The sequence below is a fragment of the Tinamus guttatus genome, unplaced genomic scaffold (assembly GCF_059628265.1).
Source record: "Tinamus guttatus ecotype Peru unplaced genomic scaffold, ASM5962826v1 Tinamus_guttatus_pri_ptg000295l, whole genome shotgun sequence".
Lineage (NCBI taxonomy): Eukaryota > Metazoa > Chordata > Aves > Tinamiformes > Tinamidae > Tinamus > Tinamus guttatus.
Window position 1 is genome coordinate 52548 of NW_028288829.1, and position 70085 is coordinate 122632.

The window sequence follows — 70085 nt, forward strand, 5'->3', positions numbered from 1 at the left end:
ATATTTAGGATTCTGTGGGAAATATTTCAAGGTTCTAAAACAGACAAGCAAAAGAGACAATCCGTTTTGTTTCTAACTACTCTTTAAATAAAGGTATTTATTGTTCAGTAACTGCTGTTCACCACAATACGCTGCCCCAGGACCCTGCTGAGTCCAGTGTGGCAGCCACCAGGTCCTGCCATGAGAAACTACCATCCAGATAGAAAAGTGGAGATGGGCAACAGCACCAGGTCTGCTATCCTGCATGGCATGAGGTGGTGCAAAGGAGTTCATTTTATAGTTAAGGAGAGAGGCAGGAAATTCATGCATTTCAGCCCTTCCTAGGACAGAGAAGCAGCACGAGCCTCAATTGAATACCAATTTCATACCAAATATGGTTTATATGATCAGCTTAGATTAGAAACCTAAAATTTTGCATAGCTGCAAGAGCTGAGCAAAGCTGTTGCTGCGAAAGAGACCTGTGTGGATTTGCACAGGAGGTATGGCACAAGTGTAAAGAGCTCAGGCTCTTCAGGTTATCTCTTTCTTCACCTCTTGCCCCCTTCTACCTGGAATACGCTCTTCTTACAGGAAAAAAGCTGAAATCTTTGCAACACAGACGAGCACTGAAATGTCTCCTCTGTCATTAATATCAAGCCTTATGAGGCAGAACACACATTTGACAGCTTTGCAGAACTTAAACACGTTGTCCGCTTGTGTTTTTACTGAACAGAAACGAAAGCATGAAAACTATTCAAAACATACCCTGCTTTTTCATCTCACTTATTTCTCCAGTTTCTGGCACATCTCAGCTGTTTATTAAGCAAACTCACTATTTTTTAGCGGCTGCACGCTCCGAGATGGGCCACATTAACCACTCGGGGCAGACAAACTCTGGAGTACGTTTGCCTTGCCCATCTTGCGACCAAGGAGTTTAAATTGCTTGCTCCTTTTATGCATCTAGAAGACTCAGAAATGACAGAAACTGATCTACTACAGTGCTTCAATGTTGGTCAAATGTTACCTTGTGAAAGTTTTTATTTTTATTATACATTCTGGCTGAAGCGAAATTGCCTCAAGCATAAATGGGAAATAGGATTTTTCAACCCAAATCAGACTCTCAGCTGGGGTGCTGACAGAATGATCAGTAACATTTTTGAATATGGCTCCCCTATTTCTGCTAGATAAAGTCCCAGATAAACACACATACAGGTTGTGCAGAAGCTGTGCTGTTGGCACTGTGTGTTCACACATACCAGATTTATTGAACCCATACAAATTATTTTATGGTTGCACCCAGAAGGGTAGGACTGGCTGAGCATGTGTGGTTTGGCAGTAGAAAACATATGTCAAGGTTTTGAAGCATTTAGTTCCTCTTGAACTCTCTGCCTGTACACAGAAAAATAGGTCTACATGTGTATCTTGGTCCTCGTTTAGGATTCCAGGATTCTCCACTCCGAGATATCCATTGCTGGGTTTCACATCATTAATCTTTGAATAGACTATTATCTCACAACTGGAAAAACAGCATGGATTCTGTTTTCTTGCCTGGACAAAATTTCTGCTTGGGAAAAAGAGGACTTGCTGAGTAATCCTTAAGTTCTGGAGTGACTCCACAGATCTGAAGTTTTCCAAAACTTAGAAAATGCTACATTTACTCAGGGTTGCAGGGCAAGCTAATGTGGAGCAGTTCTCCTCTTTTCCATAAAAAAAAAAAAAACAGACCAAGGCTGGACTACATACAGCTAATCAACAGAACTAGACATATTCTGTTTAATTAATTTGTTCCTTGCTTTTCATGTGTGTCCCTGTATTTTTTACTAGAACTTTTCTCCGAGTCCTTTATCTGTTCTTATGCCATCTTGCTAAGCAGTCGCCTTCGCTCATGGTGGTAGATATGCACAACATAGCTCACTCACAAGCATAACAGTTAAGGATGGAAGGACACTGTAATACGTACACTTAGCATTGACTGAAAGCCAAATCAAATACAGGAAGAAAAACAAAAGGACACAACAGCTTTTCCTACAGAAAGCAAAAGATGCACTTTTCTTATGTCCTTCCTTTAATACTTGCATTGTTAAGCAAACCAAATGGGGAAAAACGTGTAAAAGAGTTTTGCCAAGCTACAACTGAAGCTGGCAGGGAGAAACAGTGAATTTCAGTGAATAGGCACTGCACAGAGCAGTGTCACATCAGCTGGGGTACCTCCAGCCTTGCATGGCGACTCACCACTGACAAACCTGGATGAACACCCTCCTGGCAAAGGCATCCTCTGCTGTTCCAGCCCCCGTGCAAGGATGTGTCTGCCTGCACTGCTCTCTCACGCTGCACTGCAATTTCACTCCTCAGTCTAGAGCGCTACAGCTATAATTTGAGTAAATTCAGAAGCACAGCGGATTTCACCTCGCTCTTGGGTCTCTCAGGGCTGCTTCCTTTAAACCATAAAAAAAAAAGAGAGAGAAAAGAAGAATCAGCTAGAAGCTTTCCTGCTCCATTCAAAACTGCACGGTGTGAATTACAGCAGCAGTAATCTTATCAACCTCAGCTTCTGCAGAAGCAAAATTCCCCCTTCTGATCTCAATGCTCTTTTGCCAGTAGCATGAGCATGCAGAAAACTAAACTTTGCCATGATTATTTGCATCTATTGTTCTATAAATGACAGATTCACAGAAACATGATTTAAAAAAAAAAAAAAAAAAAAAAAAAGGAAACAACCCAGAGGTCTGCCTATTGTGTAAAAAGCATTCCTGCACTGCAGGGTGGGTGGCCCACTTGGAAGTTATTACGGTTTCAGCATAAAACAGCACAAAAGAAGATTAGTGATGTGTGTGCAAATACAGCCACCTAATTGTATCGCATTTGAAACCAGGTTAGCCAAGTGGCATCTATCCTGAATCACATCTCATACACATATTTTACCAACTGGCAGTCAACTGGGGAATGGGGCCCTAATATAGCGTCCACTATCTGTTAAGAATGTGGATGATATTTTAAAACCCCAGAGGACACCTTTCTGCTTCAGAAAGACTAGATTTCAGATCTAACATGGAACATTTTAATTTGTACTGAAGCAAATGAAAGTTCTTGCTGATCTACCACATCATTAATTTTAAAAAATGACAATGCATTAAAGTGAAAAATGCATAACTGGAAATATTGTCAGGATTAGACTCCCCTCAAGTCAGGGAAAACATACTTGAGTGGGGATTATGCAACCAAGTCTTATGCCTGATCTCAAAAAACTTAGCAAGATTGATTTTTTATGAATTCAAATTATTATACTGTTAAAACTAGTTGTCTCATTACATAAGTGCTCATGGAAGAGTAATAAGAGCATCCTCTAGTGGTCATTATCATATATATTAACCAAACCTTTTTAAGTAAGTCTTGAAAGTATCTGCTTTCTCATGCAAAAACTATACTGAAAGTTTCTTAAAATATACATGTGAAGTCTCGGAATGTTATTCATAATGTATCAGTGAAGAAGATATAACAGCAAGGTTACATTTGAAAGATCTCATAAACTAACAAGATATTTTAACTTTTTTTTTCAGTTCAAGGCAAATAAAGCCAACATTTGCAATTTTCAAATTTTTCAAAAATAGCAGAGTAGTAAATCTACTCTCCATATCACAGACCTTGGTATGAACTATAAGAGAAAATGAAATTAATGGACAGCTAGATAAGGACAACAGGCACCACTGTGGCTTTTGTCATGGGGAGTCTTGCTTTGCAGATCTTTTGCAATTCTCTGAAGGAATCACAGAACATGTAAACTTCTGGCATAACTAAAAATTTCAAAACCTAAGCACAGAATTCAGTATATATATGATATATATACACTAAAGTATATACTTAAATATACTTATATATATTCTTTAGTTCTTATATACTTTTATATAAAAGTATACTTACATATACTTTAGCATACATACTTTAGTATATGTAAGTATATACTTACATATATACTAGTATGATATATAGTAAGTAGTACTAAATATACTCAGTACAATATATACTAAAGTATACATAAGTATATATAAAAGTAAAGAATAAAGTATATATAGTATATATAGTGTATATATATAGAATATATAGTGCATATATAGTATATATATTATATATAGTGCATAAAGTACATATAAAAGCAAAGTATGAAGTATATATATACTTACATATACTTCAGTATATACTAAGATAATATCGAAATTATCTGATAGCCATTAAAAATAAAACAGAATTTAAAAGCAGCTAGTAGATTGGGATAGGTGCAGGATGTAATACAGGCAGGTTAGTTTTAATTAGACATTTTGGGAGATAAAGCATCAGAAACTACCAAATGTGTGAGACAAATGAATTGAGTTTTGTCACTGACAAACAAACAAACCAAAACAAACCAAAACAACAAACAAGGAAGAGCAGACTGAAAGACAAGAAGTCAGTAAGTTTACAATGTCTGCATTTGATGTCTAAACATGTCCTATCCATGCACGAATCCATGAATTTGGCACGTTTTATCAGAATCTCATGGGTCTTTACTTATAAACACCATCTTTAACGGTGATTAATTTGTTAAGTAAAATGGTGATTAACTTGGTAAGTAAAATTATTTTCATCTGATCCACTGAAAACCCACTATGCATCAGGGGGATCTCTGGGATTTTCCAGGTGAACATGTGGGCCAACAGAATTATGTCATATGTGAATAACTTTGCACGCTGATTGTACCTAAGTTAAAGTGATTTTATGTTGTATGTATGGCTTTGAGCAACCAATTGGGGAAAAGTAAGAAGGAGTAACAGAGCAAGTTTTATAGTACTAAGTTAATTCCTGAAATGAATGAAAGAGGAAAAGTGATTTAAGTGATTAGGAAATCAGGGTATGAGCTGAGGTTGTGTTTTACTGTGGTAAGATGTTTAAGACCCTTCCTGTGGGTAACAGGAGGGTCAGATCCAGAGAATATGAAATATGTATAAAACACTTCAATGCTTTAAAATGTATTATGAGAAATGACGTTGCTTGGAGAGGAGGTTGAGCAACTAGTGCAAATAAACTTCCAAGCTTCCACGATTTACAGAGACTTCACTAGACTAAACAGAAAACCTTAATGAATCTAAGGGATTCCTAATGAATGAAAAACTAATGAATGTAAGACCTCTTCTCTGTTCTTCTCACTTTATGAGAAAAGTTAAGAGTGAGCAGAAATGCACACTACCTCAAACATAACCTAGGACAATATGCAAGCTTCGGAGCTTCCTGCAAATCTCTAGTGAAACAAAGAAAGAAGGAAAAAAAAGGAAGGGAAAAAAAAAAAAGACACGCAAAAACTGTGATTGGAGTTGGATCTAAGCTTTGACAGCTCAAAACCCAACACTGATTGAGTTTTACATAAAGGTTTGACACACCCTGGGCAGACAGAATATATTCAGATTCACACACACACAAAATAACGCATTCCTTTCAGCATGGGAATGAGCCGGTGAATCCAGCAAAAAGGCTGGCATCTGTGCGTGTCAGGTCTACAGGAGGTCAGAGCCAGATGCGGACAGAGGTCAGAATGCTTTCAATAAATGGTGAACCGTTTCATCGCCTTCAAATTCAAATTGGGGGGCTGGAGACAAGGAACCATTGACCTCCAATGTGATTAAAATCCTGGTTAAGGGAAAATAAAGGAAGTGCAGTCTTCTGAAAAGTACAGCACGGTTCTGTTGGATCCCAAGTATAGCCGGGAAGAGAAGCCTTTTCTTACCAAAATTATTTCCCAAATTGTAGGCAACAATTAGACATACCACCAGCCTTCAGAAAGCTGTTACAGCAAATGGCAAAGTTCAGTGTATCTTAAATCACAAAGGAAAACAATCCTGGAAGACAAAAAGTGTAAACCAATCTCAGAAATAAAACTAGAGGTGATCACAGTTGAGGAAAAAATACAGAGACAGCAGTCAGAAGAGAGGGGTGCTACATTTTTTTAAGGATCTGGCTTTACCTTGGTCAAGAATTTGAACAGATTAGGCTGGGACACCTAGATGAAGGGGAAGCAATACAGGAATGTAGTGTATGTCTCAGATCTGAAAGAAAAAAGAGGAGGCATCAGGAAAGCCTCCAATTTCCCTTCACTCATGAACAGTTTCAATTAAATCAGGGCAATTAAAGCCCTTGGAACCTCCTTCTCCCCGTTGCAAGGAGGAGTCAATTAATGTTCCATGTTAGATCGTTATGGTCACCATTACTTTTCCTGGCCAAGCAGAACCAACTTTCCTCCTAGGGGGAGAAAAAACAAAACAACAACAAAACCTTTAAAAATAAATAAATAAATAAACTGAAGGAATCCAGGTAGAAAGTGAAGATGTAATCCAGGAATGTGATCAGTATTTTCTGATCACATTCAGGGGTTAAATCCAGACTGTGTTCTAATGTTGTAGATGCCATAACGCTCTAGAAACACTTCTCATTTGTCCTGCACTCCTATGCAGCCTAAGTCGTATGCTAGCTCCCTATTCCACTCAGAATCAGTCTTTTTCGTGAATGTAAAATGCATCGCCCAGTCACTATGATCAATTCCGTATCTTCCATCCCTGCCCTTTTTTCGACACCCTGGTTATGTCCAACCTGAACAGCAGGACAGTGGAGGTGCAGGTGGCCAACGACGGGAGAAGAACTACTCGTGCCTCCTGTTTGTGTTTTGCTAATATTAGGAAACCCAGCTTTAGGCAGAGATGATCAAATCTTTGGACGAGAGCACCAGAACTCTTTGCAAATATTTGCAGGTATCGGAAGAGACGTCTCACATAAATCTTGGTAACTGACAGAGTTTTCCTGCTATGAAAGATTCTGCCAGCTCCTCTGTGGTTCTCTTTTCTGGTCACTTTGCCTATGGGAACTGCTAGGGCTGACTGGGAAACAATCATGTAAAAAAGTAATCTCTTTATAACTTCAAAAAAGGGCTTAATGATTGAATAATAAAAAAGTAGAAATATGAAGAGTCTCTTTTCAAATACTTCTGTTCTTATCTCCTTGAAAACTTCAGGAAGATTACAACTTTGCACTCATAATTCTGACCGCACTTTTTTCCCCAGAATGCTCAGACTTGGGCCATCAAAACAGCTACATCTTGTGTTTCTGAAATCAGTGTAAGAGGTGGTACACTGGCTTTCACTCTCAAAAATACACATTTTTTTTTAATGGAAAGAAAAGTGCTTAAAGCTTTAGGCAATTTTTTAAGGATGCTCAATTACTAAGGGATGTTATGAGAGGGTTTTTGTCTGAGTTAAGTAATTGGGAGTGGGGGGAATACTTCTGATAATTCACACATCCCTTTTAAGTGGATATCCCTACACATTAAAGTGTCTGTATATTTGAAACAAACAAGAAACCACAACAAAAACTGAACCTTGTGACTCTGCCACAGCTGAAGTAAGTCTCCAAATCCATATCTATAACATGACTTCTACCATTTACTGACAGGGAAAAAAAGGAAAAACACTCAGAAGCTTCATTTCAAGGGAAAGGAAAAAAAATAGATGCATTTTAATGATATTTGCACTGGAGATATCATCAAATAATAGAGAGTTTTTATGACACAGTTCTTGAGCACCTAGGTTGTTTTGCCACAGCTTCACAACTTCCAATTCTTTAAGTGCATGGAAGAGAAGGAGAATTTTCCTGGTAAAAGAATGAAAGCAGAAACCCCCTCTGGATTACCTAACAACAAAAGTGTGTAGTCAGCTTTGTGGTGATCTCTGTAACAGCAAAAAGAAACTCTAATTTCACCATGCCATGACAGCTTCCCGTTTACAGATGTGAAACCAGTCTTTTCTATTGATATTAAAAGCAAACATACTAAAGCCGCCTTCAATAAAAATAATAAAACAGAAAAATCATGTTACAATGCTAGCTAATAGGGGAGATTTACCTTGTAATTTCACATCCTGTCATCTCCTGTAACGAGAAAATAATAAAACAAAACAAAACAAAAAAAACCCACTTGCACTAGGTTCTCCTGTCAGAGAAGAATGCCAAATTTTGTCTTTAAACATTTACACTTCAATTCTTGCCCACCCGTTCTTTTCAAGTGTGCTGTTCAGGCATTCAGCGCCCTGCCTGCTCCCCCCATTATCCATCCGTTCAGCCAAGATTATGTACATCAATCGGGAGATGATAAATGAAGCGCAAAGACAGGTCACGTTACTGTGAAAATCCCCTCCTACAGGTGGTGAGCAAAGGAGAGATTCTCACAGAGAGATGACAAACTTAATTCGCTCTGCATGTCCCGTTCTGCCCAGGGGGATGATTCACCACATATCCCTGCCATCCGCGGCGTAGATGGGCGCATCAAGAGAGCACAAACCCAAGCAGGTGCTTTTGCCTTTTATGGGTGGAATGATTCTTTTGCACCGGGAAGCCATCAATACTTTGCCATTAAAACAAAGAACGAGCCTATCAAACCAAAAGCCACAGTCCCAAGAGGCCCCTACTTCTCTAAGGATGCAATTCAGCTATCTGACCTCTTCTGTAAAAACATTTGAAACCTTCGGGCAAAAACAATGCCCTACAATGGGCAAAAACAATGCCCTACAATGGGCAAAAGCAATGCCCGGGGGCAGCAGCTCGTCAGCCTGCGCTGGCCAGTTGTTAACCATGAAACCCAGAGGTGGCTGCAGCCCATGCTCCGACCTGGGCTGTCAGAGAGGGGGACCGTGGAGAGGGCTGAAAACAGAGTTTTCTCCATAGCTACTCCTTTCAGAAGACAAACCCACCAAAAAACAACCTATGCCTTGTGGATTTTTTTCTTTTTTAACACTTAAAGAGGACAAAAATAAAATGGTTCCGTTGTAGGCCTAAGACTGTAAAGCAACCAAACGCAGATCGCTACTCACTCCCTGTTTGTGGACAGTGAGAAGTAAATATATCGCAAAGCGAGGTGCGAATATACAGCACAGCAGCTGCTCCGCGCGCAATTCCTGGTGTGGATGAGCATAGGATCCTGTCTGGAAGGCTGCCCATGCTCACCCTGGCTCCATGCTCCAAGTATTTAAGTGTGGATAGAGAGGAAGAGGAGCGTTGCTTCGGCTGCAGAGCCCCAGAGTCACTCCTATGCCCGGGTTCCTCCTACTTCCAGGCCGGAGGATTTCCTGAGCCCGACATGCAGTTTGTTCACCAGGTGATTCACCGGGCATTCGCCACGTCCCTGCAGGAAGGACGGCTCCGAGCGGGAAAGGCCGCCGCTCTCCACCCTGCCGGGCTGGGCTGGACAGCCCTCGGGAGCGGCCTCCCCAACTCATCCCCTTCCCAAAGGGCAGGAATTCACCCGGATGCTCCCATCAGTGGGAGCCGGGCCAGACGGCTGCACATCCTCGCCGCTTTTCCCTGGACCTTTTCCAGTTTTCCCGTATCCTCTCGGAGAGGCAGGAAGCAGAGCCGCTCGCAGCGTGAGCTCACCGCAGCCCTGCAACGCAGCATCGCTTTCCTCCTGCTCCACAACCTTTTTTTTTTTTTTCTTGTATTTTAACACAAAAAAATAAAAGCATTTTCAGCGGATGCCCATATCTAATCTTTGTTTTAAGTAAGTTTCACTCGGTCAAACGCTATCTTTATTGCCTGGCACACTTGCGGTCCATGTTTTGAGTGCCTTGTCCATGAACATGCCTTTGCTTATATGTTTGGACTTTTTTTAATCTTAGTTTTCATTTTGTGGCATAATAATAATAATAATAATAATGATAAAATTCTTCAGGCCTTACGTCCCAATGCATGCTCCCAATTTTATCTTACTTAACGCAATTGTGGTTTGTGATTAACACAGAATTGTTTGTTAATCCCTGGAGCACAGTTCAAACATTCGCTCTTCCCTAAACTCCTACTCCAACAGAACAACAGGGGAGGAAAAAAAAGGAAAAAAAAAAAAAAAAAAAGAGAAGAAAATCAGGGAACCAGTACAACAATGCTTGCTTTTCAAGCAATTAATTCCAAGTGACCTAGTAAACACTTTGCTTCAAACTACTTGTAATGAATTTACTTGGGATGTATTTAACCAACAGCCATTTTACTTCCTAACTCCAAAGGAGAAAGAAATGAGGCTGGAGAGAGATGTGTCTTCCTGCAGTCTCACTCCGCAAGCCATTTCCTAGAATTCGGTGACGCTGATCTGCTGTTAATCACGTTAAATAGGCCAGGGTTATCATTTACATTTTCACCTACTGAATATCTTGTTTTATAGACCTTTCTGGTCGTCCGCAGAGGGCATTTGGACGAGCTAAAAAGTGGCACTTCTCCAGATTCCTACGGAAGCGATCTGGGCAGTTTCTTGTGACACAGGAATCGCTAAACTAGTTTCGAGGAAGGAGTTTCTGGATTGCACAAGGCCCTGCGATAAGAGGCGCGTTTTAACCGGTAGGGGTGGGACCAGCTCGCCGCTCGGGCAAAGGCCCGAGCCGTTGAAATAAATAAATAAGTAGGGGTGTGTGTATATATAAATAAATAAAGCCCGGCGGCGGAGCATGTATGAGCTCCCCGGGCGCGGGAGGGCTGCCCTCATACATGTTCGCAGCACACTCTGCTGGCTGCCGCCGAGACGCCCGCAGGACGGCGTGACACGCGGGGAAGGAAAGGGGCGAACAGGAGGACCGGGCGGCGGCTCCGCAGGCCCGCGCGCCCCGCTTCCCCGGCGGTAATGGCCGCGCGCGGCCCGCGGGGCGGCGGGACGGGGCCCCGGCGGGACGGGAGCCCCGGGAGGCCCGGGGCGGCGGGTGCGGGCGCGGGGAGGCCGCGCGGGCGGCCCGCGCGCCTCAAGGACGGCGCGGGCGGCGGGCCGGGATCAGCGGCCGCCCCGCGCGGCTAAGCTGGCTTTGCCGGGAAAGTGGCTTACAGCCATATTTGCATGATAAAGCAATTTTCCTCTATCGCAGCGGTAACCAGAGGTTACGAGGCTGGGCTTCTGCTCCCCCTCTCGCTTTTATTTCATTTTTTAAATTTCCGTTTTTTTTTTTTTTTTTGTTCCTTCCTCACGGCTCAAACGCGAGGGCCAAAGGGCCGTTTTTTTTGGGGGGTGGTGGTGGAAAAAAGCTCCCCCTCGAGCAGGGTGGGGGAGGGCAGCTCGCACGCCGGGAGGCCTTAAGGGCCGGCAATGCTGAGGAAACGCGTGGTTTAGTTTTATATATATATGTGTATATATATATATATATATGCGGGTGTGCGTTTAAATTTTTTTCTTCCGTTGTTCCTTTCTTTCGGGGAAGGAAGCGCCGGGCAGGCCGCGCCGGGGAAGGGAGCACGCGGGGCGATGCCGCATGGCTCAGCACACTCAGCATGGCCACGCGTTTTTTTTTTTTTTCCCCTTCCTTCTTTCTTTTTTTTTTGGGGGGGAAGGGTGAAAACCTCGCCGTCCTTCACAAAAACGGGGTTCCTCCCCCTCTCAAGCCTCCCTTCCCCCTCCCCCCCCCCGGGGGCCCTCGTTGGGGCGGCGAGGCGCGGGGGCGGCGCGGGTGCCCCCCGGGGCGGGCAGGGCCCCCGCGGCGGCGGGAACGGGCGCGGGTTTAACGTTTAACGGACACAAAAAGCACAAAACCACGAGGCTGTTTGCCCAGCGCGGCGGGGCCGCCGCATTCCGGCCCGCGCCGCCTCATGGCCGCGGCCGGCGGGTGGGGGGGGGGGGGACCCGCCACCCTCCCCCCTCGCGGCTCCCGTCGCCCCTCGCGCGGCGGCGGCGGCGGGGCGGGGCGGGGCGCGGCACGCGGCGGAGGGGGCGGGCGGTCGCTGCGCGCCTGCGCGGCGGCCTCGCCCCTCTCGCCCCCTCCCCCGCGCCGCCGTGGTGCGCAGGCGCACTGCGGCGGCCGCTCGGCGAAGGGAAGGGAAGGGCGAGACGCCGCCGCCGCCGCTGCCCGAGCGAGGCGGCGCTTCGCGGGCTCCCCGCCGCCATGGCGAGCGCCGCCGGCCGGCATCCGCCGCCCGCCGCCGGCTGCGAGCCCACGGCCACGGCGGCGGCGGGAGAGCGGCGGCCGGCGCTCTCGGCGGCGACGCTGGCGAAGATGGAGCGGAACCGGCAGCGGGCGCTGGCACTGCGGCAGGCGCGCCTGGCGGCGCGGCCCTACCCTGCCGCAGGTCTGAGGGGGCCGCGCCGGGCGGCGCGGGCCGCGCTCCCCCGCACCGGGAGCGGCGGCGGTGGCGGCGGGGAGGCGGGTGGGGGGGAGGGGGGGGGCGCCGCGCGGCCGTTGGGCGCGGGGGGGGGGGGGTGGGGGGAGGGGGCGCCGCGGCGGCGCGCGAGGGGCCCCTCCCCCCCTCCCTCTCTGCGGGGGGGGGGCGGCTCTGGCGCGCGGCGGCCCCCGCCTGGCGCGGCGCGCGCGCGCCCCCTGGCGGCGGCCGCGGCGGCGCGCACGCGCGGAGGGAGGGGGGCGGGCGGGGGCGCGCCTGCGCGCGCGCGCGCAAAGGGGCGGCGGGCGGGCGGGGACGCGCGCGCGCGCGCGCTCTGAGGCGGGCGCTGCCGTTTGTCTCCGCAGGCGGCGCCGGCGCCAAGGCGGTCCCCCCAGCTCCGCCGCCCGCCAAGGTCGTGGACACGGGAGGGGGCTTCTTCCTGGAGGAGGAGGGCGACGAGGAGGACGATGGCGCCCGCGGAGAGCGCCCGCTCGCCAGGATCGTGCACCCCCCCGGTAAAAAGCGGCGCGGGGGCGGCGCGCCCGCGCGCGCCGGGAGGCGGGATCGGCGGGGAGCAGGCAGGAAGGCGCGGGGGCGACACAGAGACCGCCATGGGTCGCGGCGGCGCCGTGCCCTTCCCTTTTTTTCTCCTTTCTCCTCTTTTTTTCCCCCTTTTACTTTTTTTTAAAAAATATTATTTTATATATATATTTTTTAAATCTGACGCGCTTAATGCACGTTGCTGGGAATGCCGCATTCCCGCCCCCCCCCCCCCCCCCCCCGCGCCATTTCCCTTAACAAAGCAGCGCGGGCGATGGAAAAAACGAGGAGCTGCGAGCAAAGGAAGTGGGACACGGTCAGTGCTCTTGAATGTGGCGGCCTCTCCCTTCCCTTCCCCCCCCCCATCTCACCCCTCCCCCTCCCCAAAGCGCAGCCTTCTCCTTTCTTTGGGGAATGGGAGCCCGCGTGTTCATCGCGAGCGCGGGGAGCGGTGGCGGCTCTTCGGGGGCGCAGTAGCCCCCGCGCCGAGGTGGGGAGCGTTGCTGCAGTGTCAGCTTTTATCGTTATAACGCATATCGGCGCCAAGTTGCTGATCCGTTCGGTGGGGGCGGCGGGGGGGGGGGGAGGGAGTTAGGGCGCAATCGTCTCGTGACGCTCCTCTGCCTCCCAAAAGCAAATGGAGAAGTGAAGGATCTCGAAATAGACGCGTTTTCTTCCCCAGGATTGCCTTTGTCTTGCTTTGTTCTGCTCTGAGTGAGCTGCAGGGCTGTTGGTGCAGTGTACCTCTTTGTTAGAAATCACCACCGGATTTCACTAAGAGCATGAGCAGCCAGCAGCCCTGCCGCTTCCAAGGGGCTATCTTTTAATAATAAATTAAGTACGCCCGGGATGCGTTTGCACCGGGAATATTTTTGCTGTGTAATTCGTAATGTCATTGTCTAAATAAAATGTCGGTGTGCCTGCAAGTAGCGCCTTAAAATGCAAAGTGCAATGTAAGAGCATGACTATGTGAAGTACTCGGCTTCCTACTGCGACCAGTAAAACTTGAAATCCAATCTAGCAAAGATGATATTTTATCCGCATCTGCTATAAATGCAAACAAGATTAAAAATGTATGATGTTGCATGTCAATAATTAGTTTTACATTTCAGATATTGTTAATGTTCTACAGTGCTATCTCACTTGCAGCTGATGAAACTATATAAAAAAGTTAATTTTCTACTAGGATTGTATCGTTGCTAAAGGGGCGTTTGTGATAGCCGCAAACGCCGGCAGGGTGTTTCTCAGTGTCTCGCGGAACACGAGCAGACGGAGGAGTCGCGGAAGGTGATCCACCCGGCATGGCAGCAGCGATGGCCGGCACCGGGATGAGCCTGGGCTTGGAGCAGTGCTGAGAGGGCTTGGGGAGAGGATTGTAGTGGAGCTCCATCCCCATTCCACTCCTAGCAGCTCTCTGGCCGTCCACCTCCATTCCTGCGCCTGGCACGGACAAGACCTTGGCTCCGAGCCTCCCTCGAGCACTTTCTCGGAGAGGCAGGAGGAGAGCAGGGCAGAGCTGTGAGGCCCTAGCGCCCGGGCAGCTCCTGACCTGCTTCCTGCCTGGGCCGCTTCCTTCCCGCTGCAGGCCCTGCTCCGCGTTCTCCCCTTCCTGGCTGCGCGTCTCCTGCGCGTCAGGAGGCGCTCTGCCCACAGCCAGCAGGGAGGAGGCCGCCGGAGCGGGGATGGAGCGCTGTGTGGGGAAGTGTGCAGGAATCTCACCTAGCTTTGTTCCTTTCTTTTCCTTTTTTTTTCTTTTTTTTTTTTTCTTTTTTTTTTTCTGTCTGGTTAACAATTGCTAAGTTGAAAAGAAATGTGCTTTGGAGTTTTGAAATGCGGTACTTGATAACAGCAAGTCTTTGAGCAAGAACAGGAATATATAGAATCGCTGGATATAGGTTTTGATTTATGTTTGATCTTTCTGGAAACTTTCTGTGCAGGAATAAAATGTGACTGTAATGAACATTATACAATTAAAGTGTAAATTTTAGTAAAAATTGCCTGTAATAACTGCTTCCAAATACTTGTTTTTTAATATTGTAATTGCTTTAAAAAAGTCTTTTTTTCCATTAGCACCTGTACTAGAGTTTGACTATCTCATCTGTGAAGACTGTGGGAAAGAATTCATGGATTCCTACCTTATGCAGCACTTTGATTGGGCAACATGTGATAACTGCAGGTATTACAAATAATCTGGAGAAAGAAGCTTTATTTTATAAAATAATTGACAGCTAGAATTTAGTTAATTACAAACTTAACATTAAAAGTCTGTCAGCAAAGGGGTATTTTCCAGTAAAGTAATGCTTGTTGGAAAAGGAAATGGAAGTTCTCTTACCTTTGTTCCATTATGGAAGTGAAGGAGCAGCAGTGTTTCACCGATATATCCGAGCATGAACAGCTCCAGTAAATACTTGGTAATTATTTGGAAATGGAGTGCTTTGAGAGCAGTTACAGTTTTATGCAGTGTGTATATGGAAAGTTATTTTCTGATTGCAGACTATAAATATTTGAGAAAGTGTCATTGATTCAACCATATAATGAAGAATGCGTGTTTTAAAAATAAAGCCGGTTTGGTTATCACCAAAACTACCTCCTGTGAGAGTATTTGCCGTCCTGGCGGGCCGACCTCCGTCACGTGCAGGGGAGCGCAGGGCCCGGCGGCGGCCGCGCGCGGGGACCCCAGGAGCGGCGCGGGGGCCGCGGGCGCAGCCGGGGCGCGGGCTCGGCTCGCGCAGCCGCGTTGAGTGTCTGGCACGGGGAGAGGCGCGGAGGCTGCCGAGACAGCGGGGCGGAGGGCGCGGGAGCGGCCGCGCGGGAGCCCCGCGCCGCGCGGACAGCACTGCCCCCTCTTGGTGCGGCGGGGGAAGGGAGAGCGCGGGGCCCGCGCGGCAGCCCCTGCCCGCGGGCTGGTGGCGCCCGTCGGGAGCAGAGCTCGGTGCGGTGGCGTTTGCTGTGGACTTTGGTTTTCGGTAAAGATAAGTAGCTGTACTTCCTGGAGGACAACTGCTAGCTCTTTAGCATTTGGCAGATTGTTTCAGCCTGTTCAGGTGATAAAGGCACGTAGGATGACATGAAATTAATTTCATTTCCTGATAACACAGCTATGGTTATGCAAACTTTATTTTTTTCATTGAGTGTCTGATAAAAGTTACAGTACTTAGTATGTAAGATCATTATTTTATGGCTGTTCCTTTCTGCCTGCACTCCTGGCATTTAGAAACAAGTGCTCTGGGTAGTTGATTTGTTTCTGGGATTGGGAAGCGTATGGAGTGTGCGGATCATCTCGCTCAGTGATCTGACCTGCCTCGCTTCGCACACAATATTTCCCTGACCATGTGGCAGCCTGCGCTTTAATCCTGGGAATTATATCCGAGTTGGATGAATAGGCTAGAGATTATGAGATACTCATAATCTAGGTTTCAGTTATCTTCTCTTGCAAGAAAACAAAAATCGAAAGAATGAAAACCCTTTAGAAAGACAAAAGTGGGTCTCAGCTTGTCTTTTCTCCATGCAAAATGTTCAAAATTTGCTAACTTACTTAATTTCAGTAAACCAACTAGGAATTCAACAGCAGTGCAAGAATTATAAAGTTGCTTCTATACCTAAAAACGAAACAGATGAAGGCTGCCAATATTTCAGGAATTTTAAGGAAAATGCTTGGGGACTTAGGTGCTAATAATGCATGGCTTTCAGCTACAGCTTTCTGACTGTTGTTTTACATGTTCCAGAGATGCTGAAGATAAACATAAGCTTATAACGAGGACAGAAGCAAAAGAAGAGTATCTCCTTAAAGACTGTGACTTAGACAAGAGAGAACCAGTGCTCAGATATATTCTGAAGAAAAACCCTCATAATTCACGGTGGGGTGACATGAAACTTTATTTGAAACTACAGGTATAGAAACTGTTAGCATTTTTAAGACCCTCCTTTTTACCTTCTGTGACTTTGGTCATGTAGCATTTTGGTTCTGAATCACTGGGACAAAGCTAAAAGGACATTGCCCTTTTACCACAGCAAGCTTGTAGTTGCTACTGCTTGTACAAATAGTCATGGTAAAAGTATCTACGGGCAGTTTGTGAAAGTGTCCCTGTTTGTTTGAGAGTGTCTTACAGACTCGTGCAGCCTACAATCTCAGTGGGTCCCCCTTGTTTGCTCGTGAAGTGGGCGCCGCAGCTGCTGCTGCTCGCGGCCCTCCTGTTGTGGCTCCGGGCCTCGTGTCCCCTGCCCTGCTCTCACAGAAAGGGCAGCGAGATTCTCCCGCTCTTGTGGGAACGTGCCTTAAGAATTCGAACGCGCACAAAAATAAGAGTTTGCTTTTATGAGTAAATCATATCTAGCTGATGAAAAATCAGTTTTTAAAAAGTGATCTTTTACTGTGGAAGGAACATTATTGTTTGCAGGCTGAGAGCAAAGAGGCAGAGATGGGAGGCAGAGGCAAGATTCTTGGTAGGGTTGATTTGTTTTGTATATGTGTGGGGAAAAGCTAAACGTGCGAGTTCCAGTATTTTATCACTAAAACGTGTTTTATCATCAGGGAAGAAATACATGTTTATCCATCCTGCAGGTCATCAAGCGTTCTCTGGAAGTCTGGGGTAGCGAAGAGTCTTTGCAAGAAGCAAAGGAGCTGCGCCGCGACAACAGAGAGAAGATGAAGCAGAAGAAGTTTGATAAGAAAGTTAAAGGTAACCTGTTTAACTAACTTCCACGTTGCAGTATGTAAAACAGCAGCCGCCTCTGCTCGGGCTTGTTTCTGCGTCCGATTAACGCGGCTGGAAAACAAGTTTGCAGCGTGGCAAGATGGAGGTTTCCCAGAGCTGCCTGGTAAAGCCGGGAGCAGCCTGGCCTGACCTCACAGCTGACCCAGTTTGAGCAGGGGGGGTTGGACTAGAGAGCAGAGGTCTCTTCCGGACTGAATTTATCCTATTATCCTATGCAAATCATGTAAGCAACAGAAATGAATTATGACGTGCTTTTTTTAATTATTATTGTAACTCCTTGTATGACCCAGAATGTACCATAACTTGCCTCTCGTAGTTAGTCTTCTGGACTTAAGGAGAACGTGCATTTTGTGAGAGTGTTACCAGTCTCACGCATGCAGCTGCTTAGGTGGGAATCACTGTAAAGGAAGGTAGAAAATGGCTTTTCCCAACATGATGTTAAGAATCTTCCCTGCTGCTGTTTTTATTGGCCATTACCTTTGTTTTTTTAGGGAGGTAACTAAATTAAAGCTTAGGGGAGTATTTACTGGGTAGAACTCTAAAGAAAGACTTCCAGCACACACTAGTCACTTAAAAAATGTTGTGATTTTGTTTTGCTCCAAGAACTGTGTGTGTGTTGAGCCCGGGTTTTCAGTCCCAGAGCCAAAGGCCCCAGCTGGATGGAACAATTTTGTGTGGCAGGACCTGGGGCTGAGCCAGTCTGGGCGGTCACCCCGGTGGGTGCTTTGTGCACCAGGGTCCGCCTGGGTCACTGCAGAGCTGGCCAAGTGCAGCACAGGCCTCAACAGGACCAGGCATTCCCAGCGGGAATGATGCGGCTGGAAGTGCTGCACCCTCCTGTTCATTTGCATGCTCGACGCCTGTCTGTGGGTTCTGGAAAAACGTGCCTGTCTGGTGCAACTTCTCTGCAGTGCTGGGGTGGTAACTCACAGGGCTGGGCGTGAGGCTCGCCAGGGTTTGCCTTGAGTCCTGCCAGAGCCACACGCTGACATGAAGGGAAAACCTTTCCTTGCTTGTGTAAAAAAAGGAATCAAGCTTTTTTTTTTTTTTTTTTTTTTTTTTTAAATACAATGCTTTGGTCCCGGTTTTCCTCCTAATTCCAGCTGGTGCTTGTGAGGTACCTCTGAGTGACATTCCTTGAGCAGGCAGTAGGCACCTCCTACTTACTTCAGATGAGGTTTTTTTTTTTTTTTTTCTCTCCTGTGCTGTGTCATGTCAGTGAATTTCCTGTCAATTAAAACAATATGAACAAGGTGAAGTTAAGACTGCAAGGAAAATCAAAATGTATTCTTGGAATAGTGGCTCCTTCTTGTAAACTTACAGAGGATGAGCAGTAACTCTCATCTGATTCCCCACAAAGGTGATGGGCTTGGCTTTCAGCAACAGGCACTGCAAAATCATCAAAAAAACCCTTTTTTTAATGTTCCCCTTCAGAACTCCGACGTGCGGTGAGGAGCAGTTTGTGGAAGAAAGAGACTAGTATCCACGAGCATGATTATGGACCAGAAGAAAACATTGAAGAAGATATGTATAAAAAAATATGTACTATATGTGGCCATGAATTAACTTATGAGAAGATGTAGTATAATCATGTTCTTTCTTAAATTTCACTGTGTCTTTTTAATGATATTCTGTATTAAAGTCAAATAAACTCTGATGCTGAACAAACTGTTTCCAGATTGAATGCAACAGAAGAGTGTTCCTCAGCTGTAAGGAGCTTTGTACCTAAAAAAAAATAAGCTTTGGCTCTTTAAATTGGATTTTAGGAAGATAGCATATGCCTTTTAAAGAAATTGCTGTGGCCTATAGGCGGAGCTGGCATCCTGCTATTTCACAGGATGATGAAATCGGGAGGTGAAGGGCTGAGCCGCTGCGTGGGGTGTGCTGCGGGAGGAGGAAGTCTCCATCTTGCCCCAGCCCCGAGAAGGTGTTGGCTGAGTCACCAGCACCCACCGCAGGCTGCCGGGCACCCCGTCCTGCTTTGAGGGGAGCTCGTCCTGGCACAGGGAACTGCCCCTGGCAAGGAAAGGCCTCTGAGTGCCCAGAACTCAGGTTAGCACCATTTACCACGGCTGGAGGGGCTGAGCACGCTGTGAGCAAGGCTTGGACAAGGGCCCTTCGGGCACCTTCTCCCTGTGCCACAGCACAGGGGCCTTCACGCAGGCAGGGAAGGCAAGGTGACCTCCACGCACACCCATTAGTACAGAGGTGACTCCTCACGTACAGGAGAGACAACTACCTCTTTTTATTCTTGCCTCAGTCACTGGCTTTAGGAGAGTGGAATTAGTTTCCAGTTCAAGTTTTGTGGTGTTGCAAGCGCCGCTGCTCCTAGATAGAAACATGTTGTGACAAGTGGGTGATAAAAGCACCAGAGGAGCGCACCCAATCCCGCCGCCAGTGCCTGCAGGGATCGCAGCTGAGCCCCGCAGGAGCCGGGCGCAGGCCCCGTCCCCGGGGAGCACCGCGGAGCGGCGGCAGATCCTGCACGCGGAGCCGCTGCCGCTCCCTGCACAAAGGGCCTGCCCGCCGCCTTCCCGCACCACGTGCGCGCGCGGCGGCTGGCCGGGAGCCAGGCGGCTGCAGGCCCCGGCGCTGCCCGCGCCCCTGCGCGCGGAGCCGGGAAGCGCGGGGTGAGCTCACGGCGCCAGGACGCGCGGAGGCTGCGCGAGCGCCAGAGCCACCCCCCGGCCTTGCAGCAGTGAGGACAAACACGGGCTGCTTCATCTTCATTTATTTGTCTTTAATTGTGCATTTCTTTTTCCAAGCCACATTTCCACAGCATCTTTACGCAGCGCCTCGTGCTGCGGCAGTTCCACATTCCTCCATTTCACAGCTCGCACCATTCTGCGAACATCTCTGTCCTAGAGATCCAACCAGTTTTCCGCCTCACGCCAGGTGCCAGGCTGCCTCCCGAGGGGCTCTAATCCCAGCTCCTCATCCCACATCATTTTTTTGAAAGACAATATAGCTTGGTTTTAAGTGACAGAAAGAGGATTATACTGTCTGTGCTCAGGTATTTGTTTGTATCCCCAGCCCCACTATTTGTAAAGTACAGTAAAGGCTCAGAAGAAGTCGGAGCTCTGCAAGTTCCAGGGCATTACCGATTTTACAGAGAACACATTCAACTTCGTCTGATTCACACCCACCCGAGCCAGAAGTTCCTATCAATCCCACCTAGGGGGGAAAAAAAGGCTAAAGAATCTACCAAAACTTCTGTACAGCATTAAGTGTTACAAAAAAGAAAAAAAAGGAAAATGTAATTACTCAAGAACATTAACAGATCTGAAAGACTTCTGCACATGACTAACAAAAACCGCACATAAAACAAAGTTACAAAGATGTAAAAGGTAGATCCTAAAAGTGGAGGGATTTGTCAAACCAGAGGATAAGCAGAAAAAGCAGAAATAACAGAATCAAGTCTACAAGGATATACTCGCTTGTCACAGGGCACACAACAGGTTATGTCAGCACAGAAAGTAGAAAAAAAATCTCCCCTCTGCTTTATGAAGGTCAATTGCTTAATGTAGGGATGAAATGTATTCTTAAGTACAGAATTTGGAAAATAACTTGTACAGAACAAAAGTTCATCATTTTCAGCATCTGAATGTTTTCAAACACTCCTCTACAAAACAAAGATCATCAGCAGCTCCTGCACACACAAATGTCACTATATGCAGAGCCGAGTGCCTGAGGCAACGTCTCTGCCTTGCATCCCTACTTGCCATGATACAGATTGCTCTGGTTGTTTCTTACAGAAGTAGTATTAAAAAAAATAATAATTAAAAAAAAATGGACTAAGGTGACTCCATTTTCAGGTTGTATCTCACCCCAGTCAAGGTCTCCTGCAAGGTACCACTTAATTCAATGCTACAGGGCTTGTCGGAGACATGGGAACCACATACTTTCTTCATATGAAGTTCCCCTACTAGTTGCTGTAATAACACATCAGACAATACATTTAAAACACGCATTTCAATTGCATTACATACACGTTCCTTCAAAGTGTTAAAGTCTAGTTGTTTTGGCAATATCAGATCCCCATGATTTATGCAACTTTGAAAGCTTTACTCCATGTTTCACGTGGCCCAAGTCACGGTGCTTCCCACACTGCTCACGAGAAGCTGCATTTCCCTGCACACTCACAAGTCACGTGAGCTTCTTTACACTTCTGCAATTCCTTTGCTTTAAGGGACAAAGGTAACCAATTAGAGGTAACCAATTCTATTTTTATATAAACACTGGGGGAAAAACAAAAACACTAACAGGAATGCAAGATTCAAACCAAATGAAAGGACAGCTTAAAAGAACTCGCACATTACTTCATGTCAATCCTCTACCAGTCATAACTAATAAGGCTTACGATGCTTACAGAGTTGCTGTTGGTTAGAGTACTGCATTGTTTTATATAGGAACACATTTTTAATAAAAAAAAAAAAAATCTTTCTCCCTCAGGTCAAGTTAAAAAAAAAAATAACAATAATCATCGTCGTCACTGAAGTTCTGCAGATGAGAGAATGCTCACACGCAATCCTCAGGCCTGCAGAGCACAGAACTGCTGAAACACAGCCAGTATGTGATGGTCCAGCTCCGCTGTGAACAGGAGGTTCTCCAGGGTCACCATGTACTGCTGGATTATCTGGTGGTGCTGGTAGATCAGGAAGAGAAAGACAACGAGATATCGGTGTTTTCATTCAGCTTTACACACACACACCCCAACATAGAAGACACAAGCACTGAATGCAGGACAGCTAAGTGCCACAAGCCAACATGTTACTGCCACAACAGACAGCAACAGCGTGATCCCGTGTCACCACCAATTGCAAGAGGGAAGTGTGTGTTGAAATCCTGTTTTCAGGAATCCTGGAAAAAATCCTGTTTTTTACATGGAAAGAGGGGTGAAGCCTTGGAACAGGCTGCCCAGGGAGGTGCTGGGGTCACCATCCCTGGCAATGCTCAAGAGCTGTGTGGATGAGGCACCTGGGGACATGGATTAGCAGGAATGGGGGTGATGGGTTTGTGGTTGGACTCGATCTTGAAGGTTTTTTCCAACCATAATGATTCTGTGATTACCAGAGCATTGTGCTCCCTGTGGTTGAGAATTTCTGATCCTGAACTGCATGCAGGATGACATGCACAGAGGCAACTGCATGGACATCACAGGAAACTCATGACATTTGCTTTCAGGTCACCTCCATGACCAGAAAGAGTTCACCCATGGCACCCATGTACCACCTCCCATGCAGTGTCCCACGTTTCAGCACATGTTACTTCCCAGCACTTCTATAACCATCTATTATTCAGCCACTTGATATCAGGCTTAATATAAAGCCAAGAATTCCAAACTGAAGTTTAATTTTTTTATGCATCTTATTTAAGGAATCTTACAACATTTTTAGCCACTTAATAGGTATCTATTTTAGTATTCTTGTTTGCTCAGTACTCTGCCTTGTAACACACAGTTAAGCAAAGCTTAACCAAATGTATAAACACATCTTAGCATCTTCTTGCTGGATATTGGTAGCACGGGAAGTACCTGAGCACCCTATACCCTACAGTCTGAGTCTATAGCAGGGACAGGCCCTGGGGGGTATCCTTAACCACCACATTTAGTCCTCTGAGCAGTGCTGGTGGTGGCTCTCACTGCTATTTGCATGGAGTGCGTGGCTCTGAGTCCTGAAAGCTTTTCTGTGCAACAGGGTCTTCTAAACAGAAGAAGTGGAACTCACCTGGAGGAAGATTTGCTGCAGCCTCTCTATACAGCTCTTGTACCAAGGGGTAAAGACATCAATTCCACCAGTTTCGCAACGCACTAAGTGCTCAGTTAACAACATAATGAAGCGCTGAAGAACAGGAAAAACATCGATTCATTCTTGTCAAACAAAAACACGTTCCTAACCTCAGACAGGATAGAACACAGGGGAAAGAGGCTCTGAACAGCAGTGTTGGGATAATTACTGACCCGCAGGACACTGAATGCAGTAACCACCCACAACCAGGTCTCCTCATGCCTGTTCAACAGCTGCATGATGGCAGAAACCTCCTCTGTGCTTCAACCCAAACAAACCCTGCTCTGCAGAGCCCACAGTCCTTGCAGGGGGGTATTTGAACTGTTTCTTTCCCACAATAAGCCTCTCGGCCCCTCCTCACATAGGATCACAGAGTGGTTAAGGTTGGAAGGGACCTCTAGAGATCATCTAGTCCAACCCCCCTGCACACGCAGGGTCACCTAGAGCTCGCGGCACAGGACTGCGTCCAAGCGGGTTTTGAAGATCTCCAGAGAAGGAGACTCCACAACCTCTCTGGGCAGCCTGTTCCAGGGCTCTGTCACCCTCACTGTTAAGAAATTTTTCCTTAAGTTCCTTGGAACTTTTGATGCTTTAGTTTGTTGCCATTTCCTCTAGTTCTGTCGGTGGCCACCACTGAAAAGAGACCAGCACCATCCTCCTCACTCCCTCCCTTGAGGTACTTATAGACACTGCTCAGGTCCCCTCTCAGCCTTCTCTTCTCCAGGCTGAACAGGCCCAGCTCCCTCAGCCTCTCCTCATAGGGCAGATGTTCCAGACCCCTGATCATCCCTGTAGCCCTGCACTGGACTCTCTGCAGCAGCTCCACATCCCTCTTGAACTGGACACAATACTTTAAATGTGGCATCACCAGGGCTGAGTAGAGGGGCAGGACCTCATCCAGAGGAGATTCCCAATGTACAAGCAACACTGTAGGTTTAAGCTTGCAGCACAGCACACAGGCGAGGCAAGTCAAGTCCTCCCCCATTGTTACCTGGAATATGACGAGGAAGAGATTCTTCTGCTCGCTCTGGGCAGACTCGACCTTCTCCTGCAGCCGCTCGATCTGCTCCTCCAGCGGCCCGTCCTCCCGGTCGCTGCTGCGGTCGTCGTCATCGTCGTCGTCGTCGCTGTCGCGCTGCGGGAGAAGCGGCACGTGGCAACCCGGCAAGACCCGCGGAGGTAACGGGCAGGCAGGAGGCCAGAGCCAAACGCAGCGTTGTGCCACGCGCCGTGCCCTGCTGCGGGGCTGCTAACTCACCCTTGTGGGAGTCCACAGCTCAGCAGGTACGAACGCTGTGCTGGGGCTCGCAGGGATGCGGTGGGTCACCACAGAAGGAAGAGGGAACGCGGTAGCCCGGGGTGCTAAAGCGAGGGCCACCTACACACTGGATCTAAGGGGATGCTCTCAAGCCAGATAGGGACAGGAGGCAGGCAGCTCAATAGCAAGGAAAATACTCTTTTGTCATTGCCTTAAATTTACCAACAAACAGTGCCAGACCTGCAATCTCATGAAGCTGTCCACAATACAAGAGTAATGGGATACAGTAGGAAAGGCACATTCAGCTATAAATATTGCTTGAGCCTCTTCAGGTTATTTCTATGCAAAAATATTACAAAATAACAGCTAAAAAGTTCAGATATTTGTAAAATGAGTGTGTGCAGCTATAAAATATACAGGGCTACGTGTTAATAGATCCACTGCAAGGAAACCAAACTGGCACTTTAGGGAGTCTGTGCAGCTCTGAATTAGTGCAGAGGTGCCAGGGAAGCACTTTGCCTCACAGAAACATCAGTGACTGCATCCAAGTCTCCAATGATCACGGGCATTTTCCATCTGCAGATCAATGCAGACTGAGGATGCGAGCAACGATGACGGCTGCTGCCGGGAATGTAGGAAAACTAAGATGGAGCTGGAATGAACAGACACTGGAAAATGGTGAAGCCTATTGATTTGCGCAGGTTCTCCCAAAAAGAAAACCAACAGCTTGTGCATCCCATTGTGCCAAATTAAGACATTACCTTGGGCAAGAATTTTGTGTTTTTTATGCATAAATATGTATTTATATTTACATATGCACAAGGGCATTCTGTCCTCTCTGTGGCCCATAGTGCATTTATAAACTGGCTTCATTCTATCAGGATTAAGTATTACAATCAGCAATGCCACCGTGGACCCCACAGATGCCCCAAGAGACACAGCCCACACCATATTTTACTGCCCTACTTGGGACAACTCAACACAGTGGCTGCCTTACAGTCACTGTGCTGTATATAATAATCCAGACCATGCAAAGGTATTAAAAATAGAATAAAGGAAGGAAAAAAAAAAAAAAAACCATGCCAAAATGCAACAGCTTAAGGACAGTGACAGCTACCTTCTTGACAAATCACTGTTCCTGTACACTTTTCCACACAGCCTAAGCCACCACTCTTTACAAGGAAGCACCTAGAGTTAATTCCTAAATAAGCTGTAATGCTCTCTATTGGCATCTCATAAGGTAACTAGAACTTATATTGGAACAGAAATTTGTGAGGCAATGCTTGAATCCAGCAAGAACACCTCAATGCCTTTGAAGACTTGACTGAATGGACTTCAGCAGCCTTTACAAAGGTGTGTGGAGAACGCGCATCCCGTTTTTGGTGTTAGTGCTACGGATGACCACATATCTGCAGACGTGCTTCCTGACAAGCATACTGATTTTGTCCCTTCCCAGAACTGTTCCTGACAGCATGCAGATTTATACAGCTTAGCCTAAAATACTAAAAATCACAATCAAATTGCTCACTCTCTTGTGCTGCCGTGCCAATCTTGCCTTGGTCTCCTCCAGTTCTTTGTGAATCTTCAGAACATGCTTGTTCATTTTACGAATTGTGGAATGTAATATTTCCCAAATATAAAACCTAGGAGAAACACAAGACTCACAAGAGTAAATAAGACTCCAAAACACCAAGCATTCTGCCATTTAACATCTTTAAATTCTCATCCAAATGACCATAAACAGCATGATTTTTCACCGCAGTATGTTAAAAAAATGTGCTTTCTTGCAGAAAAGTGTAACTGGAGGAAATTTACAAAACACTCAACATGTAAGAAAGAAATGACTCTTGGTCTTTCTTATATTGCAGGAATGCTTTTGTACTTTGCACTAAATTTCCAAGCTGGCATTTTAGTGCACACACGTACTGCAACACTGCCTGCATCGAACTGGCTTTTCTGGCTACACTTCTCCCCCTTCAGGACATTCTGTTATTGAGGGTGGTGCAAGATACGTGCCCTAACCACAGGGCAAGGCTTCACTAAGCCAGCAGCTACACAACACAGACTACAGTCCTTGTCTAGGAATGGCATCCAGTGTTGCTCCACCTCAGCATGCACAGGGGCTACCTGGAAAATGTCATGCTCACGAATCCTTGCATTCCCCTGTGATTTCACAAACCCATTTGAGCAGCAAAACACTGAAGTACTATTTTGCAGAAGAAACAAAAAGGTTAACTGTACCCTTCTCTTCCACTACTTAGTTTTCATAGAAGAAGCCACATACTGGCCACTTAAAATTTATAGATTAAAAAAAAAAAGACAAGTTCATACCTAGTAAAATCATGTGCAAGCTCTGAAGAAAATATCCAGTTTGCTACTGCAGCGCAATCAACTATTTGTGTTCGAATCATCTTGTCCACAAGCACAGCAATCATCTGTATTTTGGGAAAGAAAAGATATTTCCATCAAAATAAAAGCGTGCCTTGCTGTAACATGCAGCCTGTGTAAATGCTCTAGCCTCAGATACAACCAAGGATCATCCAGTGCAATTCTGCATTAGCATCGGAATGAGCAGAGCAGACTTGCAGTTAGTTTAGCTTCAGCCTACTCAGATTAAGAGAGCTCTATTAATTTTACAAAGCACACCTTCACATTTTGTTGAACAGCTTCTTCGTGAGAGTGATGGATCCTTCTTCAGTAGTGTATGTACCTCCACCACTCTCTAAGATAAAGGCATCAAAGTTTGAAATAAGGCATCACAGAAGCCAGTCCCAGTTACTTGGCATCAGGGGAGCCAACCATGACATATTCACACATTCACAAGTGGAGAGCAACCACTGATCTACTCCTCCTACACTGCAACAGCCTCCAAGAGTGACAACACACTCTTCCTGCAGGACCTCTTCATTTTAGGATCACCATCATTGTACATTCAATGGAAACACTTACAATGGCCTTGGCCAGGACTCTGGAGGGTTCGTGAATATCAAGCAGGCAAATACAGAAATCGAATATTGACTAAAGCAGTTCCAAACTATTCAGAACAAAGGATTTATCTTAGTTACTCATGTACCTGATTGTCACCATATCAAAGAACTACAAACTGTAATATATTTATCCTCACAGCCACCCATTCTTCAATGGGGATGGGTAACAAAGCTCCCTTTAGAGCAGAAAATTGAAATCACTGAATGAATCACACAGGAGACTCAGGACTCATCTTCCAAGCCCCAGGATAGCACCTATATCCTATTTGTCTTTCTGTAGTGCCAAGAAGGATCTACAATTACTCGGTCTGATCTTCCACATAATGCAGGCCTACAATTTTGGGAAACATCCCATCTCAGTGCAAGGATTTCTCTTTATGAAATCTCCACCATAACCTCACTAAACAGGGACCCTTATTGCTAAATTATTCCCTACAACAGACATCATTCAGTAACAGCCTTGCAAAAATACTGCTGATACTCTCAGCCAGCCAGGAAGACATATTTCCACCTACAGGTAATGTGGATTACAGGCACTGAAGAATGGGTAAGCCCAGGGAAACAGACCCTGGGCAGGTGTCTTGCTGTCCATGCACCACCGGGACTGAACAGGAGGAAAACAGGGCTTCATCAGAAGCCTAAGACTGAACTGGAACACATTCGTGAATGCAAGATCTAAGTTTCACAAATTAAGCAACAGACCTTCCTTAATTTACCATTTGACATTTTTAATACAATTTTGGTATGTTCATTACAGTCTAATATGACTGTTCAGTCTGCATTTGAAACTCCATCTCATTTTGGTCATGCTGTGATACAGAGGAACAAAGAAGAAGAGTTTATGGATATTAGGTTCTAATAATAATTTTTTTCCTAATCCAGTTAAGTGACAAAACTAGAAGTAGGTCAGACTGTAACCATCACATTTTGAAGGTCAATATTTGGCAAGTTTTATATATTAAGAAAACAAAACACTTTTTGTTCTTTTCTACGGATGTTTATAAAGTAGAGTGAAGATTTTGCTTCTATTTTAGTCACTCAGAAAACTTGTTTGGCCAAGTCTTTTTAGTAAAAGTAGAGAATGGATCTTAGGCCCAGAAGCAATGACCATACAGTGTTTTCAGTGAGACCACATCTGGAAGAGTGGCTTAATGTAAGTAAATCCAGTGCAAGTTTCTTATCCAATTCCATTAATAGAAAAAAATAGCAGCTGATGGAAGCAACAACCACTGTGAAGAAACAGGACAGCTTAATAACCAAGGCAACTTTCATAGTCTTTCAGGGTATTATTTCCTCTGGCTCAAGAGTGAACTTAATCACTGCATTATCAGACTGATCTGTTCTGAACAATAACTGGCTGCAGGTCTAGCCATGCTGCCCAAACAGCAGAATTCCAGCATATTTTCAATCGATGGTGAAAGCTATGCAATAAAAGAAGTCATCCCCCTCAAAAAAAACCAAAACAAAAAAAAAAAAACAAAAAAAAAAAAAAAAAAAAAAAAAAAAGAAACACACACCCAAGTTTCCTCATTTGCAAGAGCGCAGTCGCCTTTTGTGTTACATTTACATCTTGGAATATACAAAGGGCTGCTCTAGCATTCCAGTTTTGAACAGAAACAGGTTTTCAGCAGAATTTTCTCTTGTAAGCCAAACACAGCACAAAGCTAAGAGTCAAAATGACAGCCGTTGTGCTTCTACACTAAACTTTGAGGAGGGAAAAAAGAGGTTGCACTGATGAAGAATATACATTATGCCCAGTCTTCATTTTATGCACTGCAATGCTAAAGTAAATATAATTTGAAATCTCCTTCATATAAGAGCAGTGTACAAACATCATACTTTTAAAGTAGAAAAAGCAACTTTTTTTTCTTTTAAACTCTGCATGACCTTTGGGGATTTGAAATCCACAAAGGTATGTGTGGTTTGCCCCCCTTACCTGTGGATGATTTTTCCAAACTTCATATACAACCCTCAGGACATGGAGTTTCCCCTCATCACTTTCAGCAAGTGTTTTGAAGACTTCATGAAACCTTTTAACAGATTAAAGTAGTCAATGAAAGGGGCTGTGGTCAGGCCAGAAGAAAATAAAGAAATAACCGGTAGATGCAAGGCAAACGGTTTAGACTGGCTAAAAGAAATCTTGGGACTACTTGCAGCAATTCTTGGACAAATATCTGCAAAGACCATGGCCGATCTGAGTTAAAAAAAATGCTACGGGAGACATGACAGCTCCTAAGAGCAACTTAAATCTCAACAGCTAATTTGCTCCCTGAAGCTAAGCTACCTTTCCTCTTACTTTGAAAAGCTGGAGACACTGTCATGCTTGGAGAGCTTATCTATACGCAGCAGGAGCAAAATTTATTTTCCTTTGAACCTTAGACTTTGCTCTCGCTATGGCTTTCTGTAGCTTTACAGAGTTACCCAATGTACCCTTACTGAAGGAAAAGGCTGCTAGAACCTTTATTTTAGCAAAATATGCTGACTGCCATTAGCCGCTCACAACGCTTAGTGTGAGGTAACTACAAAGTGGAGGGGGCTCTTTTCAGTCTTGAGGCTGCCACTGTCCGTGTGCAGCTGGGACAGTATCACAGTTCCCTGCCTCTTGTACTCTTAGCTATGGGCTATCTACTACTTGTTACAAACACTGCCCCTACAGAACCTCCGGGTATAAAATCAGGTTTTTGTAATGGCTTTATGTATTTCTCTATGTGCACTTAAAAATAATTCATTAACACATATGTGAGCACCTCCTATATACTGAGAAAACTTAGGAGTATTTCCCAGGTGCATACTAGCAAAATGAGATGAAATAACTTACTTCTAATAATGAAGTAACTCTTTAAAAGTTAAAGCATGTTTTTAAGAGATTCACTCTAATATATTTTGAAGTACATTTTATTCTGATAGATTAAAAAGCTAATAGCATGCTGCTTTAAATATTTCATATTTTTTTCCCTTCTTGTGCTTATTTAATGTTTTTGAGTCCTATTGGTAGTATGAGATGTTGCAATACCAGCTTTCCAGCCATTCTAATGTAAGAAGATACATCTGTTCCTTAAAACATTCAGCAAGTGAGTAATTTTGAAGCTGATTCATTTGCCAAGCTGTCCCAACTTGTTTGTTTTAAAAACTGTCATTAAAAGGACGTAATATCTATTTCCAAATGTAATCCAGACACTGATAATAGTTTTCAGCACATAATATTTCTCAAAACTGCAGTATCACCTACAAAGAACTGTAATATACTATATTCCTCTGAAAACTTACTTGGAAAGCTACTTGGGTCAATAGCACGGATGCACAAACTTGAGCAGAGCTGATCTATCTGTTCTTACCTGAGAGGTTCGTAAAACATGCAGAAGCTGTACCTTAATACACACAGCATGGCTTTGACATATTCTGTTAACTTCATTCACCTATGTAGCCTAGCCTTCACTCTACTGTTACTTCAATAAAAAGTGTTCCTAGTTCCCCCAAAACATACCACCATATAGCATTGTGGAGCACCTAAAACATGGCTTGAAGATTGTGGTGCAGTTTTTAATCAAATATTTCACCCCCAGAATTGAACAATTCCATAAGCACCAAAACACACACATACTGCACTTACTTGGCCAGGGCACTGAAGGAGTGGCTGAAAGACTTTGCAGCTAGATGAAGCAGAGTCTGAACAAAAACTTCTATTTTCAGAGGGTTGAAGGTAAATCCTTCATCTGCAAGTTCAGTGAAACATAAAGTACTTAAAATAGAGCTTGTGAGCTAAACTTTCAAAGACAACTTATGGTTTTAACTCATTTCATAAGAGATAAAGTTTCAGCAATCAAGATTTTGCAATGCTGGGCTGGGAGTTGCTAAAGATTCTCAAAGCTGCAGATCCTTGTACTCCCATTTTGCCACGAGGAAAATATGGGGAGAGAATTCCAGGTCACTGAAGGAGGCAGCAAAAACAGTCACGCTATGATCATATAACATAACTGATGGAAAGCAGTAGGGGGTGACAGAAAGCTGGAAGCCTGATAGGTTGTGAAGAAGAGTGTGTGAGGATGGGGAAGGTGAAGATCATTAGGATGCAGAGCTTGGGCAGAGGCAAATATGACCGCAAGAGGTGAATGGTGCTAAGTGCCCTGGACACTGCCGTAGGCCTGCTGGTGATGACAGGCAGGAATGAGAACAATCAAAAAAAGATGTTACTGGTTCCCAAGGCAAAAAAAATGGGTCATTGTTCTTCTGACTGCATAACAATCCTTGCAAATAAAACCCAACTATGCAATTTGTTTTAAAAGATCACTTCTCAAGTTCCTGCTGGCCCATGAGCAGACACAGGCTTTAGGAATTAAGCTTTGTCCATAGCTGCAAAGCTATAAAGAACTTGAGTGGAGTCCTGTTGTGAGTCTCCACCTACAGGACACTGAAGCCAGCACACTGGCATCTCCTTTGCCATGGGACTGCATTGAGGAGAGCTCTGATGTGAGCCCAAGGGCACTCGATCTCAAGGTCAAGGCTGACAGCATGAATTGGGCTCCAGGCAAGGAGAATGTTAAACTTTGTGCTCTCTTGATCAGTGCTACATCTTGAGATTAGGTCTCACCTCCACTAAGGAATACAGGCCTGCTTCTGCATATTATGTGTATGAAACAAACCCCAAAACTGTTCCTTCTACTTACTGCTAAACTGAAACTGTTAGAAGAGAAAACATAAGGCAGTTAAACTAGTACCCCCCCAGCAATAAAGGGTGACTAGTCAGATGCTGAAGGAGTAACAGCCTTGCAACGCTAAACAGCTGAGCTCTTACCATCATCATCATCTTGGTTTGGATTAGGCACATCTTTTAAAATGCTGAAGATTTCATCATTACTGGCCTTATTTTTAATTGCAATTGTTAAACAGAGGGCAACAGTGTATCCAGGAAGAGACCCTAAACAAAAGCAATAAGGACAAAAATGCAGAATGCAAGTAAGAATTTTTATATCATTTTGTTTCTCAGACAGCAAGTATACTTTCCAGCTATGCCTTCTTTTGGAAGAACTGCAGAAAACAAAACCAGACACCACTTGTCTTAAATTCTGCTCCAGTTTCATCCAATTTCCTAAAAACACAGTACTTTCTTATTTTTCTCACCATATTTGATGACGGTTTTATGATTAGGACCATCTTTGTTCTCAGTAAAAAAGTCTTTCTACCTCAACTTTCACATGTTTCACTGGCTCTGTATGCTTCATTAAACCAAGTTTACTGGTAAAACCATTTGCTTTTTTATGAAGTTCAATAAACAAGACCACACTGCATTTCATTATGCTGACTTTGAGTGCAGTATTCTTCCTGAACAAGGAAAATGGATGATGTTTCCAATTTTAGAACTGACAAGCACTGCAATGCTGATGAGCCAATACCCAGCCACCTCAGTAAGACTGACCTCATATACGTGGGTTTTCATTACATTTTAAAGTAATCAAGATTCTAGTAGGAAGATCCAAACTTCAGCTATATTACTTGCTTACATGGAACATTTATCTACATCAAAATCAAGTATATTTATTTCATGTCTACTTTTCATGATGACAAGTGTCATTACACTCATTTTTTTGTGTTCCCTGGCTCCAAAACACATTTTCTTCAAAGTGACCTCTCAGTAACTTTAATACTTACTATTGCTCTCATCTCCATATTTGTAAATGCACACGGGATTTGCAGGACTGAGGACAGAAAAGCTTGCAGGAACAATGTCTATTATTCGCTGATGGTAGGACAGCCTGGAAAAAGGAAGTTTTACAGTAGTAAAAGTTGGAATAACTTTAGAGCTAACTCAAGTCACTGGCTGTATTTGACTTTCACAAAATATATCAAGATGTTTCTTCAGCGAGTAGGAGCTAAACTTACTAGAGATAGCTTATACTTGAATTCATTGATACAGATGTTTCATCCTTGTGTAATTAAGTTAGCTCCCAAAAAGATTAAGAGGCCAGTTGGTAGTTCGACCCTGTGTAGAAGACTAAGATGCAGTGGAGGCAAACAGTGAGATATATTCAAAGCAGAAAAAAAGTTTTCATTTTCCAGCTTGTTTTACTCTTACAAATATTTAATTTCACTATTAGAATTTTTACTGAAATACAGAAATGCAACAGGCAAAATGCATTCATTTTGTAGTAAAACGTTTTCATATTGCCTGTATCAAACTGCTGAAAAACAGGTGGCTTTTCATGCAGGATGCTGAATTATACAGATTTTTTTGATCGTTTTGCTTTTTCTACACCCCTCCATCAACAATCCTAAATTCAGTCCTGACCATGTGCTCTTGTATTTATTTTTTTTCCAAGTCAACAAAAATTAAGGTCACCAAGAATATGACAGTATCTGGAAGCAATGATCAAGCTTTTCTTTGACTGCCAGTGGGAAAGGAGCATATCATAAGTCTTACTTACCGCATGCATTTTTCTAACACCTCTCTCACAAATTTGGGTTTAGGCTTTTCAAGGTCCTGAGTAAGACAGTCTGACCTATTGAAGGACAAAACACAACACCTTTTAGCAAATGGACATGTTCTAATCTCTTTTGGTTTAAGACTGGCAGATACAACATATTCACTGTCTACACACAATTAGACTGCTTTAGACTGTTTTACAGTGTATGTAGTTTTAAGATAATGAGGCAGTTTATCACTATTTCCTTACTGGCCGTTAGCAATCTTGAAATCTCATCTTTATGCAATATATTTCTGAGTAGCTCTCCTTCCCACCATAATTAAAAGGCACTGTGCTTGTGATTAGTCTGTTCTTCCTTTCTTCAGGGGAAACAAAACAAAACAAAACCCTAAAACTTCTGCAATTCCATTGTTTGTTCCTCCCTCACGCTAGTTTTCGAACTTCTGGATGATTTTAAAAGTACTGCAGGTAAAGAAAAGTCTCAAATACAAAGCTCGTAAGTGTAACTGTAAGACATGTCAGCTTAGGAGAGAGACTAGAAAGCATTCCCACCAAAAAGCATCCTGGCAAAGGGGAAAACAGCTGACTACAGACTGCCATCTGGTCGGTCAACGTGAATGCATACCAGGATAATGGGAAAGCACACAGGACCACAGGGGGAAAAACACAAGGAACTTGAGCGAAAGCTGCAGTGATACATCACAAACAGTGCTGAACAACAAGAAATCAGTTTATACTTTCCCTGTTTAGAGAACTCTTGTATAGATTGAGATTCATCATAAAGTTACTCAGTGATACTACAGTGACTTGAAAGATATGAAGATAATTTGCCACAGAATGGTGATAAACATGTTATGACAGAGATCTCCATAGAATTTGCAGAAAGCAATCAACAGGTCCACTCTGCTGGATGTTTGATGAATAAGTTTAAAACTTTTACAGTAACAACTTTGACTGACAAGGAAAGAGACTTACCAGTCTTCCCAGCTCCAACGGAACTGGAAGTTACTCAGGTGGTGAGAAAACCAGTTAATAAACCTTTATCCAAAGGAAAAAAAAAAAAGCTCCATTAAATACCAGAAGTGCAGGAAAGCTTTTCAATGATGTTTTCTTATAAATGTTTTCTACTTGTCTAAGATAAGCCTAATTTCTCCACTTTGAAACCATCACAGCAATAAACAGCCATTTGCATTGACAGATACAGAGGTCTGAAACCAGCCCCTGTAGGCAAACACACACTATCTCCTCCTCTTTTAAAATACACCTTTTATATTCACAGTGAGTTTAAGAATGTGAAAAACTATATAAATATAAAGTAATATAAAAACCTGCTATGAGCTTTTCCATGTTTTTGACTGTTAATTACTAGTTCTCCTACATAATGTACATTTCACTCAAATGGCCCCCCAAAAATGGGGTCACCACCCCTCTCCTCCTCTAGGTGGCACATGTTGCATAAGTCATTTCCAAAGCAGCCCTCAGACAGTTAGGAAGTAGACAGAGGAGGAAAAGTCAGAAGAGGGTTTCAATGTGAGAAATTCTTCATAGATCCTAACTGCGGTGTACAGTGCCCAGGCTATTAACCCTCAGGAGGTGTTTCTGAGGAGGAGAAACAAGCATGAGGAGCAGTCCCTTTAGATGGCTCAAGCTCAAAAGCCCAGAGAGATTTTGTAAAGGACCACAGCAAGGATTTCTGATGAGCCTTTTCACAGATGAAGCAAAAGTTAACATTCTCTTTCTTACTTTCAAAAGATGTATTTACCTGTCTACACATGTGGTATTCATTGTATCCAAACGCATGTAGAGCATTTCTGTGGCTTGTGCAAGCTGAAAGTTTTTTTTAATATTAAGGTTAACATAACATTATATTATAAAACAGATGTCACTCCTTTCAAATTTGAAAGGAAAAATTTCATCACTGACAGCGATTTTCTTTCTACTGACAGCTCAAAAATCAGATAAATGACACCAAATCTGGGGAGGAGGGGGGGAAGAAAAGAAAGAGGACAAGGCAGTAAGTATCATCCATCTCCCAATTGAAATCCCTTTCATTTGTACAGTGAGAGTGCTTTTGTTGCTTGTATGGGATGTAGGAAACCCCATCATGTGATAATGAAAGCTGCACTAACACAAACAAGTATCAGCCTCCTTAACAGAGAACACCTCTGCAGTCAAACCCTTCTAGCTTCCCAAGCTGCTGTTGATACTTCTAACAAATGTCACTAAACACTTGAAACTAAGTCTATACCAGCCTTACCAAAGGGCCAGTCAATCTCTAGTTCCTTGTCACGATTTTGCTGTTAATATTTAGCTCTAACAGCACAGAGGCTAGACCAAGCTTGCTGAGATTAGGTGAATCACAAGCAGTGGGTGATATTCTGAAGCAGACCAACGATTTGGGAATTAAATGAACAGTGAATAGTAGCTGTTAACAACTCTCCATTCTCAGAGTCTGCAGATTGATCTAAAAGGATTATCTGAAGTGGCAGCAAAATAGCAACAATGTAATACTTGGAATCAGCAGGGAGTTATTCTTCCTTCTTCAGCATTTTTGGGTGTGAACTTAGGCAAGTTACTTTAAATTACCTGCTACATTTCACACTGGAAAAAAAAAAAGATCAGATGCATACACAGGGTAATTACCACAGAAAATCTCTGAACTTGGTAACATCCTTCTGAGGTTTTAAGGTCTGCAGCCAAGCACTGCATGGCCCAGATCTAAATAGAGAACACGGATAGATAAGCAGCAGAGCTGGTGTTTTATGTACAGGCTGAAATGGGACTTACAGGAAAGTGAGAATAAATCAGTTCTAATTTCCAGTAGGCTGAGGAAGACTGGACTTGTGGTTAGTGGGCTACGGTCCCTTCACATGAGTGTTACAAGTGAAGTTCAATGCAGCTGCTGTAAAATATGTTATTGACAGAATTTATTGCTACCACATATTTTGGGGAACAGAACAAACAAAAACCCCAGGGCCTCCACTTTTAAACTGCTCTTTGGCAGAACAAAAGGATACAACTTGCGGTAAGGAGCCAGGCTGAAGTTTGCACAGTTCAATGAGGAGTGTTGTGTACATGACTTCAATATGTGGTGGAGATGGAAGCTGAAACAATTCTGCAAATATAACCTGTAAGACAAGAAGGCACCAAATCAGAACACAATCAGACTTGGCCTGCTCAACCCTGAGCTAAAAACAAAACGAATAAAAGAAAACACCAAAAAACAAAAACAAAACAACAACAACAAAAAAAACACACACCAGAAATCAAACTTAAGCTAATACATACCAAAAAAGGCTCATTTCATTCAGTCAAATACATGCTCTGGGAACAACAGAGAAGCTTCCAGAAACAGTGCTAACAGTGCACAGTACAAGCCCACTTAGCTGCCCTTCTCTTTGAATATTAAGATATTAACTCCACACACAACACCAGCATTTGTTACAGCCTAGTGATGCTACTTGGCCATTTTCTGTTCATAATCACCAGTGACACCCACATACCTATGAGAAGCTATTATAAGAGAGGGGACAAATTTTGGAGTGCTTTGCATCAGCTTAGGTACAATGGAGCATTCTGTGCTTGGCCTGATAAACAGAGCTGTAGCCTTGGGGAATCTTAGAAGCAGACATGTTCGGGAAGGTATCAAACACTTTCAAGTTATAAGCAGTCAAGGGCAAAAAGTATACTTAATATTCTAAAAAAATTCCAAATACTTATGAGGAAAAAAAGGAAATTAACAATTTTAGTCAAATAATTTGTACTGCAAACATTTCTTCCAGTAATTTTATCTATAGAAATCTTTCTAATTTTTGCTTTGAGTTTCTGAAGAACTAGAAAATGCAAGGCCTAGAAGTAGCATATTTAATCATTTAATCATGAATCATAATATTTGTTGAGTTAATGTAAAGCAGACAGGCACACAGTCAGTCACAGCATCTGAAGACTTACAGCCACAGAAAAAGCCTTGAGGTGAAAGCATTTTTTTTTTTTTAAGATTTCCCTTCTGAATTCAGAGTACAGGAAGAGGGACAAAGTGACCAAAAATAAGCTTTATGGCTGAAAGCTTTATGGCTTTCAGCCTACTTGGCATTTTGGTAAAACAATTTAACTCTATCAAAGTAAGCATTCTACTTAAGATTGCTATAATAAGTTCTGAGACTCCTACTTGGTCACTTCTTCATAAAGCCATTATATGACAAGTTGACATAACCATTGAAATCTCTTAAAACCTTACAATTTATGATGGATGAATGAAGTTTTACACAGTTCTGTATTTTTGGATAGAGACAGTAAGAAAAAACATTATTCTTGTTTGTTTAACATTAAATTTATTAACATTATTAATATTACACTTATTTAAAATATGCCAATATGGAAGTTTCCCAAGAAGGAAAGACACCACTACTTTACTGGAAATGCCTTTGCAATGCAACAATTCCAAGTGATTTAAAAGATCAATACACAGAAGAATCATAACAGTTGAGATAGTAAAGAACTTCCAGAGACTGCATAGTCCAACCTTTTGCTCCAAAAGTAGGGCCAACCAGAACAGGTTGCCCAAGGCCATATGCAGTCAGGTTTTAAATATCGCCAATGGAGATTCCATAAACTTTCTCAACACTCTCAAAGTAATAAAGTATTTTTTCCCCCTCAATGTTTAAATGGAATATCCTGTATTTTAATTTCTGTCTATTTCCCCATATTCTTTCCCTTATTAGTTATCTGCTATTCAAAAAAAAAAAAAAAAAAGAATCCTAAATGCAGTTATCTTAGACTGCCTTGTACACTAGGAAAAGTAGCATATCTAGAACTGCAAGAAAATCTTTATAAATATCACCATGTGCCATAATAGTACACTAAGGAATCTTATTTACCTGATTCCGGGTACAATGTTCGCTTTTTTTTTTACCTCCTTTTTTGCCCCCCATGCTTTTATCATGCTGTTAGCTGTTATTTGGAAAATAAAGGAGCCACAAAAGATCCTACAAAACACATACCTCTACTATATGGTAGTTCAAGGGGATCTTGTTATTTCCTGGATAGCTTAACAGCTGTGCAGCACTGCAAAATAGGATGCATTTAAACATAACACACCTTACCCATAATAAAGCATAACATCAAGTAGAGTTACAAGAAATGCTTAACTCCGTGCAAGAGTTTACCTTACAAAGCACACATTAACTGCCCTTCCAAAAACTGCACATTCCTCCATAGAAATTTTACAACAGAAACACAGGATCGTACCAGTATTGACTAAACCATGGATTGGAAGGTCATATTTTATCTTTATTTAATACAGCCCTTGAAAGACACAATGAGAAGTAAAATGCAGTTTTGTGATATTGATCTGTATATTGGCATATGTTGACTAATACCTGAAAAAAATAGTTTGGTACATGAAGAGAGGAAAAAAAATAGATTTGATTTCAAGCCATTCTCAACTATTAAACTAATGGACTACATCAGAAATTTTCAGGCTACAACAGCCTCAACTATTAATCAGCTCATTGTCATCTATCATTTTTAGATACGAAACAGCTACTTCCCTAATTTTCGTTCTGGCTCTTTGGTACCTCCTAAACCTTTCTCTGATCTTATTTTCCTCAGCAAATTAACCAACAAAAGAACAAAAAGCCCACACATTTCAGTGACTTCAACAACGCTGATTTTCTGATTTGTGCTGAATCAAAAAGCTGCACCCAAGAATCTGCATCACACACCATCAAAATATGCTTCTGCCTATTTTCTGCATAGTATGCCAAGTCTGGTAGCTCTTACTTAGAAGCACTAAGCAGGTTGCAGATATCTGCAGCAAATCACCTAGGTTACCAGTTACCCACATCAGATATTACTCAGGCAGAAACAAAGAACTGCAGCTAGACTATTTCCTGGCACTGCTGAATTCAAGCTAATAAAATTTGGCCTGCAATGGCTCCCCAGAGCTAGTTCATTTCTGCAATGCAACGCTGAAGAGAATGTAAAAATAGAAAAAGCAAAAGCAGATTTATGAACTCCAGTGCAGGACCAGCTACGGACAGAATCAGTTCAAGGTTGGCTGTGCCAAAACATGTCGGTTGCTTGAAAATTCCAGGAAACATAATACAAACACAGTGTCTGCAGCACTGCATGCTAATAGTCAGGTGTGTCTTTTTTTTGCCACACATTCTGTATTACCCAGGAACTCCCCTCCCAAGGAACCCCTGTTCCCGCAGATGCCGCAGAAGCTGCAGTAGTGCAAGCAGTTCTGGACCCCATAGCACTAAGGATTCCCCTACCAAGTCTTTCTCTCTTTCCAGTGGGATTTGATGATGCAGTGAAGGTTCTCTTCTATTACAAATCGTTCAACGGAGTGACTGCCAGGCATGACAGGGCCCTAGTAAAGTAATAAAAGTAATAAAGTAAATAAAATAAATTTATGGAAGATTATGCTGGTAATAAGGTTAACATCCACCCTACATGTATTTACAGGTGGAAAAGTTAGTTCAACTTCCACACAAACGCACCGATCTCTCAGCTACCACATACTGATTAGGACTGAGAGACCAGCTGTCTCACACAGACATCAGATCCATGTTCAAAACTAAAATTAACATTGGATTCAGCACAAAAAGGAACAAAATAAGAACACAATTATAAGTTCATGGAGCATCCATCTCTCATCTTACATGTAGTTTTTGCCTTGTTTTCCGTGTTCCTCCTTATCTGTTCCAAAGCAATATGATCAGACCAAAAGAATTTTGGTAAAATAGGAAAAAAACAATCTAGAGAACAGAAGAGGTTTTGTGTGTGTGGAGCAATTAGCAGGCTACTACCATGCAGGCCAGAAAGAGACATGTCTGAGAAAATATCAAGATACACAGTCAGGAATGGCCTGGACAGAGTAGAGAAAGCACAATTCAGTGTCATCTTTGTTTAAAGAATTAGGAGCCATGGAATTAAGCTACAATGTGACAGGCAAAGGGAAGCAGGAAAGTACTTGGGGAGGGAAAAGAAAAATATACATATTCTATTCCTCTTCACTTCTGTCTATGTATTTACTGTGCAAATGCAATGCACTTGACCAGTGCTGGAGAAAGAATATTGGGCCAGAGCGATCTTTGATCTAACCCAATCAATCAACTCTTGTTGCACACGTGGGAATTCATTGATGTATATTGCAGAACAGTCTAATATATTTCTACAGCCAGTTAGGCTAAGAAGAGATGAAAGTCATCATATAACAGAAGGAAAGGCTAATACTTACTTGAACACAGTTATATGATTATAGTATAGAGAACCCATTAGAGAACCCATTCAATGCAGACATTTTAAGTGAAAGCAAAAAATCTGTTTTAAGTTCTTCCCATAAATCAGCTTTGATGGGAAACTTAATTACCCAGACTATCTAGTCACCTAAGGCAGATGGATCTTGAAACCACTAGCCATTATGGGAGAAGGGACATCATATTTTGGCCAATATTGCCCTGGCTGTAAATCCAGCTCCCTGCCACAGCAACCACATACCTCAGGATCATCTGTGTAATCAAACATCCTAAAAATAACCCTTGGCATTGGGTACACCGAATCCTCAGTGTGAGGTGGAGGAGTGAATGGAGGCAGATTGTGTTGCAATGCTTCACAAAGAATGCTGTCAAAAGCCAAGTAGGGCCTCAGAATGTGTCGCTCTTGCCAACGGTCTTTCTTCAACTTCTGGATCTGAGACCAAAGGCAGTCTAAATACTGAAAGAGAAAAAAGGAAAGAAACATCAGACAGGCTCATCCTTGTAAAAAGTCTTGATACTCCTACAATCAAAATGTGTTTCTTAAACTCTGTATGGCATTTAGGAAGGAAAAAAAAAAAAAGGTGCTTAAACTGCTTATTAGACATCATCTACTGATTCTGTAAACAAGAAATAATTTAAGAACTCTAATCACCACAGTTGCTCCCAATCCCATTGTGTTAGTAAAGTTTAACTGCAGTTGAATTCTAAATACTGAAATGTAGCCTAGGAATCCAAGCAGACTCTTGTTCTCTGAATCTGTCACCAAGACCACAGAGTGGCTGCACTGAACTTCAGTCAGTGTCGATTGGTGGCATTAAAGAATATATAATATCAATATTTTAGCCACAGAGACATTCCATAGGATTGGCATGCTATTCCCAAAGCAACCTAAGCTATCAATACCGCATATTTGATAATACTGATTATTAAATACCCTTGCCATGGTTTTCAACAAAATTGTTAGTTCCAGCATTTTCCTAGTGATGGTAGAGTTGCCTGTACAACTGGTAATAAGTTCCCTTCTTTAACTGCTTTCTACACTCTTTTTAAAAAAAATAGTCAAAAACTCAGGGGAGGCGGGGGGGGGCACCCAGAAGGCCCCACTCTGTGGCCTTACGGAATGTGAGTTTAAAGTTATAATTGGTACAGGAAATGCCTTTATATGCAAGTGTTTTGCCTTTACTGGAATTACCAGACATTACAAGATGCAGACAAAACTAGTTAACAAGCACACCTGAGGACAACAGTCATGCTCATAGTACTCTGGGTGTCACACTCTCTCCCTCTCTCTCTCTCTCTCTCCCCCCCTTAGTGAAATAAATGGCTAAATACTGGGCAGGCAAAACATGGATGCTGATAAGTCAACCATAATTGGACAGTCTTTTTCTCCAAATTATGACAGTCAGTTCAAATTTAATCATATTTTCCAACTAAGTTTGCCCTCAGAACAATTTGAGGGAGGAAACACAAGAAATATCAGGTGTGGCTGTTTTGGAATGGAATTCCTCCCCCTCCCCCCCCCCTTCTGCAGTATACTTGCTGTAATTGCGGAAGGCCATTGTTCAATAAATGCTATGTAATTTTGTATGTACTTCTTTTAGCACTTTCTAGAACCGGGAAAAAAAAAAAAAAAAAGCCAAGCCACTACATAAAGAGAAAACATGGAGAGATATTTACATTCTGCTTCCCAGAAAGGTTCTTTTAACATGAAGTCCTATTGCTGCCCTTCCCAAAAGAATATACTATTTTGTAACAATTCGATTCCTCATTTATAACATTCCCTCAGGGGAGCTGTCAGCAGGAGGGAAAAACAAAACACTCTCCTACTCACCCAACACAACCTGTAATTTAGGCCCAAGACTTAAGAGATCTCCTTACCTAGAATCCATTGGGAATAACAACAGATAGGAGATAACGTGAAGTATTAACATTTTTAAAGGCACCTTTTAATTTAACAGTTCAGCAAGAGTCCACTTTACTGAGAAAAAAAAATAATTTTTTGGAAGACTGTAAAGTAAAATCCACTTACTTCCTCTTGTGGATGAGGTTTATCAGCAGTCCAAACTTGTAACATGGGCACATGAATCTTCTGGCGACGTCTGTTTACACAGGAAAGAAAACCCAGTGTTTAAAAGCTGACCTAGGACAGCAGTGTTTTCCTAGTAAAGTTCTATTAGTATTTCATCTTTTCAGTTGAAGTCTATAGCACACAAACAGGTCTGTAAACATTTTAAATATCACTGTTACCATATACTGACAGTAGTGTTAATTTGAATTACCTAGACAGAAAGCAGGCAACCTGCAGAATACTTGGACAAATATTGTCTGTCTATGCAGAGCAGTTACAACTGCAGGCCCTCCAGTATAAATAAGATTTTCAGTGTACATTGATACATCAGAGAGAATTAAACTTTTTGAAATTCCAACACCTCTTCATCTTTTCTATATTCAAGCATTTTTTTCATATTAATATAGCTTCATATTTGAAACTTTTAGTTCATTTGCAAAATGAACAATAACCACAGCAAATAATCTCTGCTTGTTATAGGTGACAATATTTTTGTGTGTTACAACTTACTTCAGATAGCTTTCAGTCTGAGATAAGAGGCGATCCATTTCAGCATCCTTTTTCTCATATAATTCTTTCCCAACCCAAGGTAAAGATGACAGAAATGCAAACATGTACCAGTCACATCGTACCTATAGGAAAGAAATAATGAAGTCTAAGTATACAAGGAAGCTCCAAAATATTTAAAACAAAAATCTCATTTTAATTAGTTTGAATTAAACACTAGCAAATCCAGTATTTTAGGATAATGTTACAAAAACTGCATCAGTTAAAGCAGCAATCAATACTTGCAATCAATTAAGGCATCTGCTGGGGAAAGCTCCTACAGACAGGTCAGAAGATGTTTTTGAAAACATGGAAGTGCATTTCAAAAGAGATATTCAGAGCACAAGATTCATGGAAACACATTCACGGGTCATTGAGTAAAACACTATATAGGTAAAACTAGTTAAGGTTCTATTATTACAGCTCTTGGCTCAATTGACTTGTTTCACTCATTAATAACAGTAACAGAAAAGGAAAAAAAAAATCAGCTAAATATGGCAATTTCAGTCTGCCTTTTATTATAAGCCAGTAAAGTCTACTTATGTCAGACTATTCCTCTAGGAATAATCAGACTATTCCTCTCAAGCAAGAGGTCATTCATGGTAAGAATGAGGGGTTTTACTTACTTATTTTTGCACTTCTATTTGACATTTACACAGTATAGTTTAGCATTTTGATTCACAATGAATTTGACACATTTTTGTGAGAAGCTGCAGTTTAAAGGGAGACTGTTTCAAAAGTCTCTTGCTCAAATGTTCAAGACTTACAAGGAATTGTCCCTGCAGCTTGGCAGCAATAGCTTTTAAACACATTTGTAGCAAAATCCAGTTCTCATCTATCAACAGAATAATTTACTGATTGACTCTTCCTTGATAGGCCTATAATAGGCAGTGGAAGTTCATACACTTCATAATGGCATTAAAACGACTTTAGACATCTTAAAGAAGCTCAAACACAGAACTAAGTCAATTTGCATATCTTATGCTATGCTTGCTGGATTGACAAACCATGAAAAATATTATCCTGCTTTAAAAATACTGCATTTATTTTAAACTATATACAACAAAGTAGACAAAAAGTAGGAACTTCCAAAAAATAGGTAGAATTAATTCACTTCAGCTACCTCACTACAGACGACCATACTTTCTTACAGCACACGTACATTTTCTAACTGCCACAAGTTCCTTCTACTCATCCTAAAGAACCTGCACGACAGTTCCTTTTTTAAAGCACCTCTAAGTCTTCCCTCTTCTAAGTATAAATTTAAAAAAACAAACAAACAAAACCCAATAGTATAACACATTTGACTGTAAAAACAGCAATGGATTACGTTAAAAATCTTTTGCTTACTTGGGGTACATCTTCCTCCTGTGTCACACTCACAAAGTTCTCAAACATAGCCACCATTGAAGGTGCAGCTATTACATGACAATTCACAAGATCAGAGAGAAAACGAACCTTAGAAAGGAAAAAAAAAAAGTTAAATTAAGTATCTTCGTAACTGACTGCACAAGAATAAACATTTCTTTTAGTAGTTGGAATAATCAGTAAAAATACAGCGTACTTTGGAATAATCAGTAAAAATACAGCGTACAGTAACATGAAGTCAGAAATACTGTGCATCGTACACACCCATCCATCAATCCAGGGAAACAAGTACCATAAGCTTAAACCTCCTTCAGTACAGTAATATCAAAGGGAAAAGATTTCCAACTAAAACAGGGGTGGGAAACACCAGTGTGTATTTAAAGAGATGTATATTGCTTCTACTACAGAAGCACACGTCTCTTCAGTCAGCATGATAGTAGATTATTAGAATTACAAAATCAGGGAAGAGTGAGAGAGGAAGAAAGAAAGAAAAGAAAAAAAAAAGAAAAAAAAAAGAAGAGATGAGTTAACCCATTACTTCAAGGGCCCAGAACTGCATCGGGATACAGTGGGGCTGAAGCAGCATGCCATATAACTGATGAGTTGCTACAATTATTTAATCCTAACCCAAAGTTTCACACAGATAGCTTGTGAGGAAAAGAAAAACGTACACATAAATATACACGTAAGACACAGTGGAGCTTAGAAAGGTCTTGCTCTTCCCCAACCTTGTGAGGGCTTGATTCAAACTCTCAGATGTAAACAGGGTAAAAAGCCGACACTTTTTTTTTTTTCCCCCTCTCTCTCTCTTTTGTGAAGGCAAGTCATTTTCTACTGGGCTCGCCCATGGAAACAAAAAGAACATACACTTCTGAACAACTGAAAATGAGTGGTGTTCACCCATTCTTCATATCTGACTGCAGTGCAAATGACAAAGGGTGGCAGTAGCAACTTTTATTTACTGTGAGTTAATTTGTCGCACAGAAAATATGCAGTTGGAAGCCAACTTAGCAACAAATATGACTTCCTCCCCTTAAGATTTAAGTATATCTTGCATAACACAAATTCTCCAGGCAATCTTTGGAGCACTGTATGTTGATGCCAGAAAAGACTGCAGGACAGAAAGGTTCCCGTTCTTCCAGGTGTTAAAAGGACAGTAGGCTTAAAGGGTGGGGATAATGACAAGAGAAATAGGTGGAAAAGATGTGAGAAATGCTACTTACTAAAAACACAGCCTCATTATACATATTGACTTTCAGACATTCTTTAAGCTGACGAATCATGGCTTCTACAAATTCTCCACCAAAGTTGTAGTTCCTGGCATTCAGCAACCCAACTAATGTTGTGTAAACAGTCAGCTTTTCTGGTAACAGGCGTGCACTGGCACAGTAAAGAAAGAAACATCGCATTAGACATGTATTTATCATGACAACTCACAAATACCTTAATTTTTTTCAAAGTGAAACTCATCACAAGTTGAAATAAAGTGTTATCTTGATTTTTGATTTCTATCCAATTCACAATATTTCAAATATTTTTTTTCTTATAACTACATTTGTTTTAAAAGGCAATTGCTACTTGCAACTACATTTATTTTACATTTATAAGTATTTGCTTTTTAGTTAAATCATTATTATTTCTAACTGGTGGGTATTCAGGCATAAATTGCTGTCTAACCAGTGTGGCAGTCCTGCTTTAAGACCCTTGCAGGGCTTTTGTCACTGTATCAACAAAGCTTATGTAACTTGGACAGCAGCTATTATTGAAAAAAAAAGATAGGATAAGACCTCAGTCTAGATTGTCTGTAAGCAGGGATTTCCAATTACAACATTTAATGAGCTGCCAAAGTGTGTGATTTTACAGACAGATTTGAAAACACAGGATTCACACTTTAAGATTTTCTACCTAACATGTATATATATATATACATAAAATAAAAATGATAGAATTTATGCTAAATGTGGAAAGCCATTTTGTCACTTTAGAAGCCATTTTGGTATAAAGCAACAGCGAGATTACATGACAGTGGTACAAATCTTAAATGATCCAGTTTGATTCCAAGTCCAAACAACTAATTTTTTATATGCAATATAGCATAGGAATAAAGAAGTCGGAGGTACTGTAAACAGTATTTAGACCTCTGCTCCCCAGCTTCCCTAGAGAAGTTCACTTATCCACGGGACAGCCTGTATCCAGCCTTTCCACCTTCCCTCTTGCTAGAAAAGCAACTTATGGAAACTCAGTGCCACTGAGATGGAATGAATGACATGAAAACAGCACGGACAATAAAATTGAATCAGTGTTAGCTTCTAGTAGTTGTGGTACTTCACACATTTCATTCAGAAATAGGGTATTATTACCCAGCATCACTGTAGTCCTCACTGCAATTGAGGAGCAACTCTGAGGTTACTTCTGCCTGCTTCATGCCTTACACACATTTCAAGTGCAAGTTCTAGAAAAAAAAGGTTTCCTTGAATTCTACCTACTATTCAATATATTTATTGCCTTATTTCTTTTGTTTGGAACATGGCAAACCCTAAGCTATATCAGCAATCCAGAACTAAAAAGCTGTTCTTGGCATTTAAATCATTCTAAAAACTTCAGCTTTCCCACTGAGCAGAGAGAAGGAAACATGTCCCAGATTCCCAAGCCTTCTGCATACGTACACAGTACACAGAATTCTTAGTATCTTGCTCTTGTAGTTTGGCAAATCAGCTTCCAAAACACCAGCCAGTCCCTCCAAGTTGCTCTCCAAGGATGAGGTACTCTAAAGAAAATAAAAAAGTGATCCAGATCAATCAGACAGCATCATCTTATCCCTAGTTTACAGATAGAAGTTTTTTTTTTAAATGCATTAGTTTATGACCCTATTAGCACCATAGAATTGCCCTCCTGCGCTAGCAAGGAGAAGTGGGGGCTGCTAAAATGGGTCAAAACTGTGAGCAAGGTGCAGAAACGCCTTCTGAGAAGCCCAGAGGGCTTGGAGACTGGCAGTTAGCAACAGTAAAGGTGTCCAGTGTTGCCCTGCAGAACACACGTGCTCCATTCCTTGCATCCTTGGCCCTTTCTTTCCACTCCTATTTTTCACCTTTTTTTTTTTTTTTTTTTGGTAATAAATTAGCCTCCACCAGGCCAGGACTTGAGAGCTGGACAGCAGCCAGATCTCATTAAATCCTCCAGCGCCTTAGGGAGAAGAAAGGACACCCACGAGCACAGAGCATCCAGCCCCAAAACCTCCAAAATAATGGTTTTAAAAGTCCAAAATATATGATTTTTCGGGGGGGAAGGAGGGGGAAGCGGGGCGGGGGGAAGGAGAGCGCGTTTTGGCCACCGGTGCCCACAGCTCTCGGGGGGAAGGAGGAGGGGACGGAGGGGGTGCTTTGCGCGGCGCGCACCTTCTCTCCCACGCGACAGATGAGCGACTCGAGCCTCTCCTCGATCTCGGACGGCTCCGACGTCCTGCGCCTCTTGTGCGGCTGTCCTGCTCCAACGACACCGGCCGCCCCGTTAAACGGCCGCCCCGTTAAACAGCCGCCCGCGTGCGCGTGCCCGTGCCCGTGCCCGCCGCCCCCCGCCGGGCCCCTCACCGTCGCTGTCGTCGCTGTGTCGCCGCCGCGACATGGCGGCGCGGGCGGGTGGCGTCCGTTAACGACCGTTGGCGGGAGCGGGGAGAAGAGACGAGGCAGCCGCGCCGAGCGGGAGGAGCGCGGCCCTTCTACCCACCACTTCCGGCCTGCCTCGCCTCTCCTTCCGGCGCGGCTGGCGCTCTCTAAAGGACGGCGCGTGGCGCGGGGAGGGGCAGAGGCGGGCGCCGCTCCGCGCTCCTCTCTATGGCGCGGGAGGACCAGGGCGAGCGGAGGGGCGCGAAGCTGCCGCGCCTCCTCGCAGCGCGCCGCAGAGGCCACGCCCCCCGCGGGCTGCGGCCAATCGCAGGCGCGCGGCGTCTCCCGGGCGACGGCGCCCACCCCCCTCCTCCCCCGCCCCGCGGCGTCGGCAACGGCCGTTGGGCGCCGCCAAGATGGCGCCGGGGGAGGAGCGGGCCCGGAAGCAGCGCGCGTCGGCCCGCAGGAAGGTGCGGGCCGGGACCGGCACCGGGACCGGGGCTGGGGGCCAGGGCTGGGGGCTAAGGGATCGGGACTGGGATCAGGGGACGGGGCAAGGGAGTGGGACTGGAGAGCGGCATGAAGACGGGGATACGGGGACTGGGGACTGGAACCGGAGTGCAGGCCGGGGACTGGAACTGGGGACCCGGGATCAAGAAGTGAGGCCGGGGATTGGAGGCCGGGCCGGGGATCGGGCTTAGGGACCAGGCCAGAAAGCAGGGGACAGGACCAGAACCAGGCACTGGGGCCGGGCACCATGGCCGGGAACCAGGGGACAGGACCAGACCCAGGGCCTGGAGCTGGGGACTAGGGCCAGGAACCAGGGAACAGAACTGGGACTGGGACGAGCGCAGGTCCTGGAGCCGGGGACTGAGGCCTGGCACCACGGTCCGGGAGTGGGAGCGTGGAAAGGGCCGAGGAGGGTGCGGAGGCCGCGGCGGTGCCGAGCATCCCTCCCTCGCAGGCCTTCTCGCTGTTCGTGCGCGGCAAGGAGGTGTGCGCGGGCGCGGGCGAGGCGTCGCGCTGGCAGTGCTGCGGGGAGGCCTTCCCCGAGCGCGCCGCCGTGCACCGGCACGTGGCCACGCAGCACGCGCGCGAGCTGCGCCTCGCGCTGCAGCAGCTCCGCGACGACGAGGAGGCGGCGGCGGCGCGCGGCGCCCCGGCGCAGCGGCCCTGCCGCGGCGACCGCGGCGAGCTGGCCCGCGGGCTCCCGGACACGAGCGCGCTCAGCCACGAGGCGCTCACCAGGTAGGAGCTGCCCGCCTGCTTGTGTGTGCATCCATAGGTATTTTACACTCTTTTGGTGGTGGCCAGCGACAAGACAAGGTGTAACGGGTACAAGTTGAAACACAGGCAATTCCATTTCCATGTGAGGAAGAACTTCTTTCCTGTGAGGGTGACAGAGCCCTGGCACAGGCTGCCCAGAGAGGCTGTGGAGTCTCCTTCTCTGGAGATCTTCCAAACCCACCTGGATGCCACCCTGTGCCACGTGCTCTGGGTGTCCCTGCTGGAGCAGGGGGTTGGACTAGATGATCTATAGAGGGCCCTGGCAACCTCAGCCACTCTGTGATTCTGTGATACTTGAGCTTCAGGTCACTCACACTTTCAAGTTTCAGACCAAATCTTCCCTTGCATTCCCTTTCCCAACTGCTATTTAAACTTGAATTCTCAGCATGCAAGCTTGTCAACTAACGAGGCGCTGGGGAGCGCAGAAAACAGCTCTTGTTTCATGAAAGAAATCTGTGTGCGGCGCTGGGTGCAGAGATGTCCTGTGCCTCAGAGATTAATTCGTGTTGCAGCCAGTGCCCAGAACTGGGACTGCAGGAGCTGTCTTTAGTTGCTAGTTGTGTATCTTGAAAACGGACCAAACCCCAAAGTGCTAGCCCATATCAGAGAGTCACAGAGCGGCTGAGGTTGGCAGGGACCTCTAGAGATCATGAAGTCCAACCCCTGCTCCAGCAAGGACACCTGGAGCACGTTAGAGCACTTTCATTTTCCCCCTGCTAGTTTAAAATTAGGTGAAATAAGTTAGTATTTGAAGTATTGCATCAAAGGCAATAAGATTTATGGATGGTCAGTGATTACCAGTTACACAGCCCCACTTTTGCTAAGGGGGTTCCACGCTGTGTTTGTTTGTTTGCCTTTTTTTTTTTTTTTTTTCTCCAAAGTTGACAACATGTAGCTTCTCTTGAAGGTAACTCTGACTAAGGGACTTCCTGTGAATCAGAGATTTCATTAATAACTATTCTCAACATGTACTGTATGAGAGCTCTTCTTTCAGTAGATTACAGTTTCAACTTAATCTCAAGGTTTTACAGACGCTGTGATCCTCTCTTCACCAAGAGCTTTCACTAAGCTTATCACACGCAGAAGATATTAGGACATGCACATTATGAAATAATCAATTCTGAATGTGTATATTTACAATTTTTAGAGAAAATTAACTGCTTTTTGAAGTGTTGATGATAATACGGTGATTTTGTTTTTGCACTCTAACATCCTTTCCCAATTTCCTTTGCCCTGTTCTGGGCAGCAAGGAGGGAGAAGTGCTTCTGTATTATTGTTACTGCGAAGTGGAGGACCCAGAGAAGCTCTGTGCTTGGCAGAAGGCTCTGTGCCAGCACCTGCACCTGACGGGCAAGGTAAGACTCTGCGCGTCAGAAAAGCGTCGCCTTTGCTGCGTGCAGGGTGGGCGTCACGAGTGGGGGGTGACAGTCTGGATCGAAGGACGGGATGGTACCGCTTGCTCCTGCCAAGTCACTTGGTTCTCCTCCTGCCCTGCAGGCTGGCCCAAGGAGACCTGTGGCTCTGTGGGTGAGTGGTAGCCTGGTGGAGCTGCTTTTCCTGAGCTGTTTGTGGAGAGAAAGGTTTTTTCACGAAATGGCGTCAGAACAAAAGGCTACTCTATCTTTGACTTGTCTTGCAAAGGAGTCTCTCTTTCTGCAACCTAAATTTTAACCCAGCTGCTCTGCTGACAGGCATCTTAACCTTAGCAGGAGCTTTTCCAGTTCTGAGCAGCTGCCCCATTTCCTTCTCTTGGGTTTTCAATTCCCATATTCTGTCCTTCTAGTGCCTGCTCTGTTGCTTGTGTTTCTTATTGTCAGGACTTTGCTTCCTCCTTGGATGCTTTGGGAGATATTCTGAGCATTCTTGTCAACCACTTGTGACCTAACTCCAGAGAAATTACTGTATAGTCAGTAATTTCTTTGGTACAGGATGAACTCAAAGCATTATATTCTCTGTCAAAGTTCATACAATTTTTATTACTTTTTGTTGTGTGTATATATATGTGTATATATATATATATATATACACACTTTTTTTGAGATGGGAAAGAAATTTCTCATGATATTCTGACTTCACTAATAAATATGCATCTTGTCTGTGGCTTTTTCCCAGGGCTGGTGCTGTTCATAATAAAACATATTCAATGTTCTGCCTGTGCAAAGCCAGCCTTCCTTATTCTGAAGGAAAGAAAGGAAGGTACCTTACTCTGAGACTTGTGTAGTAGACTAAGGAAAATGTCCTAATGCATTAACTCTTTTGTTTGAGTTTGGTTGGTTGGTTGGTTTGTTTTCAGATATCTTACCTCTTCTTGTTTTCCAAGTTAGGTACAGCGTTTGCCTTTCCAACAAGTTTTTTTCTTAGTTCTCTTTAGTTCAGTCATTTTTTCCCAACATCTTGGGTTTTCTGTCAGTGCCCTTATATAAAATGACTCTCACTGGGACTTATTATTACATGCAATATACATATTCACATTTTCTTTCCAGCTACCTGAGTCACTGGGCCCAATGGCATTGCTCTTCCTTGGGCAGACCTCCTGTGGGAATTTTGACTCTGACTGCAAGATTTGCCTGCTAACTAGTTATCATTTCTCTGCTTACTACACTTTTTTTTTCCTGACTTTTTTTTTGCTGTTTTTTCTTATGAAAAGGCCCCAAGATGATTATGAATATTTATTCTAGTTTTTCTTTCAGTATGTTTTTTCCACTCAGCTTCACTATAACTCTCTCCCATTCCTTCCTTCTTCAGTTGCCTCTTTCATGAAGATGCTTATTTGTCTGCCTTTAGCGACCTGGTCATATTTTGCTAATCTCCCTGTGATCTGTTTCTGCTGTTGCCAGATCTTAACCCCAGCTTCTCCTCCTGGCTTCCAGGTACGAGTTGCCTCAGAGGGAATTAATGGAACAGTCGGTGGAAGCAAAGTAGCTACTAATCTCTACATCGAAGTTATGCTCTCCCAGCCGCTGTTCAAAGACATCTTGTGTCGAGATGATTTCAAGGTATGAGAAAGCAGTTTCTGAGGAGACATTTTTAATACAAGATGCTTAATTCGGGGAAAATAGGCTAATCGTTTCTTGGTAGTAGCCCTTTGCCGCTTGAAAGAAAGCACTTCAAGCTCTAGCTCTTCTGTTCTGCCACCACAGACCTAAGGAGGGGATTTCTAAACTTGCTTTGTCTGATGTCGCTGTCAGTGAAAGCAGCAGTAGCATTATCAGCTACAAACTTTGGCAGCTATGAGGCTTGCTGCAGAGGAGGAAGTATGCTCCAGCTCCACCATTCATTATCAGATTTTTACTCCAACCTGGCTGCTGAAGTCTAAGCATCGCAGTTTGCACTTATATGTGCAAAATGTTTGCGTTTGTACCTCTTCAGCCTGCTCTGAGATCCTTCCCCAGAAGCCAGCTGGTGTCGTTACATGCAGGCCTTGGTGTCCTTACAGATGCACTGCCAGTTCACAGATCAGATATTTTCTAAAGAAAATACACAGAGTCAGAGAGAGATTTTCCCTACTCTAATTAGTGTCTCACTAGAGGAAGAGCGAGGTGCTACCTTCTGCCTCTCCCTGGGTGTGTGTGCTGGTTGCTGTTTTCAGGTGGTGATGGCAGGTATAGCTGGCACTGGTATTCTGGAATGTGCTTTTTTTTTTCCCTCTCTTATCACTACGGATATTGCATTCTTTGAAGAACGAAAAAAAAGTGCTGCTTTTACTTAGTATTGTCATCTCTCAGAAACTTCTATTTATAGGTAATATTATATTTTCTGTAAATAACCAAATTAAAGTTAGTAAAACATGTGAAACTAAAATCGCTCTGTAGAACTGCAGTGCTGATACAGCCTGAGCTCTTTAACTGCCTGCTGTGCTTGTCTGAAGATGATCCAGGCTGTTAGCTATGTGGAAAATCAGGGCAAATCAGGGATGAACTTTTATCTCAGCCTTGGCAAAAGCTCCAGCCCTGCATGATTTTTCTGGGCACCAGAGCTCGTGCATTAGTATATGTTGCTTTGTGTCTCACAGTTCCTCTGTGTGCTGTAGTCACAAGGAAGTGAGGTTTCAGGTTCCTCTTCCTAACGGAGAGGGGCACAGGGATGTGAAAAGTGAGCCTTGAGCTGTGAAAATACTCAACAGCTACTGTAGTTACTGCAGATTGACCTTTAGTCAATTTAGCTCACAACTTAGCAGTGAGAGCCAGAGCAGTGCTGTACAGCATCACACTCTCACATTTGTTTATGTATTTAGTAGTGCCCAAGTCATGTTTGAGGCTGTGCCCTGGAGAAATATCCCCTGCAGTGATGGTGGTTGGGGTTGCCAGGGCCCCCAAAGGGGAAATCCTGCACAGGAGCTTGTGCATGGGCTTTAAAATTGTAACCTTCACTGATCCTCCTCTGTGCCTGTTTTAAGCCCTCGAAATATAGCAGTTCCCTCTGCCCATACAATGACAATATAATACATACGTGCTCTGGGTATCCCTGCTGGAGCAGGGTGGGTGGATTGGATGATCTCTAAAGGTGCCTTCCAACCTTAACCATCCAGTGATTCTGTGACAAGAGGCCTAGCTGTGCTTCGTGTCAGGGATCAGGAGGGCTGAAGGGAACAGCAGAGCCCAGAAGTGTCAGCAGGATCATTACCTGAGGGGTTTATTTATTTAAGTGAATATATGATCAAAAAAAAAAAAACTTTCTATTATGCCAGCGTGCTCAGTAGCCTGACATTCTCCTGGCAGGTGCTAGTGATGTTTTCTTCTAGGAAGTCTCTGTGTCTGCTCCCTCCTTGGTAGCTTTGCTGGGACTGGATCTGGTGCCAGCTAGTGCCCACTTCATGTGTTACAGTCACTGGGACAAAAAAACCTGCCTCTTGGGTCATGGTAACAGCTACTCCCCGACCTCTGGATTTAGGAGTTTTGATCTTGGCAGGAGACACATTTCTTTGCCTCTGACACTGAAATCCTGCCCTGTTCTGCTGCTGGACTGTATTTGAGTGGAAAGTCATGCTCTGGATGGCTGGGACATTCCAGTGGGTTGTTTTGTGCTTAATTTCCTAGAGCAGCGCGGGAGGAGCTCACTGTTTCCCAGACCTTCGAGTTGGAGTATTTGAAGAAATTGTACCAATGGGCATTGATCCGAAAAAAGTCTCTTACAAAGAAACTGGTAAGTGGATTTGAAGAATAAAACCTTGCACCCAACTGAGAGGTAAGTGAGAATAAACTAGGTGCAGCAAAAAACATTTCCTTCAGCACAGTCGCCAGGATATAGGAGAAGTAGTAATGGAAATCCATCTGGTTTTGGTAGACAGAGTTACTGGTACAGAGAATTCACTAGCCCAGGTTTTGGTTTGCCAAGTGTTTAGCTGCTTCAGAAAGTTCAGAATTAACCATCTGTTTTGTGTCAAACTGTAGTAGTTCAAGGGATATCAAACAAAGTAACTACCTTGTTCTGGGTTAGCAGTGCTGACCTTCAGTCAGGGAATTCATCCTAGGACATGTGCTAAAGGCAAGGTGAAATTATGCGTAATGATTGGGTAATAAATGATTGGGAAATTATGCGTAATGATATGTCAGAAAAAGGGGCATCTCTTTTTCCCTTTGCCACTGCTCTGTATTGTTGTGGTTCTTCCTTCCCCATGACAGTTCTGCCCTGCTCAGCTCCCTCTTGCACTTCAGTGCAAGCATATATTTATGTTTGTTCTAAATATTTTGTAGAAGCTTGAGACAGCTCAGAGATGATACTGCATCCAGAGCTCTGATGCTCTGCCGTTGTAGTTAGCCTGCACTAAGAACCAAGCTGTACAGGGACTGCTTCCCTTGGAGTCGTCTCATGTATCCGGTGGATTTGGGAGGCCTGGAAGCCAGGAGCCATGCTCGTTTTTGAGAAAGTGCTACCGTTGCAATGACACTTGCAGCTGAGAAGATGCATGTTCCTAAACTGGATGCTACCGGCTTAGTTTTCCTTCTGTTGAAATTAAGCCTTGCTCCTCCCTGTTACACTGAAGCAGAACCAGGTTCTGATTCAGCTTCTGGCTGTCCCCCTGAGATGAGTTGCATCTGCTACCTGTGGTGCCTCAGCATGGGTTATGCCCGATAGCAAGTGCCTGGGTGTTCAGCTGCTGTGAGGACACTTGCATAACTGCTTAGCAGAAGCACAACATGTAGCAGCAGAGCAGCTGTTCCTTGGGGCTTTCTTTTCACAGCAAGAACTGTGATGGTCATATATCTTTTTCAGCATTATTTACAATTTTTCCACGTATTTTTCAGCAGTCTGGTAAACTTGTGAGCTGTCGCAGTTGGAGATCCGAGGAGAAGCTGAATCAGTGAGATCTGTAGTATTGCTCTGTAGCTCTGTTTAGCTCTCTTTCACTTTTTTTTTTCTTTTTCTCTTTTTTTTTTTTTTTTCCTGTCCGTAAGGAATCCATCTATCCCCTCAGGAATTTCATAGAGAAGTGGAACAACATTTGTCTCAGGCCAGTCAAGGACAAAGTGATACTATTTTACTGGACTGTAGGAACTTCTATGAAAGTAAAATAGTAAGTGCTGTTTGTTTTTTACAGTGTGTTACACATGCTGGGGTGGGGGAAGCACTTTGCATTATGGATGTGTGACCTTACTGGGAAGAGGGGTTGATATTGAGGCATATATACAGTTTAGTTCAATAATATGAGGCTGAGGCAGTAAGGAGAGCAAGTGGTTAGTATATAGCCTGAATTAAAAGTACCATGACCTGTAAAGATATATTCTAGTATTTTTGCCTTTTCCTATATGTCAGAAAAAGGGGCATCTCTTTTTCCCTTTGCCACTGCTCTGTATTGTTGTGGTTCTTCCTTCCCCATGACAGTTCTGCCCTGCTCAGCTCCCTCTGTATGTTCAAATGAGGAGAAAGGCTGTGCCCAGGAATCCTCCTATGGATTTTAACTGCTATTTTGATGCATAAATGTTGAGGAACTGCCTAAGGCAGCTGCGGTGAGCTGGTAATTCTGGCCTAGAAGACTGTTACTTCCTCTGGTTTGAGACACGGGCCTTGGCATGTAAGTCAGCCTGCATTCAGTTGCATGGCCATCTGTTGTCATTCCAGGGCCACTTCCAGGGCTGTCTGGCTCCAGATATCAGGAAATTCAGCTATTTCCCAAGCTATGTGGATGAAAACCTGGAGCTTTTTAGAAACAAGCGTGTCCTGATGTACTGCACGGGAGGGATCCGCTGTGAAAGAGGCTCTGCTTATCTACGGAGCAAGGTGAGATGTTGCTGTGAGAACACTCGTCAGGCATTGAAACTGCGTTGAGGGCAACTGTTTTTTTTCTTGGCAAATTCTTGTTTAGCATAAACTGCTTGGTCTAGGGAGATGAATGCTTCTGATTGGGATTTTACTCATGCTGCCTGCCAAGGTAACAGGTTGTCTAACACAGCTGAGAATATATGAATGAACTACAGTAGTGATTGCTGTGCAGAAAGCTGCATAATCCATCTGCTGAGAAGAGATACCTGTAAGCTTGCCCTGCCCATTGCTGTGGCATTTTAGGAAGGCTTGGGAGCACTTTATAGTGCCTTCATGCCCTTGCCTATAAGCTGTGTCTAGGTCATGCTCTGTGGTTACTCCTGCACAGCTTGAGCGTTTCAGAGTGCTGGAGATGAACCAGTCAACACTTCACTCATGGGGTGGAATTAAACCACCACACTGCATTATCCATATCCCACTCTCCACCTCACTCTTTTTTTTTCCTGGGTTCTTCCCGGGGTATCTCTGATCCCTCAGAGAGTAAGGGATCAGCATGGATATATGTTCTCCAGAAATTATATCTTCATCCTTTTTCACGTGCGCCATTGGGAAATTCCATTCCTGTCAGCAGAAGCTCACCACATAAAACCAGAATAATCAGTGGTTTGCAGAGGCTCAAAAGCATTTTCTGTGTGATGCAACGAACCCAGAGTAGCCAAGGAGGTTACTTGCCTCTGTTGAGATGTGCCATTACAGCGTATTTGAGTTCATGTCAGCAAGCTGCCCTTGTGAGAGCAGCCCATTAACCTTCCCTGGTATTAGCTGGAGTTGTGACGCACACGTTGCTCTTTGGTCACCGAGAAGCTGCTGCTTGTCCTTCATCTGTGGGGTTCTTGGCATTTCCTTGGGGCACTCAGGCCGGCTGCCACTGTTTCCTTGAGCCTTTTTTGCAAATATGCTTTAAACAGGCGGTGTGCAGAGAGGTCTACCAGCTCAAAGGTGGGATTCACAAGTACCTGGAAGAGTTCCCAGATGGATTCTACCGGGGGAAGCTGTTCGTGTTTGATGATCGTTACGCCATTTGTTCCAATGAAGATGTAATCTCAGGTAGATAATACAAATATGCAAGTGCAGAAGGCTAGGACTCTGTTGCAATGATTGCCACAGAGCTGTGTTGTCCAGGGGGAGACAAGCAGACCTGTGTGGTTAGTTCTTCCTCCTACTCACTTGGGTGTTTCAGTGCTGCCATTTTTTGTGGTGGCCATCAGCTGTGTAGCTTTAACATCTCAAACATAGAAGGGGGTCACTAAACAGGATTTCCTAGAGCTAGGGCAATAAAAAGACACATCCTCTGCAGAATGGATACTGTGTGTGGCCATGAGCCACTACTGCTTTTTTTCACTCACTTGCTACCCATACTGCTGATCAGGCTGTGGTTGGCCAAGGGCCCAAAGCATTAAACAGTTCTGGTGTGAGCTGCTCCACAGAACCCTAACACAGACTGCCAGGCTTTGGGAAAGTCAATTCTACACTCAATTCTACAGCACTTAGCTGTTTAGTGTTTTAAGTGTTTCTGTAGCTTGTAGGATTCTAGTGACCTGAAATTGTCAAGAATATTGCACTGTCTGGGTTAACTCTTTAGCTATTTCAACTGAAATATTGTCAATGTCTTTTCAGTTGCCAGGTACAAATAGAAGAAATTTGTCTCTAGCCTTTTTTCAGGAATCAGTCCTTTTTTTTATTATTATTTTTTCTTTTCCCTCTGAGCAGTTAGCTAACTTCTTGAGCATAACCCCCATTCCTCTTTTTCATTTACCGTATTCATCCTGAAGGTACCAAGGTGGCTTGGCACAAAAACAGAGCATTCTCTTCTGTCTCAAGGCCATCCCTACAGAAGTATCCAAACGAAAATGTTGGGGCAAGCATCTTCCCGATTGTGAGCAGAATTATGAAAAAAAGTGTTGTGTTAAAGCTTAAATCCTGCCTGGTAACTGTGGAAGGACTGTGGTAGGATTGCAGATGACCCCCCCGTATACACAGGCCATTGCTGTCAGATGGAAGCGATCTCAGGATCCACTGTTTCCTCCATAGAGCCTGTCCTGAGAGGCAGTTTGTCCTAAGCTTTGACATCAAAACTGAAGTTCATTTAAAAACGAGCCAGGTTCTGGAACACCAGGCTAGAGCAGGGATAAAATACCTCGAAGGCGACGTTAGACGATGTTAGATGATGTCCCTTGAGTGAGAGGTTGTAGCAAAGGGGGACAGGCGGGTGCGACGTGGGTGCTCATTGTGCTTCCCCTCTGTGCAGCGTGCAGGTACTGCGGGGCGCTGTGGGACCAGTACAAACTCTGCTCCAGCCAGCACTGCCGGCAGCTCGTCCTGACGTGTCCCAGCTGCCGCGAGAAGGGGCTCACAGCTTGCTGTCCTCCTTGCCAGGAGAAGGAGCTCGAGGTGGCCTCCGGACAGGCGCTTAAGGAGGAGTGTGACTGTACAAGGAGACGACCAAGGGTACCCATTGAACGAGTTTCACAAAGCACACTGGATGCTGAAAAGGATTAAGCTGTTTGTTTAGCTAGTTTTGCATCGGACACCTACTTCTAAAACCAGATCCTTCTCCATTACTGCATAGGTTTGGGTATCACAATAGTTTGTTGGCTTGAAAAGTCTTGCTCTGACCCTGTATTTATATTGAGTCTGCCCTGAAAACTGTCCATTGCTTTGGTGTAAATTACCACAGTGTACAGTGGATAATACTGTACCATTTTTCTCCCTGTGTGCAGTCTTGCACTCCTCTCTTGGGGAGGAAGCAGAAGAACAGTGTATGTGTTGGGAACACATCTGTCTATAGTTTGAAAGAAACCAAAGAGACTGAAGAACAATTCCGTGCTGCTCCCCTTTTAATTTATAGGTGTGCACGTGTGGAGATGTATCTGTCTGACTTCTCCATTGATCAAGCAGCTTCACTAGCTAGTGATAGGGTGATGAAGACAACATATGTTTTAATTCCTGAGCACATGACTAGGTTAGACTTGCTTTTCTTTGGAGTGAAGCAATATGTCATTGACTTGACTCCTGTGTAAAACCAGCTAAAGGCAGGGCGAGGACTCCTGTCTTAACTGGAGTGGCGTTGGAGGAGGCATCTTGCCCACAGCAGAAATAACCCTCGTTAAGATGCTCTGCCTTCCAGGGAACTGTTGATATCCCTCAGCCTGTCAGTATTTGAATTATCCAGGGCTCAGCTCTGCTTGCACTAAAAAAAAAAAAAAAAAAATCAACAGCTTGAAGTGTGTTGAAATTGAGACACCAGAGGAGAGCACAGAGACTGCCAAAATACCCGTGTTAGAACACTGGAGGTGCGTGCTGGCATCTGTGCATAAATGCCCATGACAGCTATGAGGGCACTGCCAGGTCATTTATCCAGGCAAATAATCCATGCTTTGGGGAGCCTTTGTTCACAGAGTTTTTAAAAGCTGTAAGATGTTCGTGCATTCTGCAGCTTCTCTTGGTGGGGAAATTGGGTCTGACTTGGAATCTGCACCACACAAGCTCAAAATACTGCTTTGTGTGCCTGGTGCTGTAGGACGTACCCAAAGGCTTTATTAATAGTGTGAGTGATTTGTCATGATAGAAGAAGTCTTTGAAACTTATTCTCATTTTTGGTACTAAGTCATTAGTCATTAGGGAAGGAAAAACAGTTACTTTTTTATTATCTTCTTAGCAGCTGCTTTTAAAGACAGGAAAACAATTTACTCAGGCTCCCGCAGTTGCTCGGTATTAGTAAGGGCAATGTTTTTTGCTACAGGTTGTAACCTTCTTCCACAGGGCTACACACTCAGCCCAGTCTCACTGCTGACTGTACAGGCAGCTCAGGAGAGGGATACTGCTTCCATTAAAGCCATTGCCAGGCATTTCTTCTTCTTCCAGTGCTGCCAGCATGAGTGGCTGATCAGTAGTGTTCTTCATAACGGTACCTTTCATGAAACAAGACTTGAAAACTAACCAACGTGAACGCTGGGGATCTTCCCGGGATGACATTTAAAAACAGTAATTCTCAGTGTGATCCAGACCTGGGAAGCAATTAGGAAACTCCCAGCAGGAGGCATCTCCAGCAGAAGATGTGGCAGGATCCAGGCTGCCCTGGCATGTTGCTTCCCGAGCCCCGCGATCCAGCTTCCCTGTGCGCTTCGGAGAGCTGGAATGTTTGTGGTAAGCCGTGCATGGTGACCCATGCAAGCTCCACGTGTGCGCCTGGACCCAGCCCTGAAGGAAGGGCCCCTGTTTGCATGTTGTGTTGCATCCTTTCCCAGATATTGGGCTAAAAAGCCCACCGTTCTGTAATTTAACCTATCAGTGAGGCTGCAACACTGTAATCCTTTTGAGAGGCTGTTTTTATATAATTTCTCAGTAAAGAACGGCAGGAAGCTAGGCTACATCTTGCATGCAAGGGTCTGAAATGAGTGAGGTGGTGGGTGACCCTCACCGCTTCCATCGTAATCCATGCAATGCTGCAGGGGAGCGAATGCCGGAACGCGGCGCATCCCGACACAGACCCACGCAGAGCTCCTGGCTCGCGCGCTGCCTCCATCCAGGGAAGCCCACGAGCAGCCGCGGCAACGGATGTTCCCTCTGAACCGGAGCCGCAGGGCTCCGGGGTGACGGATTCGCCGACCCTGCGGCATCCGTGGGCTGCCTGGCTGCCGCTCTGGGGGCGGGCGGTTTCGTTTTTAAATCCTGCCCCTTCATATACCTCGGCTTCTGGACAGAACTTGGGGAGAACGGGAAGGAAACTGTAGTGAAACGTTTTATTTGACACTGCTCAACACGTTTATTAAGAGTTGAAGAGATCCCCACGTTGCTGACAGTATAATGTCATTGGTCAGAGTTAAATGCTGTGTGGTATTTGTGCACCAGCTTTCCTGAAATCTACAAGACTTTTGCTGGAAAACAAAAGCATGAAGGCTGCTAGATGCTCTTAGCAGAGGCATGCAGGCAGGTTTCTAGCAAGCAAGCACATTTGCTAGGACATATTGCCATTAGAGTAAGGCTTTGGTGTGAGAGCACTTCTGCCGGGGAGACCCGTCCCACCAGAAGGGATCCAGTCAGGTGGCAACGGCAGGAGTTTGGGATTGTGCTGGCTCCACGCACCGCGTGTGCTCACCCCCGTGAGCCCAGCGGGGTTTGCCCGAGGCTGAAAGAGACTTTTCTAACAGCCGTCCCCGCGTGCAGCAGGAGCTGAGGGCCCCCGGAGGCGACGCCTCCGCTGCAGCTCCCTGCGCGGAGCGGCTCTGTGCGGGCGTGCGGGGTGGGCGCAGGAGCAGGGCGCAGTTAATGGATGGCGCTGTTGGAGGGAGAGGATTTATTGTGGATCTGGAAAGGCTCCGGCCACGCTTCGTCATCAGGAAGCGGATGGGAGCGCGGAAGGGAGCACAGCACCCTGCTCTGAGGGTTAGATGTCCACCTCCAACAGATGCCCTGGACAGGAGGGTGTTACACTGCCCTTCCTAGAGTGCTCAGGTTTGGGGAGCCCATTACTTTGCAACCGGTGGCCTTACGATCTTTTAATCCAGGACAAGGGGAAGGAAATCAGTCTTCTAAGAAACAGGGATGCATTTGAAACAGTATCTCCAGCTAACTGACTTGGCAAAAGATAGCAAAGATTCCTTACAGTAACTGCATTTCTGGATACTAGAAGTACTTACCAAACTAGTTGATTCTCTGTAGTTACTTGAGATCAATTAAAAATAAAGTATTTTTTTAGTACTTCTGTAATTTGTGTGGAACAGTTGTATTATTCACTCATGCATACCGCATCCCAACTACCTGAAATACCGTGCAGGAAAATTTATAGAAAAAACAGGTCCTAGATTAATTAAAGTCACTGTTGTCCCGGGCCATACTCTAAACCAAGACGGCTTTAAGTTGGCTTGAATTGTTACTGGCTTGAATAGTTCCCAGCTCTAGAGCAAACACCAATAATCCTACAGAGTAAACTACTCAACTACGGCTGCTAGTTAACTTGGAAACATTAGTGCAAAACACAGAACCGCGTCACCACAAACGCTCCACCAAGGCACTTGGGCCTCCAGGTCTCCACAGCGCAGCGCAGATCCCCAGGGACGAGCGGCGCAGCCGGCGGCTACACCCCCGTGCGGCACTTGGGTAAAATGGGCCCGTTCAGCTCCGCCAGCCTCCTCTTCCTCACTGGAAAAGAAGAGCGAGAGGCGTCGGACGCGGCAGCGGGAAGCGCCTGGGCAGCAGCCTTGCCCGAAGAAACAGCAGAGCGGGAGCCTCCGAGTTCCTGCCTCCAGGAGGTGCTTTTCTGTCTGCTTTTTGTAACCTTAAACTTGTTAAAGAAAGTAAGTTGAAAATTCTGTCCCTGTGAGTTTTGTGGCTAGAAGCTACTCCGAGCCCAACCTCCCTTCTGTCACAGACAGTTACATTTATAGTTCACCTGGTTGTCTTTGCAATCTCCCCGCCACAGCGTCTCTCTTACAAGACATCTAATGCTGATATACTAAAATATGTGAAGAACAGTTTTTCCCTTCCCAGTACTCTCAAATAAGAAATGAGATGGATTTTTTTTTTTAATCTGAACCCTTGTTATCAGCCTCCTGTCTTTTGACCATGGTTTAACAGGACCAAAGGAGTCTCATACCTTCTCTAAAAGCTAATTTGTAGCTCGGACAGCTTCGGCTGTGATTTTTCAAGAAATATTTGCAAGGAAAAGAAAGAGAAAAATAAGCTGGAAGGAGAATGCAGAAGTTAGTTAATGAGAATGAACATAAAAGCCCTCGCAGCCATTTGGGACAGGGCATTTTAAAGAAGAGGAGCTTGAGGACCAAGACCAAATTCTGGTAGCGTCGGGTGGTGGCAGCCGAGAGCACCGCAGTGGGCACACAAGCAGAGAGCTGTTGCTGACAGGGAGGAAAATAAAGTTTTTCTATACTTATACATTGTCCGGGTGTAGAGCTGAGAAGCTATTGCCAGACCTCATCGCACCGATGAACGCGAGCTGTGAACAAGAACCAGATCACGTAATGCAGAGCTGCACGGCGGCCGTGGGCAAGGCAGCGCCGTGAACCCCCGTCACGTCAGAGGAGCAACAACCAAAACACCAGATCCGTGTGTCTTTCGGATGACTACAGTGTGTGGGTCCCGTTCACTGCTGCTTATGACGGGCAGTGTATGTTAAGCCTTCCAGCTTGCCCACGCTGTGCTTCCCAAGCAGTTCTGATGGCTTCATGGGGGATATTAACCCAACCCGGAGCCACGCGGCTTCACGCCTCTCTCCAGAAATTCCTTCAGACTGATTTACTGGAGGGAAGTGGCCAAGCCCCACGGCCTTCCAAGTTAGGTCTACCATTTTTCATCTCCTTGTTAGAGGGGCAAGTAACCCAGCGTAAGGCGAGAGCAGCTGGCAGGAATCCGAAGCGCTGCCGGTTCGCGGCCCGTCGCTTGCTCTGCCAGCACAGCAGCAGCTCCCGGCTCCTCCACGCAGCACCCACGGGTACAAACAGCATCATCCAGCGGCTCCGGCTGCACCTCCTCCAAAAGCAGGGACCACCGGGCCCTTGAGGAGGCCTGCTCAGACCCGCGCACGCCGAATCGCAGCCCTGACCCGCGTCCCCACTCACCCAGGTCGTTGTTGCTCATGGTGGCGTTGGACGCGCGCAGCCGCGGGCCCTGCTGGGTGAAGTGGTAGCCGAACTTGAGCAGGGAGGTGTTTTTCTCCAGCATGTTGGCGATCTCCATTTCTACGTTGTTGCCCAGGGGCTGGCTCTTTCAAAAGCAGAAGAAGAAAAGCACGTGAGGGCACATGTGAACCTAACTAACTCAGTGACTGCCTCCTCGCTGTTGTCCTTGGGAGACTGCTCTGACCGACCTCTTCCTTCAGATATATTGGTTTATTTAGCCTTTCTGGCCAGCGAAACCAAGTGATCCCAGTAACTGGCTCACGTCGCATGAGCTCTGCCTCCCAAGGCTGCGGCGCGGCCTGCAGGGCCTCTCTTCTTCACGGGCCCTGGGCTCCCAACGGCTGAGCTGCTTCAGCATCTAAGCCTGAGACCTCCCCAAAGCGAGGCGGCGGTGGCAGCAGCTTTGCTTGGCCAGAGCTCCTGTCCACACCTGCCTTACCTGGTTGTCGATTCGGAGCTCTACGAGTGACGTGTTAAACTGGAGGGCCTCAACAATAGCCAGGATCCCCGACCCAGAAATGAAGTTCGACTCGATGTTCAGGCTCTGCAACGTTTTATTCTCCTTGAGCATCTCTGCCAGAGCCTGCAGGGAGACGCACAGGGAGACCCTGCAGTTATGGAGAGAGCTACGTGGGCTCGACTCTCATCTGGTCTGGATGGGCACGTGAAACACAGCTAAAGAACATGTGCATGTGCACACACGGCTGCATATAAACAGGAATAAATGGAGTATGAGGTGCAACGAGCAGAAAGGGACACATTTCTTCTCAGACCCTAAAAAAATACATCACTAGGAAGTCAGTTCTTGTCTCTCTCTCTTCTGGGAGATTCTAAAGAACAAGTATGCTGTCTAATAGGATTAAGGGATTGTGTCTTGGAATAAAGAACTGACATCTCCATTGTGGGAAAAAAGGAACAGAAGGAAACAAAATCTGTCTATTGCTTGCTTTCATTAGTGCTTGTGAAACTGAAATGCATGAAGCAAAAAACAGAAGCTCAGAACATGCCAAATGCAATGTAATTCATAAAAGCAACAAGTAGCTCTGAAAATACCCAGCATCAATTCACACGGCAATCTCCTTGCACCATTTAGCTTATGTGATACAGCACGTACTTACCAAAGCAACTGGATCATTGCTCCTTGTTCCAACTATGCTGAACTTCTTTACATAGGTGTTACTCTTCAGTGCTTCAGCACAGGCTTTTAAAGTGGCGATGGGAATATTCTGTGAAAAGGAACACAGAAGATGTGTTAGGTCTTCATATTGGTGGTACTTGGCTGCGACCAGTCTTTTACGTTCAAACAATGTTTTAGAACTATTAATAAAGATCAACTATCACAACCAAGCAGCAGCCATTCTCAAACATTCTCAGGGAAATCATGAGGGAAATGATACATGTTTTTTTAAGTTACCTAGCTAAAGATACCATGCCTTAAGGGTTGTGGGAATCCCTTCCTCCTGCTTCCCACTAACTCACTGCCTTGACTGAGAGGTCTAATGCCTCTCCTGTTATAAACTCAGGTTCTCAACAACCAGGTGGTGTGGGGATGTATGAGCACAAACACACTATTACTGTGCCTTTTTAGTGATAATGACTGCATCGAGCAACATTCATGGCACATTCAGGAATATTTCAACCTATGGGCCCTAGTTCACAACCCGAAATGATCTTGCAGCACCAGCAAGAGCCCCTTCTGCGTGCTGTGCACAACGTGCTTTATACAACTCCTTTCAGACTATCATTTGCCGTCCTGCCTCGGCTCGGAAAGTAAATTCATTTTTCTTATTTTGAGTTCCCTACACAATGAGTATTTTTCACTCATCAGAGATACTCTTTTCAGATGCAGGTAATTTTCCGTTAAGCTGTATTACCTGCTTGGATTTCTTATCCTGGTTTATACAACCTGGAAACACCTATAATCAAAGCCATCTGCAGATAATGCAGAGCCAAGCAGGGTATCATCATCTCTTCCACTCCCCAGTTTTCTGAAGCAGAGCCCCAAAATCATGAGTCTAGCCCTAAAAGAAGTTCCTACTTTTTGCAAACTTGATGTCCTTAAGAGACACTCAGGATCATTTGCCACAGTTGAAAATACTGAAATAAAAATCATTTTACTAAAGGTGCGTGTAAAAGGCTGGGCACGTGTGTAACATGCAGTTAACTGTGTTCCTGCTTTTCGATACCTCACCATTTAACAAACCACATGCGACAGGGCTGGAGTTACAGAGGGTGGATGGACACTGGACTGTTTAGCATGTACACGTCTCCCAGAAGCAACAAAAAAGGTCGTGCTGTGCCATGGTCTCTGCTATCTGTGTTTCAAACGTTTGCTCTCATTTCGAAGGGAGCAGAGCAGGAAAGAGCCAATACCCCAATATTATTAAGGTTGACTTCCTCAAGGCCGGGGTCGTTGTTTTGTATTTGCCTCAGAGTCTCCTCCACATCTGTTGAGTTTGGCTCTTCATCGGGAACTGGTTTGTACTGCGTGGGCTTAATCACACCTGCAAGACAGGAGCGGAACATGCAGAGCCCCGCGCGCCCTCGGGGCGCTCCTCTCGGGGCCCCACACACGGCCTGTGTGGGACCGCGGCAGCTCCCCCAGCATGGTCTGAGAGGAGGGAGCGCTTGACGGCGTCTCCTGGGACCGCGCGGCCCCTGCGGAGCCCCCGGACGGGCACTTCCAGGGCTGGACACCAGGAGACGTCCGACTGCAGAGGAAACGTTTCCCAGCCAGGGCTGCGCAGCTGCAGCAACGGCCCAGCCCAGGAGAGGGCATTTGGTCTCACACCACCTTGGCACGAGGACCAAGGAAAACACAATCCAACCCACAGCCTAGGAATAACAACTCCCACGTTTTCTCTGCTGCCAAGTACTGCAGATCGTAAAGCACTTCCAAATCACTTACTGTTGAGCCCTTCTTTGTTCACTATGGTGCTGCTCCCCAGGGCCTCGTAGTACTGCTGGTTGCTCATCAGGGTGTGCATGCCCAGGATGGCTGCGGGAAAGGAGAGGGAGAAAACGGGCTGAGATACTGTGGAGTGGGAAGGCAGGAACCGGCGCAGCTCTGCGCTTGTCACACCTGCAGAGCTGCCCGGGTGGGCGCCACGAGCAGGTCTCCTTCTGCTCTGCAAGCACCGAGCAACATGCACGGTGGGAGCAACCCCCCCAGCTCCCGCTAACGCCACACAGCTCCACCGTGTGCCTTCGTATGCAAGAGTGGGTTGATTTATAGGAGAAGAGGAACGTTGTCCCGTGGATAGCAAACAGGCAAACAGCAGGCTCAGCCAAGCATCAGATAAAAGTATGAAGTAAAAAAAATGCTATTGGAAAGATTTAATGCAAGGCCCAGTGCAGCAGGAGCCACAGCCCCATCTGTGAGAGTAGCTGCGACACGCTCAAAACCTCTCACACAGGAACTCTCAGACACCGAGGCACTGCGTGACAGCCCAGGAACTTATTCTCCTTTTGGCAAAGGTCAGCAGTGGCTTTGAACTGATCTCTGTGCTTTTTAATACCTGGCAATTGATATTTTAAACACCTAGGGCTGCACGGCAGAAAGGCTGAAGTAAAGAAAATGATGGTGCAGGCACACTTCAAAGACTGCAAAAGTACAAAAAGGCAAATATCTGGTAATTTGTGAATCTCAAGCTCATGGCTACAAAACCAAAGGGCAAACATAGACATATACTTAGCAAGAGGCCTGTGAGGTCTGCTGATGTTTGCTAATGAACAGCGAGAAGCCAAGGCTAGAAACACTTGGGCAAAGATTCTTCTTATAAAAACAAACTGGTTTCTCACAGAAAGTTTGTGTTTAGAAATAAAATGGGGTTTCAATCTTTCTTTTTTATATAGATACACAGCTTTCTACAGAATGTTGCACACGTGTAGACAGTTTCTGTGAACAGACACACGTGTATCATCCCAAAGCACGCGGAGGACAAGAAGGTGATCAGGATCAGGACATCCCCCACGGTCACAGCGCGTCGCTCGGCCACGTCCTGGCTGCGGGAGCCAGGGAACCCCACCATCCACCCGACCCACAGCGGTGCCCAGGGTGGTTTCACAGAGCCAAGCAGCATCTGTGAACGACCGCAGTTGTTCTGCGTGTGCCGGTCTGTTTTTTAACTGGCTTCTTCTCTCTGCTCTGTGCTCACATCTTCAGGGCTGCAGCGCTGCACCTGGGGAAGGCGGTTTGCGGACGCGGCGTTTCGAGGACGCCCGCACGCGCTCCCAGGCAATAGCAAAGTGACTCCACCTGCCACGCTTGTCCTTACATGTTGTCCAAGGGCCCTCGGGCTGAACTCGGAGCGCTCCGCTCCAGCCTCCTGCAGGTGACCAGGGCACTGGAAGCAAACAGCAGCCCTCCCAGGGCTCGTGGGGAGCCCCCGAGCACAACAGCATCCCAGCCGGGCTTGCAGCAGGCAGGGTGCAAACCGCCAAGGCAGGGGATGAGCCCTGCTAACGGGGCAGGAGCTGCTTAGCAGTCTCAGCAGGTTGGGAAAGCAGCGCTGCCACCGTCACTACTGAGACTTGGGCGCAGCCTGTACCGCATCACTTCTCCCGCTGCCATTTCAAGGGCATCCTACCCCAAATCACAGGATAAACAGCCCTAAATAGCATTTCTCTGTGAAAATAATCACTTTGCAGGTTTGGAGCCCAGCAAACCATGTTTGATAGGGTAGGATTTATAGGATGTTAGGAGCACAGTAAAGAGGCAAAACCAAGAAATGCAGTGCTTGCCCAGAGCCTGCTGGAAGCCGTGGTGCAGTAATGCACCAGAAGGTGACACCATCAAGATTAATGTGGTTATCCTACAGGTTTTCCACCTGCAATCTTCTATCAAGAAGGATATTGCCACCTGCACACCTGAAAGAGGCAGAACTGGAAGAAGAACCCAGGAGCAGAGTGAGCGATGCCGAGCGCCAGAGCAGCAGGCGGCCCGGGTGCGCGTGGTAGAGCCACACTGAGATGCTCACACTGCCCTGGCCAAGGCATCCCGCCTCATCATCCCTGTCCGCGCGGCACCAGGGGCAGCCGAGCTCTGGGCTTGGAGAGCCCGGGGAACGGATCCATCCAACAGCTCTGGAGCCCTGCGGAGAGCCCCGACGGCGGCGCTGCCACCTGACCGAGCCTTCCACAACGAGACACGTCAACGTCAGCGCCCTACACCGAGGGCCAGAGCTGGGCTCTGGCAGAGCAAAACCCACCCCTGCTCCTCACCCTGCCCTGGTTCCCAGCA

At 45.0% G+C, this 70085-nt stretch overlaps 4 protein-coding genes across 6 annotated transcripts in view; 2 read left to right on the forward strand and 2 right to left on the reverse strand.

Annotated features, from left to right (window-relative positions):
• Window positions 1-11958: 11958 nt before the first annotated feature.
• XPA (XPA, DNA damage recognition and repair factor) lies at window positions 11959-19036 on the forward strand. 2 transcript variants are annotated; one of them, XM_088527908.1, is made up of 7 exons: window positions 11959-12078; window positions 12474-12623; window positions 14719-14824; window positions 16374-16505; window positions 17046-17091; window positions 17210-17327; window positions 18798-19036. In XM_088527908.1, exons 1-7 carry the CDS (start codon window positions 12006-12008, stop codon window positions 18944-18946), a joined length of 774 nt encoding a protein of 257 aa, XP_088384034.1. In that variant the 5' UTR covers window positions 11959-12005; the 3' UTR covers window positions 18947-19036. The 2 variants fall into 2 exon arrangements, with proteins under 2 accessions (XP_088384034.1, XP_088384035.1); XM_088527909.1 differs by lacking the exon at window positions 17046-17091 and having other exon boundaries at window positions 16374-16539.
• Window positions 19037-21838: 2802 nt separating this feature from the next.
• Window positions 21839-48725, reverse strand: NCBP1 (nuclear cap binding protein subunit 1). The gene is made up of 23 exons (XM_088527907.1): window positions 48648-48725; window positions 48456-48541; window positions 47727-47827; window positions 46284-46440; window positions 45043-45150; window positions 43657-43778; window positions 43108-43177; window positions 41320-41535; window positions 40092-40189; window positions 38814-38877; window positions 36831-36941; window positions 35576-35640; window positions 34789-34851; window positions 33814-33888; window positions 33041-33144; window positions 32187-32309; window positions 31005-31107; window positions 29331-29424; window positions 26739-26842; window positions 25936-26050; window positions 24141-24284; window positions 23090-23203; window positions 21839-22008 (listed from the first exon to the last, which is right to left on the reverse strand). Exons 1-23 carry the CDS (start codon window positions 48679-48681, stop codon window positions 21895-21897), a joined length of 2385 nt encoding a protein of 794 aa, XP_088384033.1. The 5' UTR covers window positions 48682-48725; the 3' UTR covers window positions 21839-21894.
• Window positions 48726-49054: 329 nt separating this feature from the next.
• TSTD2 (thiosulfate sulfurtransferase like domain containing 2) lies at window positions 49055-59731 on the forward strand. Its single transcript, XM_088527914.1, has 9 exons — window positions 49055-49132; window positions 49627-49910; window positions 51196-51304; window positions 52820-52945; window positions 54986-55091; window positions 56345-56463; window positions 57009-57167; window positions 58118-58256; window positions 59458-59731. Exons 1-9 carry the CDS (start codon window positions 49079-49081, stop codon window positions 59706-59708), a joined length of 1347 nt encoding a protein of 448 aa, XP_088384040.1. The 5' UTR covers window positions 49055-49078; the 3' UTR covers window positions 59709-59731.
• Window positions 59732-63275: 3544 nt separating this feature from the next.
• Window positions 63276-70085, reverse strand: part of TMOD1 (tropomodulin 1) — an 11644-nt gene continuing 4834 nt past the window's right edge. The window contains exons 4-9 of one of the 2 annotated variants that reach the window (XM_010226188.2): window positions 67752-67841; window positions 67217-67347; window positions 65962-66069; window positions 65283-65426; window positions 64784-64928; window positions 63276-63350 (exon numbers count right to left, since the gene is read on the reverse strand). In XM_010226188.2, coding sequence (XP_010224490.2) covers window positions 63286-63350; window positions 64784-64928; window positions 65283-65426; window positions 65962-66069; window positions 67217-67347; window positions 67752-67841 — 683 coding nt within the window. In that variant the 3' untranslated portion in view covers window positions 63276-63285. Of the gene's footprint in view, window positions 63351-64111; window positions 64162-64783; window positions 64929-65282; window positions 65427-65961; window positions 66070-67216; window positions 67348-67751; window positions 67842-70085 lie in introns of those variants that run through there. The other variant, XM_088527904.1, reaches the window with a different exon arrangement.

What these genes read in the sequence shown, in the direction of transcription:
- TSTD2 (XM_088527914.1), top strand. Translation starts at nt 49,079, where the DNA reads ATGGCGCCGGGGGAGGAGCGGGCCCGGAAGCAGCGCGCGTCGGCCCGC. An exon ending in ACCTGCACCTGACGGGCAAG is followed by an intron (nt 51,305 to 52,819) that starts GTAAGACTCTGC and finishes CCTGGCTTCCAG; the next exon opens with GTACGAGTTGCCTCAGAGGG. An exon ending in ACTTCTATGAAAGTAAAATA is followed by an intron (nt 56,464 to 57,008) that starts GTAAGTGCTGTT and finishes TTGTCATTCCAG; the next exon opens with GGCCACTTCCAGGGCTGTCT.
- XPA (XM_088527908.1), top strand. Translation starts at nt 12,006, where the DNA reads ATGGAGCGGAACCGGCAGCGGGCGCTGGCACTGCGGCAGGCGCGCCTG. An exon ending in GCAACATGTGATAACTGCAG is followed by an intron (nt 14,825 to 16,373) that starts GTATTACAAATA and finishes TACATGTTCCAG; the next exon opens with AGATGCTGAAGATAAACATA. An exon ending in AAAAACCCTCATAATTCACG is followed by an intron (nt 16,506 to 17,045) that starts GTGGGGTGACAT and finishes TATTGTTTGCAG; the next exon opens with GCTGAGAGCAAAGAGGCAGA.
- NCBP1 (XM_088527907.1), bottom strand. Translation starts at nt 48,681, where the DNA reads ATGTCGCGGCGGCGACACAGCGACGACAGCGACG. An exon ending in TGGCACGGCAGCACAAGAGA is followed by an intron (nt 24,285 to 25,935) that starts GTGAGCAATTTG and finishes CTTCTCCCGCAG; the next exon opens with CGCGACAGCGACGACGACGA. An exon ending in TCTTCCTCGTCATATTCCAG is followed by an intron (nt 23,204 to 24,140) that starts GTAACAATGGGG and finishes CCTGTTCTTCAG; the next exon opens with CGCTTCATTATGTTGTTAAC.